Source organism: Saccopteryx leptura, chromosome 13 (assembly GCF_036850995.1).
Source record: "Saccopteryx leptura isolate mSacLep1 chromosome 13, mSacLep1_pri_phased_curated, whole genome shotgun sequence".
NCBI classification, from domain to species: Eukaryota; Metazoa; Chordata; class Mammalia; order Chiroptera; family Emballonuridae; genus Saccopteryx; species Saccopteryx leptura.
In genome coordinates, this window is record NC_089515.1 from 38617363 (window position 1) to 38678081 (window position 60719).

The following is a 60719-nucleotide window of genomic DNA, read 5'->3' on the forward strand; positions in this document are numbered from 1 at the left end:
GAAGGGAGGGAGGGAACAGAGGGAGGGAGAAAGGGAAGGGAGGGAGGGAGGGAGGGAAGGGAGGGAGGGAGAAAGGGAAGGGAGGGACGGACAAACGAACAAACGAGTCACAGACCTAGCAGGATAACTCAGTTGGTTAAGAGTGTCATTTTGAAACACAGAGGTTGCCAGTTCAATCCCTGGTCAGGGCACATACAGATCGATGTTTCTGTCTGTCCCTTTTCCTCTTTCTCTAGAATCAATAAATAAATTTTTAAAAAAAATAAACAGGTTGGTGCTTTCCTTCCTACACCTTCCTCGTCCTTCCTCCAAAACACACTGCCTTCAGGAAGACGGGGCTGCAATGTCTCAGTGAGGAACAGTGATCAGTCTGGACAGCAGAGAGAGACTTGAATGCCGCAGCTGCACTAGCTGGGTTTGTACACATCTGAGTCACACCCTAGCGAAGAATCAATTTTGTGACTAAGAGATTTCCTATGAACGTCAATGGCTACTTTGGCTTCCCCCAAAACAAAAAAGACACAATAAGCAAATAGTTGGCAGTATTAGGACAACCTTATTAGCCAAAGGACTGTTCACATCGAAGCCTTCATCTCCACAGGGGGCGCTGAGAACCAGCACAGGAAGGCAAACTGCAGAAAGCTTTCCCGATAAACACAAATCAGGGATAAAGGGTTCAATATGCAAAGTCTTTTATTTAAAATTGTGAAAAGTTAAGACTCCTGACCACCTCAGTTTATGCCATTCCCATCAGGAGGAGGAATGGAGCTTCCGACTCGGGCAGGGCTGCATATTCCGTGAGACTCCGTAGGCACTTCAGAAGTGAAGCTTGGCTTCAAAATACAAACACTGGGGGCTTTGGCTCAATATTTTAATATAAAAAATTCACTGATGTACAAAAATGTGACAATGACAACATATGAAATCCTGTGACGGAGAGTCCCATTGAGTTCACGCTGTGGGCACACGCATCCGCCCACACAGACTCGGGCGTGGAAACAGAAACTAATGCAAACAAGTGCTACCAAGAGGGGCCAGCAGCGTGCACTCCGCTCCACCCATCACAGACCAACATCTATTCGGAACATCAGTAACAAAAAGGACGGCATCTCCCAGGAACAGCAAGGCAGCTTCTTACTCACGATGAACCAGCACAAATAAACCCAGCAAAAAGAGTACTGCATACTAGAAAAGAAAGAGAACCACAATCAGAGAGGCCTTCCAAGTCCACAAGTCCTCAGGGTTAACAGACTCACCTTTGCGACCACATTATTCAACTATCCAGGTAGTCCTGTATATTTTAAGTGTAATCCATTTAATGGTTTCTGGAATTTAGTAAAAGATCAAATTTTAATGAAACATCAAGTACAGGATCTTACCTTAAATTTAGGATAGTCATTCATGAGGATCGTCACAATACCAATATAAGGAACAAATCTAAACAAAGAGACAATAAATTGATCATCACAGAACCTCCTAAATAGCTATTATCATTTACTGAATATTCTCAGTATCTTCCGCAGAAAACTCATTTTCGGGTCACAAAGTGCATTTGTATATACCGTCATCCTAGCAGCTCCTGTCCACAGCCCAGTGACAGGGAAGTTAGGAATACCACCATTTTGCAGATGAGGAAACAGATGCTCATGCCCATGACAAGTGGCTTCTGTGCGGTAGAACCAATACCAGATCTGAGGTCCCAGACCTCTAATTGGCGGCTCTTTTCTACCTGCTGATTCAGTGCTGCGGGTTGGGTTGTCATAACCTTCAGTGAGCTGTCAAGATAGTTGGGGAGACAAGGCAAACACAGCCAGAACATTACAAGGTACTTCATGCTAAGTGTCCAAAAAGTGAGCATGAGAGCCCTATTCCAGTACTTAAGGTTTCCTCGCCCTCTCTTATGTTAACCACCTGTAACCTGGCTTTGGCTCTCTTAATCCTCAACTTCCTAGATCAGTTAATATCACTATATGCAGCAGACCAGACTCCGATCCCACCTTCCTTCATTCTGCGGCATCTAACTCGGATGACCACAAACTTGTCCTCGAAACTCCTTTCTCTTTGGTTCTGTAACACACTGCAAATCTAGTTCTCCACTCACCTCTTGGCTGCTATCTATGCCTTTGTGTTTTTCACCAGTTCTTCCTTTCCTCTTGCCCTTAAGTTTGTCCCCTCCAACTAAGGAAAATCACCCATTCAATAATCTCATAGCACCTGATACATTTCCTTTAACGTCTCCATCACAATTTTAATGGCATAATTAGCTACACATCTAGCTGTTTAGTGTTTGTCTCTCCTACTATACTCTAACCTCCATAAGGGCAAAAATAGTGCCAATTTTGTTACCCAAGATTAGAACTGTCTCTTCAAGGCCAAACTAATGCCTTATGTACAGCAGGCATCCAGCAAATATGCCTGATTGAATGTTTTAGTGTCTAGGCCTCTTCTCCCCCTCCCCCTTGGGGATCTCATTTTCTCCCAGGAGTTCAATTCTCTCCCCTCAATGCAAAAGACTCCTCATAAGAAGGGAAGGGAGGGGCTTTGGTCAGTTGGCTTAGTGGTAGAGCATTGGCCTGGTGTGTGGAAGTCCCAGGTTCAATTCCCGGCCATGGTACACAGGAGAAGTGCCCAACTGCTTCTCCACCCTTCTCCTCTCCTTTCTCTCTGTCTCTCTCTTCCTCTCCTGCAGCCAAGGCTCCTGGAGCAAAAGTTGGCCCAGGCGCTGAGAATGGCTCCATGGCCTCTGCCTCCAGTTGCAATGGAGCAATGCCCCAAATGGGCAGAGCATCGCCCCCTAGTGGATATGCCGGGAAGATCCCAGTTGGGTGCATGTGGGAGTCTGTCTCTCTGCCTCCCCACTTCTCACTTCAGAAAAATACAAAAAAAGGGGGGGAGGGGGATAGAGAGCAAGTTAGCAGGGTACCATCAATGTGGGAGGAAAAATACACTGGACTTGAGTGGACTGGGTGATCCTGTCCTAGAGAAGGGAGGCTGGGCTGAAGGAGAGACTGACCTTTGTATTACTTTAAAATAGCCCAACCCTGACCTGTGGTGGTGCAGTGGTTAAAGTGTCAACCTGGAATGCTGAGGTTGCTGGTTCAAGATCCCAGGCTTGCCAGGTCATGGCACATACAAGAAGTAACTACAAGTTGATGTTTCCTGCTCCTCCCCCAGCCTTTCTCTCTCTCTCAAATCAATAAATAAAATCTTTTAAAAAATAAAATAGAATAGCCCAGACACTTTTATTCTGAACATCCACAACCTTTGCACCATGGCAAAGGTGTACAAACAGAAATCATCTCCCACGTAACACCTCCACCATCAAAGCCTTAGGCAAACTTTTTTTCTTAAGTGAGAAGTGGGGAGACAGAGACACACTCCTGCATGTGCCTCGACCCAGTAAACCCCTAATGAGCGTACCCATCTGGATCATTGCAAGGCCGTGGAACCATCCTCAGCACCTGGGCCAACTTGCTCCAATGGAGTCATAGCTGCAGGAGGGGAAGAGAGAGACAGAGGGAGAGAGAGAAGGAAGAAGGGGAAGGTTGCTTCTCACGTGCCCTGACCGGGAATTAAACCTGGGACATCCACACGCTGGGCTGACGCTCTACCACTGAGCCAACTGGCCAGGGCCTAGCCAAACTTGAAAAACAAAAATTTTGTCTTTAGTACATTTTACTTTCTTTTAAGAACTCCTTTTACTTCCTATCTCCTGTCCTCATCCTGTCCTGGTAGCATTACCCAGACCCATTTCTCTCTCTATCCCTCCATCACAAAATCCCATTCCATAAGTTGATGTTTCTTTTTTTTTTTTAATTTTTAATTTATTCATTTTAGAGAGGAGAGGGAGAGGGAGAGAGAGAGAGAGAGAGAGAGAGAGAGAGAGAGAGAGGAGAGACAGAGAGAGAGAAGGGGGGAGGAGCTAGAAGTATCAACTCCCATATGTGCCTTGACCAGGCAAGCCCAGGGTTTCGAACCGGCAACCTCAGCATTTCCAGGTCGACGCTTTATCCACTGCGCCACCACAGGTCAGGTAAGTTGATGTTTCTTAAAACCTAGGGGTCCTTTGTCAGAATCTCGTCTAGCTTGTTAACAATGCAGATCACTCTATCTTCCCCAGATTCACTGAGTCAGAGATTTTTCTGGAGGGTGAGGCCCAAATGACATTTCTGCACACCAACAAGAAGCACTGTTCTAACATGTGATATGCATGAAACACACGTGGTGGCAAGTACTGTCCCCTCCTTAGGGTCCACACTTTATTGTTTCCACTCCTGGAACCTCAGCTGAAACTAACAGTCACTAAAGAATGGCACAGCTAAGCTAGGAGGACAGAGGTCCTCTCTCTCTCTCTCTCTCTCTCTCTCTCTCTATATATATATATATATATATATATATATTTTTTTTTTTTTTTTTTTTTTTTGGTGTGTGTGACAGAGACAGAGAGAGGGACAGACAGGAAGGGAGAGAGATGAGAAACATCAACTCTTCATATGGCACCTTAGTTCATTGATTGCTTTCTCATATGTGCCTTGACTGAGGGGCTACAGCATACCAACTGACCCCTTGCTCAAGCCAAAGTTCAAGCTGGTGAGCTGTGCTCAAACCAGATGAGCCTGCATTCAAGCCGGTGACCTCGGGGTTTTGAACCTGGGTCCTCTGCATCCCAGGCCTATGCTCTATCCATTGCGCCACTACCTGGTGAGGCAAATTCTCTCTCTCTCTCTCTCTCTCTCTCTCTCTATATATATATATATATATATATATATATTTGTATTTTTCTGAAGCTGGAAATGGGGAGAGACAGTCAGACAGACTCCTGCATGTGCCCGACTGGGATCCACCCGGCACGCCCACCAGGGGTGAAGCTCTGCCCACCAGGGGGCGATGCTCTGCCCCTCCGGGGCGTCGCTCTATTGCGACCAGAGCCACTCTAGCGCCTGGGGCAGAGGCTGAGGAGCCATCCCCAGCGCCCAGGCCATCTTTGCTCCAATGGAGCCTCGGCTGCGGGAGGGGAAGAGAGAGACAGAGAGGAAGGAGAGGGGGAGGGGTGGAGAAGCAGATGGGCGTTTCTCCTGTGTGCCCTGGCCGGGAATCAAATCCGGGACTTCTGCACACCAGGCCGACGCTCTACCACTGAGCCAACCAGCCAGGGCCTCTATATTTTTAATACACTTTTTTCTTCTGTTTTAATTTTTTACCTTTTTGAGAGAGGCATACAGAGACAGGAACACTGAGCTGTTCCTGTATGTGCCCTGACCAGGGAATAGAACTGACAACATCTGCTCTTCAGGATGATGCTTCAACCCAACTATCTGGCTAGGGCTTAATTTTTTTTTAAATTTATTTTTTTTTAGCGATAGAGAGAGGAAGGAAAAGAGAGGTGAGGGGGAAGGGAAGCATTCATTTGTTGTTCCACTCAGTTGTGCATTCACTGGTTGCTTGCTGTGTGTGCTCTGACCGACAACCTTGTCCTTTTGGAATGACGCTCTTAAGTGAGCTAACCAGCCAGGGCCACATATTTTTCTTTTCAATATAATAACTCTTTAATCTCTTCTGTCTCATTCATAACACCTTCATGTAAGCAACAGCTTTCAGCAACAGCTAAATCATCTACTTTAAGAACGTAAAGGCAAATGCCTGATGGTAAGATGTAGATTAAAAGCTATAAAAGCATCCGTGATTTCTATTAAGACAATATCAGGCTCCTAATTCTGATCCGATGATCAGTCAGGAGCCATTCTCATGCGTAGAGATTTTCGCTGTCACCTCCTTACAATAATATTGATGCTCAAAGAACCACAATTTCTGGCTTGTGAGTTATCCATGGACCCAATTTTTCTCCTAAGGTTGGTTTCTCCTTGCCACCATGAATGACATGGAAACACAATGATCTTTAGGAGTAATATAAGCAAAACATTAGACAGCACATGACAGGCAGTCCAAAGTCACACAGAAGACTTCGTGATGTGTCTCATCGTTTCCCTCCATGGACAGAGACAGCAGAGTGCACAACGCTGTTATCATCAGTCACCTTCAATTCCGAGCAGATGCATTTTTTTCCTACCCTGTGCAGATCAAGTCTGCTAAAGCAGAGTTGGTAATAAACAGAAGAAGGTTTAATATAAATAAACCAAATGCCACTCACAAGGCCACCTCCAACACAAGCCTGTGCCAAGTTACCTCTAGAAGGCAGAGTGTGACTATACACACATTCTGGTTCTGGGATCACAGTGATGCTGAGAAAATAACCTCAGAAGGAAGAGCAACCAGTTTCGGCAGATGTTAAAAGGGATTTAGGCCTTGGTCGGTTAGCTCAGTAGGTTAAGAGTGTCATCCCAAAACAAGGTTGCAGGTTCGATCCCCAGTCAGGGCACACACCAGAAGCAACCAATGAATGCATGACTGAGTAGCACAACAAATGACTGCTTTCTTGCCTCCTCCTCAACCTCTTCCTTCCTCTCTCTGTTTCTTAAAAAAAAAAAAAAAAAGTAAGCCTGATTCTAGGGTCAGGGCATATACAGAAGCAGCTCAATGTTCCTGTCTCTCACTGTCTCTATAAAAAAAAAAAAAATTAAAAAAGGGGGGAGGACCTATGTCTGGGAAGTTTAGACACCAACAGCTGACTTAAGGGTCATTGTTTTTATCCTCAAATAATCTGTTTCAAGTTAAAGAGTACATTTCAAAAGCTTCATCCATAAAACTGATTTCGGCCAACAGAGAGCTCAATTACTGTGCTCCTTCCTTATTTTTAATTCCTCTTTTTAATGTCAAGAACTCTCTGTCCCCTGATCTACCAGCTGTCATTCCTCTCTTCTGTTGCTGTCAAGTCTAACAGGTCCTTTTGTGTTTTTCAATTCCCTGAATTTAGAAAGTGTCACTCCTATTTAAATGCTTAGTTGGTTCAGTATTAGTTTCATTTTCTGTAATTGTTTTCATTACATGTTACAACATGAATGAACCTTGAAAACCTTATGCTATACAAAAGAAGCCAGACAAAAGAGACCATATGGTGCAAGACTCTATATAATGTTCAGAACAGGCAATCAGTAGAGACAGAAAGCAGATTAGTGGTTGCCAGGGGCTGCAGGGATACAGGGAGTAACTGCAAATAAGTTCGGCGTTTTCTTTCTGGATTGTGGAAATGTTCTGTTAGTGGTGACAGCTACGCACACCTTGTGAATATGAAACCCCATTTGATATAGCTCATTTGATATAGTGATTTTTATGTCCTGATTTATGTGAATTATATCTCAGCAAGGTTTTTTTAACTTGTTTTATTTAGGGCCTTAGGCCTCGGTGTAAAATTTCTTAGTGTGCAAGCAGCTGTTTGAAAAAAATCATTTTTAAAAAAAATTCTTAAAGACATTTGTAGCACAGGTACAGAATGATCTGCGAGAAGGCTCTATTCTCATGGTCTGGGTACAGTCTGACTTGGAAATATCAGTTTAGGGGTTTGTAAACACAATTTCCACAAGAGGAGGTGATACGCCTCATTGTGTGACAAGGCAAGAAGCAGTATAATCAATGCAAAGTGAATTTGTGCAGTTCAGATCCTGTGCCCCTGCTGTTCACGACGAGCTGTTTACACCTCACAGAAAGTTACTGACTTCAGAAAGGACCAGGCTATTACATTTTCTTATTAAAGACACAAAAAGGTCCATATCTTCGATGTTGGGTGACAGGTATCTTACCCAAACAGGGGCCAGGATGAGCAGAAAAGGCTACTTTGAACACCTGAAGATCAAGGTCCAGATAAAGGAGCTCTGTCATACTGGCAGAAGAAAAACAAAACACTATGGCAAACTTGTCAGAAACCTTATTTCACCCAGGAATCCCACTTCTGAGAATTTACCATGAAGAAATGATTTGGCAGAGGCACTAAAATATATGTAACAAGGATGCTCATAATTCTATAAAATAGAAACAATCAAAGAGTCCAACAATAGGAGGCTGTCTAAATAAAAATGTAGTCTATCCACACAGTGGAATAGCTCAGTTTTGAAAATGGTGATATGGAGCCTGATCAGGTGGTGGCACAGTACATCGAGAGTTGGACTGGGACGCAAAGGACTCAGGTTTGAAACCTTGAGGTCGCTGGCTTGAGCATGGGATCATAGACATGTCCCCATGGTGGTTGGCTTGAGCCCAAAGGTTGCTGGCTTGAAGCCCAAGGTCACTGGCTTGAGCCAAGGGTCACTTGCTCTGCTGGAGGCCCCCAAACCCAAACCCCCGGTCAAGGCACATATGAGAAAGCAATCACTGAACAACTAAGGAGCCGCAACAAAGAATTGATGCTTATCTCTCTCCCTTCCTGCCTGTCTGTCCCTGTCTCTCTTGCTAAAAAATAAATGAAAATGATGATATGGAGATAAATCTTGTAATTTATAAAGATACTAACTCTGAGGGATTAAAAAAAGGTTATGAACTATGCTCATTCTTTCCCTATGCACAAAATGTGTTTATGTATATATACATACATATGTAAACATCTGCATCTTTATACATAAAGGATAAAAAAATACACCAAAGAGTTAAATATTTATAGAGGGGGAGCAGAAGAAGAGAAATGACTTTGCTTTTTTTCTTTTTTTCTTTTTTTAAAAATTTTCTGAAGCTGGAAACGGGGAGAGACAGTCAGACAGACTCCCGCATGCGCCCAAACGGGATCCACCCGGCACGCCCACCAGGGGGCGACGCTCTGCCCCTCTGGGGTGTCGCTCCGCCGCGACCAGAGCCACTCTAGCGCCTGGGGCAGAGGCCAAGGAGCCATCCCCAGCACCCGGGCCATCCCCGCTCCAATGGAGCCTCGGCTGTGGGAGGGGAAGAGAGAGACAGAGAGGAAGGAGGGGGGGTGGAGAAGCAAATGGGCACTTCTCCTATGTGCCCTGGCCGGGAATCGAACCTGGGTCCCCCGCACGCCAGGCCGACGCTCCACTGCTGAGCCAACCGGCCAGGGCCGACTTTGCTATTTTTCTTTCCTTTCTTCTTTTTTTTTGCAATCAGGTATTTAATGAGGGATATGTTTATGAAAAGTGACTCTGCTTTTTGATGACTGTCTTCCTTATATTTCTACATGAATCTGTACATTTAAAATTAAAGTAAAAATAGACTCTAAGAGGTTGATAAGGGCCCTGGCCGGTTGGCTCAGCGGTAGAGCGTCGGCCTAGTGTGCGGAGGACCCGGGTTCGATTCCCGGCCAGGGCACACAGGAGAAGCGCCCATTTGCTTCTCCACCCCTCCGCTGCGCTTTCCTCTCTGTCTCTCTCTTCCCCTCCCGCAGCCAAGGCTCCATTGGAGCAAAGATGGCCCGGGCGCTGGGGATGGCTCTGTGGCCTCTGCCTCAGGCGCTAGAGTGGCTCTGGTCGCAACATGGCGACGCCCAGGATGGGCAGAGCATTGCCCCCTGGTGGGCAGAGCGTCGCCCCTGGTGGGCGTGCCGGGTGGATCCCGGTCAGGCGCATGCGGGAGTCTGTCTGACTGTCTCTCCCTGTTTCCAGCTTCAGAAAAATTAAAAAAAAAAAAAAAAAAAAAAAAAGAGGTTGATAACCTTGAACAACCATAAGAGCAGTATAGTGAGAACAATAATTTCTCAGAAACAATGACAATCTAACTTGGGCGATAAAGGTAGGTTTGGCTCTATCGTAGGAAATAAATGGTGGCACACACAGAAAACCCGACTCTGCAGGAGACACATGAGTGCTTACCTGACCAGCTCTCGTGGGCCCTGAGCTGAGCTTCTCTCATGCTGGAACTGGGGCAGCTTTCACTTAATAACCTATGCTACTTCTCTGTGGGAACCGAGTCCCCCAGTGTGGTGGCCTATGAGCAGTGATTTTCAACCGGTATGACGTAAAATGATTTAAAATGTGTGATACCTGAATAATTAGTCAGGGGCAATGACCTCTTTTCCCTTAGATAGTCAAATCTTAAAAAAATGACAACAGTGAACACAATAGTTGTCTAGTACAAATGAATCAAAATTATACTTATTTTTTTTTTCAGATTGGCAAAAAATATTTTAGTGTGCTGCAGGATTTTAGTAAGTTTATGTGTGTCATGAGATGCGAGATCGAAAATCACTGTGCTAAAAATCACTCTGAATCCACGCTGCCCGTCCTAGGTCGGAAGGAGCAGATGTTCTGACAGGGAAGAGTGGGCATCCGGACGGTCAGAAGCAGTAGCCACCCATTCCAGAACTATGATGCCTGTGACTCTGGTGTGACTGATGGTTAAGAAAGCGGCTCCAGGGCCAGCCAGCTGCTTGTCATCACTGTGACGGTAGATCTGTTTCCTCATTTACAGAATGAAAATATCAGGACTGTGCTGAGGTTAAGAAGAGGTAATACTTGTAAAGCACTTAGAATGAGTTGCTGGCACACAGTAAGCCCTAATAAATGTCAGTTATTGTTAATAGTATTAATAACATGAAAGGAGTTACAATCCCATACTTCCTCATACTTACAATTCCTGTTCTCCACTGATCTGCTCTCCTGATAAAAATCTGATATAAACAGGCTTAATATAACTTTTAAATTTCATTTGATCTCAGTAATTTCAATACTACAATAGAATAGTATGGAATAACTAATAATTAATATGATCAAATTAATGTAGACGAACACTTTAAGGTGCTGATTCAGTGAATACATGAGAAATATAAGTTTCATGAAACAGGATTAAAACTACTCCGGATGCCCAGAGCCCAGCAGAACGCAGACATTAGAGTACATGGTGCCTGATAACGTTTCTTGACTGAATTAAAAAAACAAATGAATTTTTAACACTGTCACTCCAATTCACTGTTTCATCACTACTATTCTATTCTATGACTGTACCCCATGCCTGCCCCTCTGGAGCAGTACACCTCAAGTTTTAGGTGTATTCTAAGAAGCATGCTTTTTCAAAGGCTACGAGGTGACTTGATACAACCAGGACCCAACCATTACGTTCAGCTGTGCACAACCAGAAACTACAATTGAGAGGGCCATGTTTCAAGTGACATAAAAACGTAGCAAATGCTCCCTTTACACTTACCCTCTTGCTCTCCCCACGACATCTTTTTTCTCAAGCCAGTGCTGTCCTTGTTTATAGAGGCCTCGGTCATCAACCGCATTATTGTCTCCTTTGGTCAAAAACTTGATATGTCCATTTTGCCTTAAAAGAGTTAGAGAAACCCAAGTCATCAAATACCTTCATGTCATTAGAAAGCATAAAATTTGCTCCTTCTAATTAAAATGTCCCATAGAACTGTGGTATCTTATCACCATTCCCAAGATCAAAATAATTATTTATTTTGCTAAAAGGATGTTTACAGCTGTGCAGTTTATAGTAGGGAAAAACTGAAAACAAGCTACAAGTTTAACATTCAAGAGTTGAAATACTAAGCAAGCATTAAGGACAATATTACAGAGGACTATTACAGATTGTATTAATAAGAAAAGATTACAAAATGTACAATATAAGCTCATTTTTATATTAAAACAAACACAAACCACAGCCCTGGCCAGCTAGCTCAGTCAGTGTAGAGTTTTGTCCTGAAACGACAGGGTTGCAGGTTCGATCTCCGGTCAGGGCACACACGGGAAGCAACTAATGACCGAGTAGAACAACAAACAAATGCTTCGCTTCCCCCTCCCCACTCTCTCCGTTACTCTCTGTTTCTAAAAAATAAAAATAATTAAGGCCTGGACAGATAGCTCTGCTCATTCCAGAGCAGAGCATGGAGGTTACTGATTCGATTCCCTGGTCAGGGCACAAACTAAAGCAGCTCGATGTTCCTGTCTCTCTCTCCCTGCCTCTCACAAACAAACAAAAACACCCCACAAACCACCAATTTTTTTTTGAAATACAATGAGCAAAGGAACATATTAAACTACCTCACAAGATATAACAGGGAAAATGAAGGATATGTGAAACTACAGAATAACTCAGCTTCTTCAACCCATAAGTTGTGAAGAACAAAAAAAGTTAAAAAGGGAATTTATGTTTAAAATAAAGAGACTATTGCCCTGGCCAGTTGGCTCAGTGGTAGAGCATCGGCCTGGCGTGCAGGAGTCCCAGGTTTGATTCCCGGCCAGGGCACACAGGAGGGGCGCCCATCTGCTTCTCTACCCCTCCCCCTCTCCTTCCTCTCTGTCTCTCTCTTACCCTCCTGCAGCCAAGGCTCCACTGGAGCAAAGATGGCCCGGGCGCTGAGGATGGCTCCGTGGCGTCTGCCTCAGTCGCTAGAATGGCTCTGGTTGCAACAGAGCAACGCCCCAGATGGGCAGCCCCCTGGTGGGCGTGCCAGGTGGATCCCGTTAGGGCGCAAGCGGGAGTCTGTCTGACTGCCCCCCCCCATTTCCAACTTCAGAAAAATACAAAAAACACAAAAACAAACAGACAAAAACAAAACAAAAAAAGAGACTATCAAGCCATATCAACCAACTGCAACTGAGGACCTTATCTGAACCTGGATTCAAATAAACTCTTAAAAAAGCCCAGTGATTATATTTCAAAGATGTTTACTAAAATATTTGTGTATGACATGAAATCTAAGATTTGATTCAAAATAACAGAGGTAGGAAAGGGGGAAAGCATGGTAGTATAGGTGGGACAGAATTGGCCATAGATGAACAATTATTAGGACTAGGTAATAAGTACATGGGAGTTCATTGTACTGTGTTGTCTACCTTTATGCATGTTAGAAATTCTCCATATTTAGGCCCTTGCCAGGTAGTTCAGTGGATAAAGCATTGTCCCAGTGCACTGAGGTTATGGGTTTGATCCCTGGTCAGGGCATATACGAGAAGCAACCAATGAGTGCACAATGAAATGGAACTAAGTGTAACAACGAGTTGTTTCTTTACTCTCTCTCTCCTTCCTTCCCCTCTTTTCCTCTCTATCAAAGGAAGGGAAATTCTCTATATTTAAAAACTAAAAGCAAAAATGACAGTATCTTACTTAATCAGAAATATATTTGTTTAATTCTTCTATAGAACCATAAAGTTTCTAGTAATTTTAAAATTTAATTAAAAGCAAAGTATATTTTACAGTTAGTTAAAACTATCTGAGCCTTACCAGGCAGTGGCACAGTGGACAGAGCATTAGCCTGGGATGCAGAGGACCCAGGTTCAAAACTCTGAGGTTGCAGGTTTGAGTGCAGGCTCATTCAGCTTGAGCACAGACTCACCAGCTTGAGTATGGAGTCATGTCTATGACTCCATGGTTGTTGGCTTGAAGCCCAAAGTCACTGATCTGAGCAAGGGGTCACTGGCTCACCTGGAGCCCTCTGGTCAAGGCACATATGAGAAAGAAATCAGTTAACAACTAAGGTGTCGCAAGGAAGAATTGATCCTTCTCATCTCTCTCCCTTCCTGTCTGTCCTCTCTCTCTCTCTCTCTCTCTCTCTCTCGTTCTCTCACAAAACAAAAAATCGAACAAAAAACTACCTTAGAAGCCCTGGCCAGATAGCTCAGTTGGTTAGAACATGGTCCTGATACACAAAAGGTTGCCAGTTTGATCCCCAGTCAGGGCACATACAGAAACAGATTGATGTTTCTATCTCTCTCTCCCTTCCTTTCTCTCTAAACTCAATAAATAAAAATGAAGAAAAAAGAAAACTATCTTAAAATTAATTCAAGTGAGTTTGAGTTAACTGTTATACTAAAAAGAAAAAAACTATGTAACTTCAGGCCTGACCAGTGTGGCACAGTGGATAGAGCATCGACCTGGGACACTGAGGTCCCAGGTTCGATACCTTGAGATGGCCGACTTGAGTGCAGGGTTGGCATACTTTGAATGGGATCATTGAAATGATCACACAGTCACCTACTTGATCCCAGAGGTCACTGGCTCAGTTTGAGTCCCCTGGTCAAGGCACATATGAGAAGCAATCAATGAACAACTAAAATGATGTAACTACGAGTTGATGCTTCTCTTCTCCCTCTCTTCCTGTATCTTTAAAAAAAAAGAAAAAGAAAAAAAAACACTAGCTCAGACTCCTACTGACTAATAATACCCATTGAGATGCTAAGCCAGAAACTGGCTCACTAGAAGACTCTGCAGATAAAACTAAATTGGGAGGATAAATCTGCAAATAAAACTAAATTGGGAGGTGTTGCAAACACCAAAAAGAGCTAGATGAAAACAGTCACATTAAAAATGAGTTTCCAGTAAGAAAATATGCAAATATAAACAGAGAAAAATAATCTGCAGCTAACAACTCAGGGAGTGAAAGAATGTGAGAAAGGCTGGGAACAGAAGAGGAGAGAGGACAGATGCCAGTGGGGCTACGAGCCCAGCCCTACAGTCAGGAGCAGCAGGAAGCAAGAGGCAATTCAGCCCTGAATATAATGGCAACCACAGAGAGGCAGAGAAGCAAAATCAAATAGGAGAGGAAAACTGGGAAATGGGAAACTCCCCAGGAAAGGAAAGGGATGCTACAGATCTGGGCTCTTCCCAAAGACTTGATTTGCTAACCACCCCACCAACCAACTAACCAAACATACCCAAATCCTCCTCCCAACCCCTGGGGATATAATCAGGAGAAACCACACTACAGCTGACTGAAAAAGCATAGGTCTCCTTCAACTATGTACTTAATAGTGTAACAAATATTCCCTGGTGGTAGCTAGCTCCTATTAGACCTACTCCAGCACCTCACAACTCAAAGGCCCAAATGCTGACTGATGACATATTTATACTGAACAGTCCCCTCACATAGGGACCAAATGTTTCATATTATTTATCCCTAAGGAGCTCAACACACTTACAGTTTGATTCAACCATCAGAATACTGTGATGGCACGAAGGAAAAATTAACCATTTTATAGAAGGTTAAAGATAAACTATGTAGTACGTTTATACAACAAAAAGAGAATTATCCCAAATTTACCACTATCTCTGGGTGCTAGGATTACATGTGATTTTGTTTTCTATACTTTCCAATTTTACACATCATCTATAACAATACATATGTAATAAGAATGTCCACAAGGTGGAGATATATATACTTAAAAAAAGAGCTTTCTATGATATTTACAGATTTACAAAGGCACTTTACTTAGTAAGAAGGGGGGGAAAGAAAGGAGGAATAAACAAAAGAGAGAGGTCAGTCGAACTATTCCTACCTCTCTTCTTCCATTTCTTTAGCAACAGAGAGAGGAAGGGACTGACAGGGACAGACAGACAGACAAGGTGAAAGATAAGCATCAGCTCATACTTGCGGCATCTTAGTTTGTTCATTGATTGCTTTCCCATACGTGCCTTGACAGGGGCGGGGGGGCTCCAGCTGAGCCAGTGACCCCTTGCTCAAGCTGGTGAGCCTGCGTTCAAACTGGTGACCTTGGGGTTTTGAACCTGGGTCCTCAGCATTCCAGCCTGATGTCCTATCCACTGTGCCACCAGCTGGTCAGACCTACCTCCCTTCTTCTTAAAGCTCAGGATTTTATTTCTTCTGAAAGAAATGAACAATAGTGTAAAAACCAGCCTGCAAACATTCAGGACAGATTGCCTACAAAACATAATCCATTTTGCTTGTCACCAGGTGAATATTACAACCAGGTATTTTAGTCTCCCTGAATGAAAAAAGGAAATTGGAAACTTGGAATATTAACAGCATCTGCTATCTAAACAGTCCTGCAGGGTGAAGGCATGCATCTGAATCTCCTATATTAAGTACCGTCCATCTTAAAATATCCAAAATTCTGTTAAAAATTACTGCTAAAATGTAGGGAGTCTGTAGTTGATATAACATCTGTTAATGAACCCACCCTGAAACATGATAAACTATTTCAAAATAAAAAACCCAAAAAACTTACTGGATTTCAAGAATCACATAAAAATGGACAATTTCTGCTCTACCCAAAGCAAGGTCTAGGGTTCATTTTCTCTGATAAATTCAGGGGAAAGCTGGTTCTACTTTGTCCACAACAGGCAGTGCTGAGAACAAACAACACAAAACCACTTGAGGAATCTGCAAAAAGCTACCTGTACTGAATTTCAAAATAACCCCCCCCCCCAAATTAAGTTATTTCTTCCTAGTCAATAATAGAATGTTGTTTCAAAATGATGTATCTCTTTCAAAATATCTACTCAAGCCTGACCTGTGGTGGCGCAGTGGATAAAGCATCGACCTGGAAATGCTGAGGTCGCCGGTTCGAAACCCTGGGCTTGCCTGGTCAGGGCACATATGGGAGTTGATGCTTCCTGCTCCTCCCCCTTCTCTCTCTCTCTCTCTCTCCTCTCCCTCTCTCTCTCCTTTCTAAAATGAATAAATTAAAAAAAAAATTAAAAAAAAAATCTACTCAAGTCTGAAGATTAAAGAGCAGTCAGATCTCTATTTCACTGTTAAGAGAACTCTTCCAAACTTGAATGTTTATAGGAATTTTCAAAAAGCAACAACTGGCAGTTGTCCCTTTTTTAGGTGGAGAAGATAAACTAAGTTAGAGGGTCGTTGTTCTTCAGAATAAGATAGTACTTATTTAGGGCCTCCTCATAATCAAGAACCTAAGTAACTCCCACCACTCCTCTTGCCGTCTGTGTGTCCTCCCGAACACCTCCTTTTCCTTCATTTCTTTCTTTCTTCCCTTCTCAAAAGTTTCCGTAACTATACCTTCGCAGGGAGGGGCTGGGATATGTGTAGTTGACAAGAAGCACAGGCTTAGAACTTAGACATCTCATAACTCATCTTCCTAAACCTCTTTATGTTACAGACAAGGAAACTGAGATCCAGAGTGGTGAAATTTTTGTTCATTTACATGCTCCCCTTCCATCCCCAGGTGACACTAAAGGTTTTATATACATCCCTTCTAACATGTAAGTCTGTATTTAAAAGAATAACAGAGTTTTAGAAATTTTCTTTGGAAATTTATTTTTTTCTTTTTGGAAATTTATTTTCATTTGTAATGTCTATAAGATTGCCTTGGCGAGGGGCAAAGCATCGCCGCCTGGTGGGCATGCCGGGTGGATCCCAGTCGGGCGCATGCGGGAGTCTGTCTGACTGCCTTCCCGTTTCTAGCTTCAGAAAAATGAAAAAGAAAAGGAAAAAAATAAAAAAATAAAAAGATTGCTTTGGCCCTGGCCGGTTGGCTCAGCGGTAGCGTCGGCCTGGCGTGCGGGGGACCCGGGTTCGATTCCCGGCCAGGGCACACAGGAGAAGCGCCCATCTGCTTCTCCACCCCTCCCCCTCTCCTTCCTCTCTGTCTCTCTCTTCCCCTCCCGCAGCCAAGGCTCCATTGGAGCAAAGATGGCCTGGGCGCTGGGGATGGCTCCTTGGCCTCTGCCCCAGGCGCTAGAGTGGCTCTGGTCGAGGCAGAGCGACGCCCCAGAGGGGCAGAGCATCACCCCCTGGTGGGCAGAGCATCGCCCCTGGTGGGCGTGGGCGTGCCGGGTGGATCCCAGTTGGGCGCATGCGGGAGTCTGTCTGACTGTCTCTCCCTGTTTCCAGCTTCAGAAAAATAAAAAAAAAAAAAAAAAAAAAAAAGATTGCCTTAAAGATTCTTTTTTTTGCTGGTCCTGTCATGATGGCTCAGCGAATAGAGCATCAACCTGACACACCAGAGGTCAAGGTTCAACACCTGGTCAGGGCACATAGGAGGAGCAATCAATGAGTACACAACTAAATGGAATAACCAAGTAAAATGAGTTGATACTTCTCTTTCTCTCTCAAATCAATGGGAAAATTTTTTTAATTTAAAAAAGAAAAATGATTAAGAAAAAATATTAGGGGGAGGGGGGAAAGAGTGTAAAGAAGGACAAATAAATACAAGGTGACAGAAAATGATATGACTTGGGGTAATGGGTATACAACATAATTAACAGTTCAAATGCTATAGAAATATTTACCTGAAACATGTACTCTTATTGCTCAATCTCACCCTGTTAAATTTAATTTTCTAAATAAAATTTTTTTAAAAAGAAAAGATTAGGGCTTCCTCATCCATTATATCAGAAGATTCTATTGGGGATCAACCTTTATGTCATTTGAGGTGATTAAATACAGTATGCAGACACACACACACAACACACACAGAGTAACAGTACTCTGTTCTTGTGGCCTTTGTCTATAGTGCAAACAACTGATTTCACAAAAAGTGACAACTGTGTTTCTCCATCCCCTCAGAGGCTCAGGAACCATTCTGGAAGAAAGGGGTGTGTGAGATTACAAGAGCTGATCGTGAGGGGTAAAATTTTAGGCAAAATGGTTTCTGGTGCTTGACATGACCGATGTCATCTTAAGCAACTTGCTCTGAGTGACCACCAGGCCCGCATCATCTGAAAAGAATGTTCTTAACGTAGATAAATAGGCCCATTAAGTTGTTTACTGCTTCGTGATATGCAGACTTATTGATGGGGCTGAGAAGCAGAAGAAAACGAAGGAAAAGGTCCAGAAAAACCTTCAGGGAAATAAATGGATTGATAAATAACTATTTAGTTTTCAAATGTTTACAAAGCCTTCAGACATTCCTAAAATGAATTGGAAGAAGGACCTACGAGTTTCCCACCCTTTTTTTTTTTTTTTTATTCATTTTTAGAGAGGAGAGAGAGAGGGAGAGAGAGAGACAGAGAGGGAGAGAGAGGAGAGAGAGACAGAAAGAAGAGGGGAGGAGCTGGAAGCATCAACTCCCATATGTGCCTTGACCAGGCAAGCCCAGGGTTTCGAACCGGCGACCTCAGCATTTCCAGGTCGACGCTTTATCCACTGCGCCACCACAGGTCAGGCCTCCCACCCTTTTTTAATCTTTAGGCTATCAAAATGAAATATTGTAAACACAAAGACATAAAAATATTTTAAAACAGAAAAGATATAGCTTGCACATACTTTTCATGAATCTTCAAGACTCGGTGAACTATAGGAATCTCTCTTCCTTCTATTCTAAAAACAACAATTTCTCCCACTCGTATAGGATCTTCAACTCGATTTGTTAGAAAGAGGAGATCTCCTCTATGAAATGCAGGTTCCATGCTGCCACTGGGGGGGGGGGGGGTAGCAAAGAGAAAATCTGAGATTAAATTTATTTTCAAAATTAGATTTTCAACAAAACAATGAAAACATATCACCTTTGGAGTATAGTCAACACCTTAACTGATGGACATAAATGGATACTGTTCTGAAAATACAATTTCCTCAGACAAACGAGGTATATTAATGGTTTCTGTAATTATTAGCATTCATTAACTAGTTCCATTTCAGGCATTACTATTCAAAGGAGCTTAAATCTTTGAAAAGGGCAATGTTACTAATTCTTTAACCTTTTAAAATTTCAAGTGACAAAGAGAATATTAAAGAATGAACTTTATAATCACTGCCCTCATTCTCATTGCATCTGAAAACGCTTAGCATATTCAAATATTCAAATAAGAACTGGATCAGCCTCTTCTGCCATTTATAAAGACACAGACCAAGATGACCTTATGATTTCAAGCCACTAAAAAAGAAAAACAGCTCATCAAGTCAAAGAACAGTCAGCTACAGAGATAATGCTTGTTATCAATTCATTTATTTTGAAAAGAGAAACAAGAAAGAAAACCAAGGACAAGAGCCGAGACCTTTGCCCAAGAATTTCAGAGATGAGCAAAGGATTTAATTCCATGGTAATAATGAAAGGACAAACTTCTCACCTCTCACTGTGCTAAACTGTCTCCAAGCCACTCTGGAATTTTAAACAGGAAGTATCATCATAATATTTGCATTTTCGAAATATCATTTCAGCCTGACCAGGCAGTGGCTCAGTGGATAGAGCGTCGGATTGGAATGCAGAAGACCCAGGTTTGAGACCCCAAGGTCGCCAGCTTGAGCGAGGGCTCATCTGGTTTGAGCAAAAGTTCACCAGCTTGAGCCCAAGGTCGCTGGCTTGAGCAAGGGGTTACTCGGTCTACTGAAGGCCTGTGGTCAAGGCACGTATGAGAAGGCAATCAATAAACAATTAAGGTGTTGCAATGCGCAACAAAAAACTAATAATTAATGCTTCTCATCTCTCCGTTCCTGTCAGTCTGTCCCTGTCTATCCTTCTCTCTGACTCTGTCTCTAAAAAAAGAAAAAGAAATTAAGAAATATCATTTCAGAAGCTATAGAGTATATAGAAGATAATCAAATATTTATCAAATTAATAATAAAGTGGAATAGATGAGAAGGTAAATTGGTAGACCAGTTGTCCAGGCCATTACTTATAACTGTACTCTTGACAAATATTAAAAGTGTTATTTAGGCTCTGGCTGGCTGGTTCAGTGGATAGAGTGTCAGCCTGGCATGCGGATGTCCTGGGTTGATCCCTGGTCAAGGGCACACATGAAAAGCGACCATCTGCTTCTCTGCCCCACCCTCTCCCCCTTCTCTCTCTCTTCTCCTCTTGCAGCCAGTGGCTCTACTGGTCTGAGCGTCAGCCCCAGGTGCTGAGAATAGCTCAGATGATTTGAACATCGACCCCAGACAGGGTTGCCGAGCAGATCCTGATAAGGGTGCATGCGGGGGGGAATCTGTCTTTCTATCTCCTCTCCTCTCACTTAAAAAAAATGTTGTTTATAAAATGGATATAAGAGAATGATAAGAAGAAAAATATAGAGAAAAGGATGTATATATACAGAATTACCTCAATTATGTAAGAAATAATACACAGAGACCAAAATGTTAACAATAATTATATACTATGGGTGACTTAGTTTCATCTAGATTTTTCTGTGTGTATGGTTTCAACAATTCATATAATGAAAATATACTAACTTTTTCCTAATTAAATAATAAAGCATTTTTTAAAGGTCACCACAACCACCCAGGCAGAAAATAATAAGGGCCTGAAATAGAACAACAGCAAGGGCACAACTATAAAAAGATAGAACACAGATAGGGAAAAGAACAAATCTGATGGTCAATTTGATACGACAGAATAACTCCTAGATTTGATTGATTGATTGATTTTTAGAGAGAGTGGAAGGGACAGACAGAAACTCTGACCTGTTTCTGTATGTGCCCTGACCAGGGATTGAACTGGCAACCTTTGGGCATCAAATGATGCTCTAACCAAGTGAGCTATCCAACCAGGGATCCTAGGTTTTTAACACTGGCAACTGAGCAGGATGCAGTGACAGTCACAGAAAGATGGGGAAAAAGAACAGGTTTGTGAGAAAAGATGAATTTCACTTTTATTATGTGGAGCTTCAAGTGCCTGGTAAACAAGCAGATGTCTAGTATGGGCAAAAACAAGAGTCTAGATGCCAAGAGTCTAAAGCTGACGAGAACCCTGGCTGGGTAGTTCAGTTGGTTAGAGTGTTGTCCTGATTCTCCAAGGTTTAATCCCTGGTCAGGGAACACACAAGAATCAACCAATGAATGCACAAATAAATGGAACAACAAATCAATGACTCTCTCTCTCTTCCCTCTTTCCTCCCTCTTTCAAATCAGTTAAAAAAAAAAGTTGACAAGAAATATAAAGATTTAAGAATTCAGATATAGATGGCAATTAAACAAAGATGAAGTGTATAGTGAGAGAATCATTAAAGAAATAACCCAGGCCTGACCAGGCAGTGGCGCAGTGGATAGAACGTTGGACTGGGATGTGGAGGACCCAGGTTCGAGACACCGAGGTCGCCAGCTTGAGCGCAAGCTCATCTGGTTTGAGCAAGGTTCACCAGCTTGAGCCCAAGGTTGCGGGATTGAGCAAGGGGTCACTCGGTCTGCTGTAGCCCCCCACTCAAGGCTATGAGAAATCAATCAATGAACAACTGAGGAACCACAACAAAGAATTAATGTTTCTCATCTCTCTTCCTGTCTGTCTGTCCCTCTCTCTCAGTCTCTCTGTCTCTGCCACACAAAAAAATAAATAAATAGCCCTGGACGGTTGGCTCAGCAGTAGAGCATCAGCCTGGCATGCAGGAGTCCCGGGTTCAATTCCCGGCCAGGGCACACAGGAGAAGCGCCCATCTGCTTCTCCACCCCTCCCCCTCTCCTTCCTCTCTGTCTCTCTCTTCCCCTCCCTCAGCCAAGGCTCCATTGGAGCCAAGTTGGCCTGGAAGCTAAGGTTGGCTCCATGGCCTCTGCCTCAGGCGCTAGAATGGCTCTGGTCACAGCACAGCAACGCCCCAGACAAGCAGAGCATCGCCCCCTGGTGAGCATGCCGGGTGGATCCCGTTGGGCACATGCGGGAGTCTGTCTGACTGCCTTCCTGTTTCTAACTTCAGAAAAATACAAATAAATAAATAAATAAAATAAAAAAACTTAAAAAAAAAAAGAAATAACCCAGCAAGTCCTGGCTGGATAGTTTAGTTGGTTAGAGCATTTTCCCCATACAGCAAGGTTGCAAGTTCGATCCCCAGTCAGGGCACGGACAAGAACAGATCAATGTTTCTGTCTGTCTCTCTCTCCCTTCCCCCTCTCTAAAATTAATAAATAAGTTAGAAGAAGAAGAAGAAGAAGAAGAAGAAATAATCAATCAGGGGAAACTTTTTAAACATGAAATAAATTATTAGTAACCTTACTATTATCTGATTAAACTATACTTAAGTTTAAACATCAATCATGAAAATTTTATAAGATATTATATATAAATCATTTAAATTTCTTAAAAGATTTTTAAAAATGATTTTACAGAACGAAGAGAAAGGGGCAGAGAGCAAGAAGTGTCAACTCAGGACACTTGCTTCACTTTAGTTGTTCACTGATTGCTTGTCATATGTACCTTTATCAGGCAAGCCCCAGGATTCGAACCAGCAACCTCAGCATTCCTGGTTGACGTATTTTTATACACTGTACCACCACAGGGCAGGCTAAATATTTTAAGATTGACTTCAGCTCTATAAAAAGTTCTAAATGTGCCCTGGCCGGTTGGCTCAGCGGTAGAGCGTCGGCCTAGCGTGCGGAGGACCCGGGTTCGATTCCCGGCCAGGGCACACAGGAGAAGCGCCCATTTGCTTCTCCACCCCTCCGCCGCGCTTTCCTCTCTGTCTCTCTCTTCCCCTTCCGCAGCCAAGGCTCCATTGGAGCAAAGATGGCCCGGGCGCTGGGGATGGCTCTGTGGCCTCTGCCTCAGGCGCTAGAGTGGCACTGGTCGCAACATGGCGACGCCCAGGATGGGCAGAGCATCGCCCCCTGGTGGGCAGAGCGTCGCCCCATGGTGGGCGTGCCGGGTGGATCCCGGTCGGGCGCATGCGGGAGTCTGTCTGACTGTCTCTCCCTGTTTCCAGCTTCAGAAAAATGAAAAAAAAAAAAAAAAAAAGTTCTAAATGTTCCCTGAAACTTCAGTTAATAAAATAAAAAAAAAAGTATTGGTCTTTATCCCTAACAGCTTCACAAAAGTCCTAAATGTGGATTTTCAGTTGGTTTGAGTTCTCTGAGCATATTTGTTTCAGGCAGAAATTATATTCCGTAGAGTACCAGAAAACCCTGGCCAGGCCACCCAATCCCATGAATGCCTTTCTTTAATGACTGCTCCTTCCAGTCCTGAACAGATTCGCTTCCAACTTCCTTTCTTTATTCCACATTAGCAATCAAAAAAGCTTAGTTCATAAACTATCTACCAAATAACGTATCCAAATACCACTTTTAAGTCCCAACTGATAATACAAATTTTCCAACTATAGTAAAAATGTATTTTCAGAACCACCAATGAGCAGGTCCTTAGTCTAATCTCCTATTCACTCCAACATGCCAGGTTTAAAGGTTATTAGATTGTCCTTAAACATCTCCACGGAAGGAAACTCTATCTGAAATAATCCCAGAAGAATCTCCACAGGAAGTCTCCCTGGGCCTTTCTTTCTTTCTTTTTTTTTCTTTTTTTTTTTTTCATTTTCCCGAAGCTGGAAACGGGGAGGCAGTCAGACAGACTCCCCACATGCGCCCAACCGGGATCCACCCGGCATGCCCACCAGGGGGCGATGCTCTGCCCCTCTGGGGCGTCGCTCTGTTGCATCCAGAGCCATTCTAGCACCTGAGGCAGAGGCCACAGAGCCATCCCCAGCGCCCGGGCTGTCTTTGCTCCAATGGAGCCTCGGCTGTGGGAGGGGAAGAGAGAGATAAAGAGGAAGGAGAGGGGGAGGGGTGGAGAAACAGACGGGCGCTTCTCCTGTGTGCCCTGGCCGGGAATTGAACCCGGGACTCCTGCACACCAGGCCAACGCTCTACCACTGTGCCAACCGGCCAGGGCCCCTGGGCCTCTTTCTAGGCCTTTCCCCACACTGCCATTTAGTTTGCTTCCCCTTCTGCTAGTGTTTGAGCTTCATCAATTGAAGCTCTCCACTGAATTCAAGACTGGGAACTTAGGACCACATTATTTTAGAACTGGAAAGGTCCGACTTCATCTAGGTCTAGCCTTTATTTTATACATGAAACAAGACTCAGTGAATAAGTGCCTCGTCCAAGGTTGTAGTTAGACAATGAAAGAAATGGAAATCCAAGTCTATAAAAACAGAACTAAAGTACAAGAAAGACACCGGAGACCCACTGTTTCCAACCACTTGCTGCTTGAAGTACTATATATCCAATATTGATAAAGGAGGAGTCAATTCACCCTGTTAAGTGTAATGTACTATTTTTTTTTTTTACAGAGACAGAGTCAGAGAGAGGGATAGATAGGGAAAGACAGATAGGAACGGAAAGAGATGAGAAGCATCAATCATTAGTTTTTCGTGGCGACACCTTAGTTGTTCATTGATTGCTTTCTCATATGTGCCTTGACCACGGGCCTTCAGCCAACCGAGTAACCTCTTGCTGTAGCCAGTGACCTTGGATCCAAGCTGGTGAGCTTTGCTCAAACCAGATGAGCCCACGCTCAAGCTGATGACCTTGGGGTCTCGAACCTGGGTCCTCCGCATCCCAGTCCAATGCTCTATCCACTGCGCCACCGCCCAGTCAGGCTAATGTACTATTTCTTTTTTAAAGGAAGTTTCTAAACATTATTTATTTATTTATTTATTTATTTATTTATTTTTTACAGAGACAGAGAGCGAGTCAGAGAGAGGGATAGACAGGGACAGACAGACAGGAACGGAGAGAGATGAGAAGCATCATCATTAGTTTTTCATTGCGCGTTGCAACACCTTAGTTGTTCATTGATTGCTTTCTCATATGTGCCTTGACAGTGGGGCCTCAACAGACCGAGTAACCCCTTGCTGGAGCCAGCGACCTTGGGTTCAAGCTGGTGGGCTTTTCCTCAAACCAGATGATCCCACACTCAAGCTGGCGACCTTGGGGTCTTGAAACCGGGTCCTCTGCATCCCAGTCCGACGCTCTATCCACTGCGCCACTGTCTGGTCAGGCTGTACTATTTTTTTTTTTTTTTTCTGAAGCTGGAAACGGGGAGAGACAGTCAGACAGACTCCCGCATGTGCCCGACCAGGATCCACCCGGCACGCCCACCAGGGGACAACGCTCTGCCCCTCCGGGGCGTCGCTCTGTTGCGACCAGAGCCACTCTAGCGCCTGGGGCCAAGGCCAAGGAGCCATCCCCAGCGCCCGGGCCATCTTTGCTCCAATGGAGCCTCGGCTGTGGGAGGGGAAGAGAGAGACAGAGAGGAAGGAGAAGGGGAGGGGTGGAGAAGCAGGTGGGCGCTTCTCCTGTGTGCCCTGGCCGGGAATCGAACCCAGGACTTCTGCACGCCAGGCTGACGCTCTACCACTGAGCCAACCGGCCAGGGCCTGTACTATTTTTTTAAAGACTTAATTTATTCATTTTAGAGAGAAAAGAGGAGCAGGAAGCCTCAACTCCCATATGTGCCTTGACCCGAGGGTTTTGAACAGGCAACCTCAACATTCCAGGTCGAAGCTTTATCCACTGTACCACCACAGGTCAGGCAAGAGTAACGTACTATTAAATAGATTTTATAATGTTAATTATTCGGTTTATTTTATGTTTATACTTCATTATCTCCAGAAAAGATTTGGGAGTGCTTATCTAATTAAGCCCAAAATAAGACAGAACTATAATGGTTCAATTAAGTAATCAGGTGGTAATTCTCCAAAAATGAGTAAGATAGATTTTTAAAGCACCAAGAGTAGAAATATAAGAAGGGGGAAGGAAATACAGTAGAAAAAAAAGTCAGTACTGTTTGTCACTCTAAGAGATGGCAACAGTACATTCAAAATTCCTGAAGTCTATTTAGAAGTGATATTTAAAGGTCAGCAGGAAACATGGAAATAATTAGTGACGCTTCTGTACTGACACTGAGAACACGGTGCAAAAAAACTCTTAATTTGGAGTCGATGCATAATCTACCCAACTATCAACTGAACATCAGCCCTGATGGGTCAAAGCGAAGAGTAAGATAGAATAACTTCAGGAAAATAAAGTACATTGAAACACTTTCTTTCTTTAAAAAAAGAAAAAAAAATTTTAAGTGAGAGGAGGGGAAATAGTGAGACAGACTCTATAGCATGCGCCGCAACCCAGCAACCCCTCTGAGGCTGATGCTCAAATCAACAGTTATTTTTAGCACCTGAGGCTGATGCACTGGGACCAACCACGCTATCCTTAGCACCCAGGGCCAATGCTCAAACTAATTGAGCCACTGGCTGTGCATGGGGAAGAGAGAGAGATGTGAGAGAGGGAAGGGGAGAGAAACAGATGGTCACCTCTCATATGTGCCCTGATCGGGGATCGTACCCAGGAGATCCATCCTTACACTGGGCCAACGCTCCATCCACTGAGCAAACCAGCCAGCGCCACTGAAACACTTTCTTAAGAGATGTGCCAAAAAGAAAGTTGACATAGTAAATGTTTTGTACAGAGGTCATAAGCCCTTCAGATCTGAATGTAAAGTGTTTAACACGTTGAGAATTTCTCACAATTGAGAAAAAGGAACTAACTTTCTTCCAGGCCCTCTTTGGGGAAAGAGAGCTTCTAGGGCAGAGCTTCTAGCACACTGGTGCGCTGTGAGGATTTTTACAACATGCAGTGTCTGACTGGTCAGGGCATGGCCTCTGTTCTCTCACATTATCAAATAAACAATGACAACAGCCAACACAACAACAGCTGTCTGGTGTGAATGAATCAAATTATACCTATTTTTTATCAGATCAACAAAAAGTTATCTATTTTTTTGGTGTGCTGCAAAACTAGTAATTACGTGTGCCATGAGATGAAACAGATTGAAAATCCCTATTCTAGAGGAACAATACAATCATTATTCAATGTCAAAATTTTTCTCCCCAGCAACACCATGCAATTCCAAGCCTTGAAAAGACAAATTATTACCTGAGCACCACTACAATTGGACTTTCACTTCCAGTTATGACCATTAACCCCTTCCAGATCATTAGTGCCGAGGAGACAATCATTCCAAAATTTAGGACTTGATAATACAGCTGTAAGAACAGAAGAGAAGTGATTAGATCTATGATTCTCTCCACCCAGGGAATCAGCTTAGAGTAAGGCTAATTTAAACGTTTCAAGTAGCACTATTAGGGTGGCTGAAGTTCTGAGACAGTTTTTTAAATCCTAGAATAGCCCTCTTTCTCTCACCCCAGGTAATCTATGCCATTTTGTTTGTTAAAATGTGTTACATTTATATAACTTATTACTTTCAGAAACTTTCATATAATTTATTTCATTTGGACTTCACAACCACTCAGCTTAATTAAATTCAATCACATTCATGACACATATGAGCCAGTGCTGCACCTCTGTTTCTGAGCTCCTCTAGTACTAACTTTTCTACAATATGTAGCCTTTGACAATCACAGGCTGCGGGAGGGGAAGAGAGAGACAGAGAGGAAGGAGAGGGGGAGGGGTGGAGAAGCAGATGGGCGCCTCTCCTGTGTGCCCTGGCCGGGAATCGAACCCGGGACTCCTGCACGCCAGGCCGACATTCTACCATTGAGCCAACCGGCCAGGGCCTGGGCAAGTAGGATTTATCACAGGATAAGAAATTGGAGACTTCAATACCCCATTCTCAATAGTTAATATGAGACAAAAAATCAGCAAGGATATGGAAAACTTGACTATCGCCAAACAAGTAAATATCTACAGAACACTCCACTCAACAGAGCAGAATACATATTCTTTTCAAACACAGGAAACATTCTCCAGAGATCAGGCAGTAGGCAAATAATAAGAGGGCCTCAACATTTGTGTGTGTGTGTGTGTGTGATAGAGACAGAGAGAGGGACAGACAAGAAGGGAGAGAGATGAGAAGCATCAATTCTTTGTTATGGTACCTTAGTTGTGCACTGATTGCTTTCTCATATGTGCCTTGACCCTGGGGGCTGCAGCAGAGCAAGTGATCCCTTGCTCAAGCCAGCAATCTTGGGCTTCAAGCCAGCAACCTTTGGGCCCAAGTCAGTAACCATGGGGTCATGTCTATGATCTCACGCTCAAGCCAGCAACCCCACACTCAAGCTGGTGAGCCTACGCTCAAGCGGCGACTTTGGGGTTTCGAACCTGGGTCCTCCACGTCCCAGTCAGACATTCTATCCACTGCCTGGTCAGGCAAAGGGCTTCAACTTTTAAAAGACTATAATCATGGCCCTGGCCAGTTGGCTCAGCAATGGAGTATCGGCCTGGCGTGTGGGAGTCCCGGGTTCGATTCCCAGTCAGGGTACAAAAGAGAAGCATCCATCTGCTTTTCCTTCCTTCCCCCTCTCCTTCCTCTCTGTCTCTCTCTTCCCCTCCTATAGTCAAGGCTCCACTGGAGCAAAGTTGGTCAGGGCGCTAAGGATGGCTCCATGGCCTCTGCCTCAGGCACTAGAATGGCTCCAGCCACAACGGAGCAATGCCCCAGATGGGCAGAGGATCGCCCCCTGGTGGGCATGCCGGGTGGATAGCAGTCGGGCACATGAGGGAGGGAGTCTGTCTGACTGCCTCTCTGCTTCTAACTTTGGAAAAAGAAAAAGAAAAGACTATAATCAGACAAGCTATGTTTTGTAACCATAATAAAATTAAATCAGAAATAAGCACTAGAAAGAAATTTGGGAAAACCACAAATGTTTGGAAATTAAACAACAATTTTTCTAAGTAACCCATGGGTCAAAGAGGACTCACAAAGGGAATTACAAAATATTTTGAACAAAGTATAAACAAAAATATATCAAAATTTTGGACTGAACTTAAAGCACTGCATAGAGGAAAATTTATAGATTTAAATATTTATATTAGAAAAGAACAATTTTAAAACAATCATCCAAGATTCCACTTTAAGAAACTAGAAGCCTGACCAGGTGGTAGCACAGTGGATAAAGTGTCAGACTGGGGTGCAGAGGACTCAGGTTCGAAACCTTGGGGTCGCTGGCTTGAGTGCGGGCTCATCTGGTTTGAGCAAGGCTCACCAGCTTGAGCAAGGGGTCACTTGCTCTGCTGTAGCCCCCCAGTCAAGGCATATATGAGAAAGCAATCAATGAACAACTAAGGTGCCGCAACGAAGAATTGATGCTTCTCATCTCTCTCCCTTCCTGTCTGTCTGTCCCTACCTGTCCCTCTCTGACACACACACACACACACACACACACACACACACACACACGAAACTAGAAAAGCCTGACCTGTGGTGGCACAGTGGATAAAGCATCCTCATGGAATGCTAAGGTGACCAGTTTGAAACCCTTGCACTTGCCTGTTCAAGGCACATACAAGAAGCAACTACTATGAGTTGATGCTTCCCACTCCCACCCTCCCTTCTCTCTCCCTCTCCTCTTTCTATCTCTCTCCCCCTCCTCTTTCTAAAATCAATAAAATTTGGCCCTGGCCGGTTTGCTCAGTGGTCTATGAGTTGATGCTTCCCACTCCCACCCCCCCTTCTCTCTCCCTCTCCTCTTTCTATCTCTCTCCCCCTCCTCTTTCTAAAATCAATAAAATTTGGCCCTGGCCGGTTTGCTCAGTGGTAGAGTGTCGGCCTGGCGTGCGGAAGTCCCAGGTTCGATTCCTGGCCAGGGCACACAGGAGAAGCGCCCATCTGCTTCTCCCCCTCTCCCCCCCTCCTTCTTCTCTGTCTCTCTCTTCCCCTCCTGCAGCCAAGGCTCCATTGGAGCAAAGATGACCCGGATGCTGGGGATGGCTCCATGGCCTCTGCCTCAGGCGCTAAAGTGGCTCTGGTCGCAACAGAGCGACGCCCCGGATGGGCAGAGCATCGCCCCCTGGTGGGCGTGCCGGGTGGATCCCGGTTGGGCACATGCAGGAGTCTGTCTGACTGCCTCCCCATTTCCAGCTTTGGAAAAATACAAATCAATAAAATTTTTAGGAAAAAAAAAGCTAGAAAAAACAGCAAACTAAACACAGAGCAACCAAGGAAGGAACAAAAAGTTTAAAGCAGAAATCAATAAAATTAAAAAAAAGATGAACAATAACAAAAAGCAATAAAAGTCAATTTCATAGACAGAAAGTAGAATGGTGACCACCAGGGGCTGGGTGGAGGGAAATGGGGAGGTTTATTGGGTAACAGAGTTTTAATTTTGAAAGATGAAGTATCCTGAAGATTGGTTGTACAACAATGTGAATGTACTTAAAACTACTGAACTATACACTTAAAAAACAGATAACAGTGTAGTTTATGGGAAGTGGGGGGAGGTAGAAGAGGGCAAAGGCAGGATAAATGGTGACGGAAGAGACTTGACTTGGGGTCGTGACCACATAGTGCAGTGTGCCGATGATGGGATATGGAACGGTAAGCTCTATTCCTATGTAACCAATGTCACCTCAATAAATTCAATTAAAAAATAAAGTTAAAAAATGGTTTAAATTTTGCTATGCATTTTACCACTATTTTTAAAAATTACACTAAATGAAAGTAGCCAAGTGCAAAAGGCTCTGTTTTATGTGATTCCATTGACATACACTGTCCAGTACGGGCAAATCAGAGGACAGAAAATAGCCTGGTGACTGCCCGGGGCTGGAGTGAGAAGAAGCACTGACTGCACAAGCACACAGAGGACCTTTCTGGATGACAGCAATGTTGTAACACTGGACTGTGGTGACAGTTGCACAATTCTACAACTTCACTAAAAACCACGAGTCATACATTTAAAATGGGTGATTTTTATATTATAAATTATTTCTCAATAAAGATGGTTTTATAAAAACACACACGCACGAAATAAAAGAAAATGAGTAAAAAGGGCCTTAGAGTGAGGGAGGTCTTTTAAACTGACTTGAAATCCAAGCCAGGTCCTAGCTGGTTGGCTCAGTGGATAGTGTTGGCCCAGTGTACAGACTCCCGTGTTCGATTCCCAGTCAGGGCACACAGAAGTGATCGTCTGCTTCTACCCCTTCCCCGTTCCCCTTCCCTGCCTGACCACCTCCCACAGCCAGTGGCTCAACTGGTTCCAGCATTGACCCTGGTAACTGAGGAAAGTTTAGTTAATTCTAGCATTGACCCCAGACAGGGGTTATCGGGTGGATCCTGGTCAGGGTGCATATACGAGTCTGTCTCATGATCTCCCCTCCTCTCATTTAAAAATAAATAAAAAGCCTGACCTGTGGTGGCGCAGTGGATCAAGCATTGACTTGGAATGCTGAGGTCGCCGGTTCAAAATCCTGGGTATGTCCGGTCAAGGCACATATGGGAGTTGATGCTTCCTGTTCCTCCCCCCTTCTCTTTCTATCTCTCTTTCTCTCTCTCTGTCTCCTCTAAAATGAATAAATTTTAAAAAGTAATTTAAAAATAAATAAATAAATCCAGAAGCCAAATGAAGGAAAAGATGGGTAGATCTGAATATTCAAACAAAATTTTAAAAATAAACACTGCTGTTGCCTGACCAGGTGGTGGCGCAGTGGATAGAGCGTCGGACTGGGATGCCGAGGACCCAGGTTCAAGACCCTGAGGTCGCCAGCTTGAGCGCAAGCTCATCTGGTGTGAGCAAAAACTCACCAGCTTGGACCCAAGGTCGCTGGCTGGAGCAAGGGGTTACTTGGTTTGCTGAAGACCCACGGTCAAGGCACATATAAGAAAGCAATCAATGAACAACTGAGGTGTCGCAATGCGCAACAAAAAAACTGATAATTGATGCTTCTCATCTCTCTCCCTTCCTGTCTGTCTGTCCCTGTCTATCCCTCCTCTCTCTGACTCTCTCTCTGTCTCTGTGTAAAAAAATAAAATAAAAAAAAATATATATATATATAAAATAAAAAAATAAAAATAAACACTGCTGCAATTCTTCCTCTTTCTCATCTTCTACCTACCATGACCAGCTAAGGAAAACTTTGGAACTAGTTAAGAAGATTCTACATGAACCACTGAAAGCACTAACTGAAAGTGGACAACTGTGGCATTACATCCCCATTCAGGCTGACTACAAAGGATTGTGATGAAGGAAAATCCTCCCAATGGACAGAACTTGGAGCAAGACACCAATTGTTCATTTTGCCTGGAAGTAGAGATGGCCATGGGTGTGGACTTACACTGATTTAAGAGTGACTAGCAGTTTGCTGGACAGCCAAGGATGTCACTGGAAGATGGAGACAAGAGGTTTGGAGGAAGGGTTCGTGGATGGAGCTCTCCAAGTAGGTATATAAAGTGTGAACAGGGTTGTGTCCCAAATGCTCATCAAAAAATTACCTCAGCAAAGGAGTATTTTAATTAATAGGTGGATAAAGTTACTTGTTCTGCAGCTATCAGCCTCTTTCCCAGCCATCCCTGTCTTGCCCAATGGACTCATGATCAAAGTGGTTGCAGCAGCCAAGAGGAAGGTCAGCAAAATGGATTTTCACTCACCAAGACCAATTTCCCTAGTCAGCCAACCATCAAGACCCATAACGTCACCATTCCTGATACTGGATTGTTTCCATCACAAAAGAGGCAGCAGCTTCTTACTAGAATGGACTCGGCATGGATCATCTCCCTTGTCCTTAGTATTTCTGTCAGAACAACTAACCATGAGCTTACAGAATGCCTTATTCCATATGACACTGCTTTTGGCTTAGGGAACTTATTTTATGGCTAAGGAACACAGTGGGCACATGGTCATGGAATTCACTGATCTTACTATGTCCCCCATCATCTTGAGCAGTGGAATAGTAGGCTAGTTATCCATCCTTCTTTGTGTTACTAGAGCTGAACCCTATAAACATTCTCCTTTTCTTATTTATTTTTTTAGCGAGACAGACAGGAATGGAGAAACATAAGAAGCATCAACTCATAGCTGTGGCAGTTGTGGCACTTTAGTTGTTCATTGATTGTTTTCTCATATGTGCCTTGATTGGGGGGTGGGGAGTTCAGCTGAGCCAGTGACCACCTTGCTCAAGCCAGTGACCTTGGGCTCAAGCCAGCAACCTTGGGCTTCAAGCCAACAACCTTTGGGCTTAAGCCAGCAACCTCAAGGTTTTGAACCTGGGTCCTCAGCGTCCCTGGGCGATACTCTAATATCTCCCACTGTGCCACCACCTGGTCAGGCAAAATCCTCCTTTTCTAACTGGCTCAATGACTAGGTTTCATGAGCAATAGGTGCTGAAGGCTCACAGCAAGGTGACGGAGGCTTCTTTTCCCAGTCCTGTGCTTTCATATCCACGACAACTAGTGGATCTGGGTGCAGGTCTGTTGGTGTTCACTTCAGTGACCATCACAGAATGGCTGCCACGCACACACACAGACAAATTTTTAAGCCTCCTAGCAGGCTACTTCTAGGGATCACTTCCAGCTCACTGCTCTGGCAAATGCCCTTACATGGTGCATATTCCTGGGCAGACACACCCTCTCCAAAGAGGTCTGAATCTCAGACTTGGAAAGGGCCTTGTAGGCAAAAGATGTTTTCCTAGTTCTTGCTCACTCTCCCAGTAGTAGCTGTTTTCTGCATATGTTACTTCTGAAGCCTTTAAAAGTCCTTTTACCTGTTTTATTACCATATTTTCCCCATGTATAAGACGCTCTGATGTATAAGACACACCTTAATTTTGAGGTCCAAATTTTGGGGAAAAAAAGTATTACATAAAGTTACTGAACTCAAGTTTTATTCATCATAAAATTCATACAACTCCTCATCACTGTCAAAACTCCCATCCATTAGCTTATCCTCATCTGTGTCTGATGATGAATCACTGTCTTCATATATTGCCTCATCCTCAGTTCCATCTATGGGACTGTTACTTGGGACATCAAACTGAAGGGGGACTTCATCCATATTTGCAATCTGTCTCAACTCAAACCAATGTGTCTTCGGATACTGATAGCAAAACGATGAAATTCAAGGACCTTTTGCTCATAGCTTTCAGGCATCTTTTGGCCAACTCTGGCGCATGTATGGACGTAGTCCATTCCGTTTCATGAACCTGAAGCGCCAATTTGTGTCCTCCTTTGAAATCAGTAACTTCTTTTTCATCAGCAATTCTTCTTGCCTCATGCTGAACTATCTCTGTGGACACAGGAATTCCAATTGCCCTTTGCTCTTCATCCATATTTTCAATCCCTTTCTGCGTCAGGCCATTTTGCTGACTTGCCTCTCACGGCCTTTTTCTGCCGTGGTGTTTTCAGTAGGGTTTCTTCTTACCGTAGCCAGTCTCAGATTAATTTCTCAGTTGGAGGAGGACCAAACTTACATTGAGCAGCACAATTTCCATTCACTTTTGCAAACTGGATCACTTTTAACTTGAATTCAGCACTGTACTTAAATCTTTTCTAAGTCGTTTCTGGGCAGAACGTGGCAAAAAGTAACCTACCGTAATATACTGTAACAAGTAGGAAACAATGAACGCAAAGACAACAAGCATGAAAAAGCGGAAAATGTAAGTAAAAAAAATATCTACCACCACTGTATAAGATGCACCCAGTTTTGCCTGACCTGTGGTGGTGCAGTGGCTAAAGCAGTGACCTGGAACACTGAGGCTGCTGGTTCAAATCCCTGGGCTTGCCTGGTCAAGGCACATACAGGAAGTAACTACTATGAGTAGATGCTTCCTGTGTCTCCCCCCTTTCTCTCTTTCTCTCCCCCCCAACTCCAAAAAACTAATTAATAAAATCTAAAAAAAAAAAAAGCCTTTATTTTTTTAAAAAAGATGCACCCAGTTTTTAGACCCTAAATTTTTCAAAAAAGGGTGCATCTTATACATGAGGAAATATGGTAGTTAAGCATCTTTTACTAGTTAACATTTCCTTTCTTTCTTCTTCTTTCTTATTATTCAGTGTGAGGCAGGGAAGCAGAAAGACTCCTGCACATGCCCGAAAGAGGATTGTTGGGCAGATAAAATATACTATGCTCACTTTGTTAAAGATGGTGCTGCCCACGTGAAAGCCCATCGCCCAGGTGATAGTATTAATTGCCTTCTTGCTTGGGATGGGCGTGGGGGAGGGCTTTCGTGCTAAAAGGTTTTAAAAGGAAGAGAGATCATGTTGTTCCGGGAGAAAAGTGATTGCGTTCTAGGAGGAGGGCAGAGAGCAGGGAGGAGAGCAGAGTAAGGCCACATGGAGGAATGCTGAAGGAGAAGCTAGTTTGTGCAGAAAGAAGGAGACGGGGAACAGAGGTGAATAAGGCTAGTGAGCTTGAAACCTTTAATTCTAGTTAACTCGGATAAGTCAGTGGCTTTGGGAGCCCTGAATGGAAAGGGAAGTGTTTTCCCACTGTATGTATTACTTGCCTGCTGGGTACAAGCTAGGATTAAAGGTAATGGCCCACCAGTTCTTGGCTCCATTGTTTCATTACCGTCTGTCCAAATCCAATGCAAACCTGCACGGGCCAGGTGGCTGTGATGCTGGCCGTGGCTACTGGCCTTACAAGGATCCACCCAGCAAGCCCCCTTCCAGATGATGACCTGCCCATCTGGGACTGCTGCCCCGTTGCTCAGCAACTGAGCTATTTTATTTAAGCACCTGAGGCAAGGCCATGGAGTCATCCTCAGTGCCCAGGGCCAAGCTGCTTAAATCAAATAAGCCATGGCTACAGGAGGGAGGGAGGGAGGGAGGGAGGGAGGGAGGGAGGGAGGGAAGGAAGGAAGGAAGGAAGGAAGGAAGGAAGGAAGGAAGGAAGGAAGGAAGGAAGGGAGGGAGGGAGGGAGGGAGGGAGGGAGGGAGGGAGGGAGGAAGGAAGGAAGGAAGGAAGGAAGGAAGGAAGGAAGGAAGGAAGGAAGGAAGGAAGGAAAAAGGGGAGGGGCAAGAGTAGAGAAGCAGATGGTCACTTCTTTGTGTGCCCTGATTGAGAATTAAATCCGGGATTTACACATGCCGGGTGACCCTCTACCACTGAGCCAACTGGCTAGGGCCTAGTTTAAATTTCTTTACATTAAATGTTGCCCTGTTCAATTACTGGTGTGGTTTCATCTTCTGAGTGATACAAATGGCCCTTTGAGGAAAGTACGGCAGCAGCAAGGCACAGCAGCACTTTGTGAGGCTGGGATAACATGTAATGCCCTCCGGTATGTGGAGAATGCTCTATATTAGCAAACAACATATGGGGTTTTATCTTCTATAGTAGGAGTCACTAGTCTGGAATTGAGGGTAAGAATGGGAGTGACTTCTCTTTGGGTTCTACTGGTTTAGAAGTTTTCATTCCCAAAGGAGATACCCTTCACCCGGGACACAATAAATCCATTAAACTGGAAGTTGAGACTGCCACCTGGCCACTTTGGGCTCCTCATGCTATAGTGAACCAAATGCAGAGAACAGGGGGTTATTTATTGGCAAGGGTGACTGAGCCTGACCACCAAGAGAGAAACAGGGCTGTTACTACATAATGAGGGGAATATAACCAGAATATAGAGAATTCTGAGGCCTCTCTCCCATGTCTTGTGATAAAAGTTAGAGAAAACTACAACAATCCAATTCAGGGAGGACTACTCATGACATTAATCCTTTAGTAATATGGTCACTAAAGGTTGGGGTCACTCCACTGGGCAAACAACTACGATCAACTTAGGTTCTTGCTGAGGGCAAAAGAAATATAGAATGGTTAATGGAAGAAAAAATTAATTATCTATGTTCTTGAGGCTGTTTTTTTCTGTTTTATCCATTCGGTAGAAATACAGTTGCATGCTACCACATCTCTTCAAATTTCCACATTCAATAATGTCATGATAGTAGCTTGAAATTAGTCCTGTTGGGAGTATTTACACCACAGAAATAGGCAAACTCTACAAATCAGGACTTCACAGATTAAAAAGTTTCAGAGGCCCTGGCCAGTTGCCTCAGCGGTAGAGCATCAGCCTGGCGTGCAGGAGTCCCGGGTTCGATTCCCGGCCAGGGCACACAGGAGAAGCACCCATCTGCTTCTCCACCCCTCCCCCTCTCCTTCCTCTCTGTCTCTCTCTTCCCCTCCCGCAGCCGAGGCTCCAATGGAGCAAAGATGGCCCGGGTACTGGGGATGGCTCTGTGGCCTCTGCCTCAGGCACTAGAATGGCTCTGGATGCAACAGAGCGAAGCCCCAGAGGGGCAGAACATCGCCCCCTGGTGGGCATGCCTGGTGGATCCCGGTCGGGAGCATGCCCTGGCCAGTTAGCTCAGTTAGTTAGAGCATCATCCCAAAACAAGGTTGTGGGTTCAATCCAGTCAGAGCACACATGGGAAGCAACCAATGAGTGCAGAACTGAGTAGAACAAATGAATGCTTTCCTTCCCCCTTCCTCTCTCTGTCTCCCTAAAAAAAAAAAAAATCAATCAACTGACTAAATAAAAAATTTTTTTTATTAATTAAGGCCTGGCTAGACAGCTCTGTTGGAGCATTGCCCAAGGAACAGAGGTTGCTGGTTTAATCCCTGGTCAGAGCACATATAGGAAGAGCTTGATATTCCTGTCTCTACCTACTTCTCCCTACCCCCCCCATCCTCCCCCCAATTTTTTTCAGGAAAATGGCAATCTGATATTCCAGTAAAGGAGCCCTACTCCAAAGGCAAGAAGACAAATGAAACAGTATATAACAACTAAAGGAACTTTAGCCTGAACTGGCGGTGGCGCAGTGGATAGAGCATCGGACTGGGACATGGAGGACCCAGGTTAAGAACCCTGAAGTCGCCGGCTTGAGCATGGGCTCATCTGGTTTGAGCAAGACTCATCAGCTTGAGCCTAAGGTCACTGGCTTGAGCAAGGGGTCACTCAGGTAGCTCTAGCCCCTGGTCAAGGCACACTTGAGAAAGCAATCAATGAACAACTAAGGTGCCGCAATGAAGAACTGATGCTTCTCATCTCTCTCCCTTCCTGTCTGTCTGTCCCTATCTGTCCCTCTGTCACAAAAAAAAACACAAAAAAACTTTAGAAATCTCCTAATATTCAAAGGCAGACCACAAAGACTCCTAAGACAGTTAAATACACAAGGTTTGAGTAGAACAATGTTCATAAAGACATTAATATAAAATAGGTAGGAAAAGCAGTGGATCAAGTGTCGACCCAGAACACTGAAATCACTGGTTCAAAACCCTGGGCTTGCCTGGTCAAGGCACACATGGGAGTTGATGCTTTCTGCTCCTCCCTTTCTTTCTATCTCCTCTTTCTCTAAAAATGAATAAATAAAATCTTTAAAAAAATAGGTAGGGCCTGACCAGGCGGTGGCACAGTGGATAGCGCGTCGGACTGGGATGCGGAGGACCCAGGTTCGAGACCCCGAGGTCACCAGCTTGAGCGCAGGCTCATCTGGCTTGAGCAAAAAGCTCACCAGCTTGCACCCAAGGTCACTGGCTCGAGCAAGGGGTTACTCGGTCTGCTGAAGGTCCACAGTCAAGATACATAAGAGAAAGCAATCAATGAACAACTAAAATGTCGCAACAAGGCCTGACCTGTGGTGGCGCAGTGGATAAAGCGTCGACCTGGAAATGCTGAGGTCGCCGGTTCAAAACCCAGGGCTTGCCTGGTCAAGGCACATATGGGAGTTGATGCTTCCAGCTCCTCCCCCCGTCTCTCTCTCCTCTCTCTCTCTGTGTCTCTCTCTCCTCTCTAAAATGAATAAATAAAAAAATAAAATAAAATAAAATGTCGCAACAAAAACCTGATGATTGATGCTTCTCATCTCTCTTCATTCCTGTCTGTCTGTCCCTATCTATCCCTCTCTCTCTGTTCCTGTAAAAAAATAAAAATAAAAAATAGGCAGGAAAAGTAAGCTGGGAGAAGACTGAAATAGTGAGAAACAGCAGGTATAAAATGACTGGGACTTACAGCAAAGGCCTTTCTGAGACAATGGGGAGCTACTGAAGCTTTCTTTGAGGGAGGAGAGAGGAGATTAATCTCGCAACAGGATGTGGTGAAGGTAGTGAAACACTTTATTTTTGAAAACTGTGAAGCAGACCCCCCAAAATTACAATACATGCAATAAACAAGAGCCTTGAGTAAAGCATTAAAAATCAGTAATAACTCAAAGCTCAAAAGCATACATACTCCGTGATTCCATTTATACAAAATGCAAACCCATCTAATACTAACAAAAAGCAAATCCATGGTCGCCAGGTACTTGAGGAGAGAACTACAAAGGGACACAGGATCTTGTAGGGGACCAAAATGCTCTATATCCTGATTGTAATGGGTGTATGTAACTGTAGAAACTTTTCAAATTTTACACTTAAATGGATGGAATTGATTGTACTAAAGTATTCCTCTATGAACCTGGCAAGAAAAAAAAACACAATTACAACTCAAACATATTAATCAGACATTTGATGATATGTATTTTGGCATAAATGAAAAAGTTCTGCAATGACAGCATTTTAGAGAAGTAAAATCAAACTTCTAGTTTCCCTCTTTTCATGTGATGAGCTTTCAGTATCTATAGTCAATGTTGATTCTTTTTTCCCAGAAGTTATATACAGATAAAACCTCATTTCATTATTTTACCTCACCTTATTCCCATACTGTCCAATCCCTCCCATTTCCTCCTCACAACAGCTAGGAGGTTGCTCATTTTCCTAATCTGTATAATGGAATAGCATTACCTACCTCAAAGGCATATACCTAATGCACTTTACATACTCTACACCAGGGGTCCCCAAACTGCGGCCCCCTGAGGCCATTTATCCAGCCCCCACCACACTTCCAGAAGGGGCACCTCTTTCATTGGTGGTCAGTGAGTACTGTATGTGGCGGCACCGCAAAGGGCAGCATCACTCACTATAGTACTACTTCCGGTGACGTGGGACGCAAGCGTCATGGCTCCGGACGCACGTCATATCACTTGTTACGGCTAGCAGTGACAAATATGGAACCGGACACTGACCATCTCATTAGCCAAAAGCAGGCCCATAGTTCCCATTAAAATACTGGTCAGTTTGTTGATTTAAATTTACTTGTTCTTTATTTTGAATATTGTATTTGTTCCCATTTTGTTTTTTTACTTTAAAATAAGATATGTGCAGTGTGCTTAGGGATTTGTTCATAGTTTTTTTTTATAGTCCGGCCCTCCAACGGTCTGAGGGACCGGCCCCCTGTGTAAAAAGTTTGGGGACCCCTGCTCTACACATAGCAAGAGCTCAAAATAGTTGTTTTGCCTTAGCCATTTTCTACACATTTATGCTCATTGAAGAGTCTGTCTCTCTCATCTTTGCATTTTTTTCATTTTATCTAGCACAGGGTACGATATAAGTAGGCCCTAAATACTGTTTCTTCAGAGAAATGTTTGTGGTGCCTAGAAATTCAGCTATGGATAAAAAGACAACACTATACAAAAGGGAGAAACTTAAGTGTTATCTTTAAAGACATAAAAGTTTTTTGTGTAATTGGAAAAGAATGATCAGTTATGACCGAAGGAATTAAGAAACATGTCTAAGAGAAGGTGACACTGAGTTAGCTAAAGTCTGAAAGAGACTAAGGGGAGGATGCATATCTACTTCACTAAATGGTATTTATAAATACTGCAAAATGCAAGTCCAAGAGAAAAATCTTTTAAGTGACATCAAGATGACTATTTAAAAAAAAACTTTTTTTTAATTCATTTTAGAGAAAGGAAAGAGAGAAGAATGGGGGAGAAAGAGTATGAGGGAGAGCGGAAGAGCGGGAGAGGGAGAGAGGGAGAAGCACCGATTTGTTGTCCCACTTGTTCACGCATTCACTGGTTGACTTTTTTTTTTTTAGATTTTACTTATTGACTTTTGGAGAGAGAGAGAGAGGAGAGTGAGAAGTAGGAAGCATCTACTCATAGTAGTTGCTTCCTGTATGTGCCTTGCCCAGGCAGGCCCAGGGATTCAAACCTGCAACCTCAGCGTTCCCGGTCAACGCTTTACCCACTGCACCACCACAGGTCAGGCACACTGGTTGACTCTTGATGTGCCCTGACCAAGGACAAAACCTGCAACCTTGTTGTATCCAGATGACGCTCTAACCAACTGAGCTACCTAGCCAGGGCAGGAAAATCCTTAGCAGTCAAATACTGTAAAAAGGTGTGAGGCAAGGAAAACTAGGCTCTCTAAAGACGGGCACACTTGGAGCAGAAGATGACAAGAAACGACCTTTCCTAATGATTAAATAATTAAATTCCTAGTACTATTTGGCATACGATCTATATAGAAGCTCAAGACGGAGTAAGATTTAAGGATAAAACCGGGAGATCTAAAATTGAAGATCCCGGTGCCACTAGTATTGGGCGGTATAACCGAGGATTCTAAGGGTTTCCACTTTAATGTTAAATGGGCTCGAGGGCAAGTAAAGTAACCGTTCCAACTCCCTCCAAATCGGAGGTGACCCAAGGAAAAGTCAGTGCACCCGCTGGGGCCCAACTGTAGTAGAAGGGTTGCGACTAGCTGAAAGCAGCAAACCGGCTTTTGTGGGGCCTACAACCGCCTTCCGAGCATCCCAGCATCAGTGCAGTCCCCGCAATCCATCGGAAGCCGTCGCGATTGGAGAAACCCTGAGTTTGCCGCCTTACCAAGTCTAGAACAATACGGAAACCCAACTCCCACTTACAAAGCGCTCTCCGTTTCCATCTGCTCCTCTGCCTCACTGGGAGAAAAGTAAAGATTCAGTTCCCCGCTCCGGGAAGCCCCAAATTAGGTAGGGGTTAAAAATAATAAGGGGCGGACAGAAGGACCTCTGGCCTCGGACTCCACAAAGAGATAGTCCAGGCGTCAGACCCGCTCAGGGGCCCAAAGGCCCGCAGGATCCCGCAGTGCTAGTGTCGAAAGGACATGGGGAGCCCGGGGAAACAGCCGGAGGCCAACCTCACCTGCCGCTTGTTCATCCGCCGCACATCATCCAAAAAATCTAGAGACAGCATCGTAGGGCCGGTGAGGAAGACACCGGCAAGAAAGAGGGCGCGATGTGACCGGCGGGCGGAACGACAGACGCCGGGGTGAACTGGCAGTGGACAGGACCCTGCGGCGCCCTCACTTCCACTTCCGGGGCGGCAAACGGCACGGCCCGCCCCTTCGCTGCGGAGAGTGGACAAAGGGACTCGCAACCTTCCTGACCCAGCCTCCTGGTCTGGCCTCGCTGTAGGAGGGCTCTCCAGTTCCAGAGCTCGCGTGCTGGAAACCGACCGGAACCCACTTCCGCGCTCCGCTGCGCGGCCCGGGGTTAGAGGGGAGCCCGCCCTTCAACTTCCGGAAGGCTGGCCAATGGGAAGCCGGGTCTCTGGCTTCTTCGGACAGAAGCGGCCCCTCAGTGGCCAGCACGGTTAAACCCGTGGTCTGGGTGTGGCACCAGATGAATCGCCAAGCCTTGTGGTCTCAAGTGGGGCGGGTGTCGCACAATGGGAAACTGACAGCTGAGGTGGTTTCAGTAAGTTCTAAAGATGAAGGATGCAGGAAACTTTGAAAGCACTACCTGAATCTCTCAAATTTAAGAAAGTCTTGGTTGGAGAGAAAACAACTGATTGTTTCACATTGGGATGAGGCCCTTCTTTATTTTTTTTTATTTTTTATTCATTTTAGAGAGGTGGGGGGAGAGGGAGAGAGAAGGACAGGGGGAAGAGCAAGAAGCATCAACTCTCATTTGAGCCTTAACCAGGCAAGCCTGGGGCCTCCAACCGGCAACCTCAGCGTTCCAGGTTGACGCTTTATCCGCTGCGCCACCACAGGCCAGGCTTGGCCTTTCTTACTTATCTTTTACCCCAGCAAATTCCATGAAATAAACACTCAAAAAAACGTTGTCAAATGAAAAACAAACGAACAAGCAAACCGTTGTCAAATGAATAGAGGACTTAAAACCCAGAAGGCCCAGGCCTCCCAGACAGATGAATCAAGCAAGACTCAAGAATATGATTATAATGACTCAGATCAGTGAAGATGGTGGTCCGCAGTGCTTGCTCAAAATTAAAAGAGGATTTATTATGACAAGATAACCTAGACATGTTTTCTTGGAATACATGTACCCTGATTTATTAATGTCACCCATTAAAATTAATAAAAATTTATTTATAAAAAAAGGATTTATTAAATTAAAAAGTAGAAGATATAGCCTTAGTCCTTAAAGAGCTTATAGTATCTTGCTGCAGAAAAAAATGGGGGTTGGGGGTGCTGGACAGATAACTGTTGGAGCATCGTCCAGAAGCACAGAGGTTGCCGGTTCCATGCCCCATCAGGGAACAGACAGGAACAGATGTTCCTGTCTCTCTCTTGCTCTCTCTCTTCCTCTCTTTAAAATCAATAAAAAATAAACATTAAAAAAAAGTATCTTTATGAAAGAAGACAACAAGTTAAGGTATAATTGCTAGCCTATACGTGCTATAGAAACTCAGATCCAGGCATGGCCTTAGTCAAAGCAGGCTATTAAGGAGGAAGCATAATGTCAAGCAGCAATTAGAAATGGGATTAGGTGTGGGGGTGTGGCTAACACTCAGGCTTGCTTTCTGGTAACACAGTCTTGAAGACAAGACAGACCGAGTGAGAAATAATCAGAGTGAAAGGAACGCATTAGGAAGGAATAGGACTGGGAGGGATTAATATAAACTGGGTAGATCTGGAAAGGCTTAATGAGGTTTCCCTACAGTGCTGGGGAGGAAACAATGTCTCTGATGAAAATAACTCAGATATTTAGGACAGGTGATCCCAGACTAGATAAAGACATAAAGCCTAAGGAATTAAATTTTCCAAATGTGGGACTCTGACATGCTATTTTCTCTGCTCACTGGGCTGCCAATCTTTCCAACACATAAGTCTTTTGGACTCCATCAATCACAATGACATGTCTGGTATTTTCCTTCATATATAGACTGCTGGCCTGCCTGAAGAAGGCCCCTTATTATAGAGATTAAGTCAGAACCACTTGGCTTTGAATCACAGATCAGCTAGTCACTAGCAGTGTGATCTTGGACCAATGAACTAACTCTTTTTTATCCTCAGTTTTCTGGTATGTAAAGTGGGAATAAAAAACAATTTAAATCATTTGAAGATTAAACAAGATAGTACACATTAATATAGCTATTGGCACAATGAATGACAATAAATATTAGTAGTTATTAAAAACAAGAAATGGATTCAAACTGATGTTCAAATACTCAGGGTTAGGAAAGTCTGTCATAGTTGAGGCCTGGTTAATTATTTCCGTACAAATTAAGGGTGTCTACTCACAGAAGCAAAGTGGACTCCATTTTTTATAACGCTACTCAAAATAACCATGATCTCACCAGTGCTTGTCCTTGTCCTTCTGAATGAAGAAGGTGGTGAGTGGAAGGAGAAAGTCCCTTTCTGAACCTAAGAAAGAAAATGGTCCAGGTGTATCAGGACAGGCCACTGTACAGGCCACACTGAAAGCTTAACTCTTCCCTGGCCCACCTCCCCAAAGAATCTCTCTAGCTTTTCTGGGAGGACCATCCACCTAGCCTCTCCAAAATCAGATTCAGGGGCAAAAGAGATGAGACTTTCTACCCTGGCCAGATAGCTCGGTTGGTTGGGGCATCATCCCGAAGCGCAGAGGTTGCCAATTTGGTCTCCAGTCAGGGTACATACAGGAACAGATCGATGTTCCTTTCTCTCTCTCTCCCTTCCTCTCTCGCTAAAATCAATAAATAAATGTTTTTAAAAAGAGAGAGAGAGGTGAGACTTTCTGCCTACCAACCCAATATTTATGGACATCAGAGACCATGGTTTTTAAAAATGCAGCAGCTCTGCATGACATGTGGTATCAGGAAGAAATCTCATTCCCAAAAATCAAAGGCGCCTTTTGTGAAATGAGATTACTAGTGTCACTCAAGTCTTCCAGACTCCCTGGAAGATTTTTTTGGAGAGGTCTCTTTAGAAAGTCCTGGACAGCTGCAGAGGCAGCTGGGGAGAGGAAGCACCAGCCTTCTGGGTTGGTATGTGAGTGTAGGCGGTGCGGAGTGGGAGTGGCCAGTTTCCTATATGGACACTCTGATTTGGCTAAAGGAAGAAAGGGGCCTTGCTGAACGTTTGTGTTTTTTTTTTTTGTTTTTTTTGTTGTTGTTTTTTTCATTTTTCTGAAGCTGGAAACAGGGAGAGATAGTCAGACAGACTCCCGCATGCGCCCGACCGGGATCCACCCGGCACGCCCACCATGGGGCGACGCTCTGCCCACCAGGGGGCGATGCTCTGCCCATCCTGGGCGTCGCCATGTTGCGACCAGAGCCACTCTAGCGCCTGAGGCAGAGGCCACAGAGCCATCCCCAGCGCCCGGGCCATCTTTGCTCCAATGGAGCCTTGGCTGCGGGAGGGGAAGAGAGAGACAGAGAGGAAAGCGCGGAGGAGGGGTGGAGAAGCAAATGGGCGCTTCTCCTGTGTGCCCTGGCCGGGAATCGAACCTGGGTCCTCCGCACGCTAGGCTGACGCTCTACCACTGAGCCAACCGGCCAGGGCTGCTGAACGTTTGTTTTATGAGTTCTTTTTTTTTTACTTTTTAAAAGATTTTATTTATCGATTTTAGTAAGAGGAGAGAGAGAGAGAAGGAGAGGGGAGGAACGGGAAGCATCAATGCATAGTAGTTGCTTCTCTTATGTGCCTTGAACAGGCAAGCCTGCGGTTTTAACAGTATTCCAGGGCGACACTTTGTCCATTGTGCAACCACAGTTCAGGCTGTTTTATAGGTTCTTAGAGATGAGAGAGCTGTGTTGTGAATCTGGGGGTCCTGTGGGTAAAAGGGCCAAGAGTGGAGGCAACCTTAGTCTTTCCCCTGTAACCAGGCCTTCTACCTCCTGTCACTGGTGACTTGCCTTTTGTGCTTTTGCATCTTAGAGCTTAATGATGGGTTTGGCTCTTCTTGATAGCTTAAAAGTGATTTTCAACCTTTTTTTTTCATGACACAAACACACACTAATTACTAAGGTCAGTGCCCCTGACTAAATACAACCATTTTCATTTCATGGCCAAATAAAATAGTTAGTAAGGAAGAAGAGGTCAGGGCCCCTTTTTCTTTAGTAATTAGTTTATGAGTGCATGAGAAACAAAGGTTGAAAATCGCTAAAGGATTCAATGGGAATCTCTTGAGGCAGTGACTTACTGCAGGAAATGTGGCTTGTGTAAATCTAGATTTGAATATAATGTTCTCTTAATGCAACCACATTCAAAGATATGATCATTAGCAATCACTTAAATGTGCACTCGAGTAATAAAACCATTTACCTAAAGGTTACTATGGGGCTTGTGTTGAAAATGCAGGATTTGGCTATTACCTGACTCATGAGTTTGATCCTGACAATCCTTGCCAGCCTCTCACCCTACAATCCTGGGCATATACAGCCATATAATATGAAGAGGAGTTAAAGAAATGAGCGCTGGAGCCAAACTGCTCTGCCCCTTACAGACTGTGACAATAGACAGTTATAATTCCTTTCAGTTTCTTTAGCTGTAAATAGGGATTGTGGTATCTAGGGGTTTATATGGAAATTAAGTGAGATAAGAATGTAAACCACTAGAATAAAGCCTGACATTTGGTAAATAATTATTATTATTAGAAGGTCCTGCTGAGGCAGAATAGTAAGAAGCTAGGAAAATTCCTTGGCGAGTGGAATGGGGAAACTGAGACAGATAAGTGGTTCACTTGCCTCTTTCTCCCTTGTACAACTATCCCTTAAGCATTAAGCATTAAGCCCTCAGGACAATGAGGTTATGATCAGCATTAAATAATCTTAGGAACAAAGCCTCAGGTCTGTTGACTACAGAGACAGAGTTTTGGCCAACTAGAGATAACATTTAGGCCTAGTTGTGTTTCAGCTTCAGGCCCCAAAAAACATCAAAACAAGATGAAGAGAGGCCATGGATGCAATAACCAACAAACCCCTACCCTAGCGCTGACCAATCATTAGAGACCACAACCCTGAATGGACACACCTGGAAAGCTGATGAATATTTTATTGAGATCCTCCCCTGAAACCTCTTAATTCCTGCCTTTAAAAAAAAGATAAGGCCCCCCCCCTCTCTCTGTCTCTCCCTCTCCTCTCTAAAATGAATAAATTTAAAAAAATTAAAAAAAAAAAAAAAGCCTGACCTGTGGTGGTGCAGTGGATAAAGCATCGACCTGGAATGCTGAGGTTGCCGGTTCGAAACCCTGGGCTTGCCTGGTCAAGGCACATATGGGAGTTGATGCTTCCAGCTCCTCCCCCCTTCTCTCTCTCTCTCTCTCTCTCTTTCTCTCCCTCTCCTCTCTAAAATGAATAAATTAAAAAAAAAAAAAAAAAAAAAGATAAGGCCCTGGCTGGTTGGCTCAGTGAATAGAGTGTCTGCCCTGCATATGGACATCCCAGGTTCGATTCCTGTTCAGGGCACACAAGAGAAGCGACCATCTGCTTTTCTCCTCCTCCCACTCCTCATTCTCTCCCTTTCCCCCTTCTCACAGCCAGTGGCTCTATTGGTTCGTGCATTGCCTAGGGCACTGAGGATAGCTCCATTGATTATGCGCCCCTCCAAAGGCTGCAGGGTGGATCCTGGTAGTGGGGCATACAGGAGCCTGTCTCACTATCTCTCTTCTGTGAGGTCCATTGGCAATGGAGGAGGGTCACATGGGGAACCAGGCCCAGGAACTTTGGCTGGAACCACCACACCCATGCCTGCCAGAAAGAAACAGCTGGAAGCCCTTTGAAAAAGAACTACTGTCTGTCAGCCAATGAAATTTTGCCACATCATATCAACTCACCCTACCGATCCTATAAATTACCCCCCAAACGGGAGAATCTGTGTGACTTCTCTGGCCCTCCTCTCGCGGACCAGAGAACATCATGCAAGAAGCGCTCTACTAAATAAAGCTTTTGCTGTTCCACACTTCCTGGCTATGCCCTTCTTTCTTCCTCAGTGGGAAAAATACCTTACATCCTCCTTTCACTTAAACAAACAAACAAACAGATAAAAACTCTTAAGGCAACAGCGCAATGTGTGCAGGCATGCTCTCTTTCTCTTTCTAGAGCACATTCCATGCCTTCCTCCCCTTCTTTCCTAAGGCGCATATCTTCGCTTTCTTTCTCCAAGAGCCCTTCTTTTGTCTCGGTAACTTGTCTCCTGAGTCCACGTAGCCCAGCTGGCTCGCTTCTTTTGCCTCTGTGACTTTCTTTCCAAAGGGTGAAGGCAGCTCCACCTAAGCTCACTCCTGTTGCTATGATCTTGCCTCTTCTTTTTTTTTTTTTTCTTCTAAGTGAGAGGAGGGGAGACAGTGAGATAGACTCCCCGCATGTGCCCCAACCGGTATTCATCCAGGAACCCCTGTCTTGGGCCAATGCTCAAATTAACTGAACTATCCTCAGTGCCCAGGGCTGATGCTTGAACCAATTGAGCCACTGGCTGTGGGAGGGGAAAGGGAGAGAAGGGGGAGAGAAGCAGTTGGTTGCTTTTCCTGTGTGCTCTGACTGGTAATTGAACCTAAAATATCCATATGCTAGGCCAACGCAATAGCCATTGAACCAACCAGCCAGGGCTGCCTCTTCCATCTTTTTTTTTTTTTAAATTATTGATTGATTTTAATGAGAGAGGAAGGGGGGAAAGAGAGACAGAGAGAAAGACAGAGACACAGAGAGAGACAGAGAGAAACAGATCTGTTCCTGTATGTGTCCTGAGACCAGGGATCAAACCAGCTACCTCTGCACTTCTGGGTGATGCTCTAACCAACTGAGCTATCCAGCCAGGGCTTGTCTCTTCTATATTAAGCCCTTCCTTTATTTCATTGCCCCCAGCTTTAATAAATGTATTCTCAAAATCACTTGGACTAGGCCCTGGCCGGTTGGCTCAGTGGTGGAGCGTCGGCCTGGCGTGCGGAAGTCCCGGGTTCGATTCCCGGCCGGGGCACCCAGGAGAGGCGCCCGTCTGCTTCTCCACCCCTCCCCCTCTCCTTCCTCTATGTCTCTCTCTTCCCCTCCCGCAGCCGAGGCTCCATTGGAGCGAGGATGGCCCGGGCGCTGGGGATGGCTCCTTGGCCTCTGCCCCAGGCGCTAGAGTGGCTCTGGTCACGGCAGAGCACCGCCCCCTGGTGGGCAGAGCGTCGCCCCCTGGTGGGCGTGCCGGGTGGATCCCAGTTGGGCGCATGCGGGAGCTGTCTGACTGTCTCTCCCTGTTTCTAGCTTCGGAAAAATACAAAAAAAAAAAAATCACCTGGACTTGTGCTATGAAATCTTTCCTGCATGAAATCAAGAACCAAGAACCCACATCACTGGTAACACTTCCACCTGGAGGCCTGACAATCTCCATCTTCTTCTTCTTTTTTTTTTTTTTGTATTTTTCTTAAGCTGGAAACCGGGAGAGACAGTCAGACAGACTCCCGCATGCGCCCGACCAGGATCTACCCGGCACGCCCACCAGGGGCGAAGCTCCGCCCACCAGGGGGCGATGCTCTGCCCCTCCAGGGCGTCGCTCTGCCGTGACCAGAGCCACTCTAGCGCCTGGGGCAGAGGCCAAGGAGCCATCCCCAGCACCCGGGTCATCCTTGCTCCAATGGAGCCTTGGCTGCGGGAGGGGAAGAGAGAGACAGAGAGGAAGGAGGGGGAGGGTGGAGAAGCAAATGGGCGCTTCTCCTGTGTGCCCTGGCCGGGAATCGAACCCGGGTCCCCCACAAGCCAGGTCTACGCTCTACCGCTGAGCCAACCGGCCAGGGCCATCTTCTTCTTTCAGACCTTTCTTAAGTGTTGTCTTCTGTATGAAGCCCACCCAGAACTTCCCTGGGCAGAGTATCACCCCTTCATTAGTTTTACTCCTACAGTTTATATGTACTTTTTAAGTCCTTTATTACTTGGAATTTCTTTTTATTTATTTTATTTTATTTTTTATTAGAGAGAGAGGAGAGAGAGTGAGAGAGAGAGGGATAGAGAGAACAGGGGGAGGAGCAGGAAGCATCAACTCCCATAAGTGCCTTGACCAGGCAAGCCCAGGGTTTTGAACCGGCAACCTCAGTGTTCCAGATTGACGCTTTAACCAATGTGCCACCACAGGTCAGGCATATGGAATTTTAATCATGTTCAATCTTCTGAATCAAATAATAAGGCATCAAGGCTTGACATAATCTGAAAAAAGAATTACCACTATATAAGAGAATTACCACTATATAGCTCATTAACCCCTTTGAGTCTGTTACTAGTGAACTTGAACTGAACTAGTGAGGGAATATTTTTGGGGTGGAGTACTTCCTGTGCTGGGCCTGCCTAGTCCAGATTTGTCAACATCCTGCTTCCAACTCCCACTGTTAAGTAGGCTTCCAGAGAATAATGCGACCAGTCTTCCCTCTCGCCTTGGAGGCTCCAACAACACTGCTTTCCTCTCTACAAAGGCTTCTGGGCCTTCCCTACATCTGCTCTTTCTGCCCCAAGCATTTTCCCCATCTTCCCTTCTCCTTTGTAGTCATTCTTTATTCAATCTTTATTCTCTTCTCCACCCCTCAAGCCTTCTCTTATCTCCCAAGTTGGTGAAATTTTTCTCCTAGGCAGCCACTCAGCCCCTCATCCTGCCCCTTTCACACTTACTACATTTTATTGTAATTATATGTCTCCTTTTCTACTAAATTGTAGGGTTTACAAGCCAGGGAATATGCCTGAAAAACTAGCCCTAGGCGCAGTCCCTGACCCACAGATGATGTTTGGTAACTATTGTTAAGAGAAACAATGAAATGAATAAAAGGAAGGAATGAATGTTTGGTAGCAAGCCTTGCATTACAGTCCCCTGCCCTTTTATCTTCTGAAGAGACTCAGTGCACCATGGGGGAGAAGACAAAATCCATTTCTCAGACATACAGCAAAAATTGTCTGGGAGAGCTAGACATGAAATATTAAAAATTTCAAACTAGAGACTTAGAATATGAGCATTTTCTCCCGTTTCCTTCAAAATACAGCCTTACCCAGTGCAGTATGTTTAATGTTGTTGTTTTGTGTATGTGGGAGAGAGAGAGAGAGAGAGAGAGAGAGAGAGAGAGAGAGAGAGAGAGAGATTGGGACAGACAGACAGGAAGGGAGAGAGATGAGAAGCATCGATTCTTCCTTGTGGCACCTTACTTATTCATTGACTGCTTTCTCATATGTGCCTGGATGAGGGAGTGGGGGAGCTCCAGCAGAACGAGTGACCCCTTGCTCAAGCCAGCAACCTTACCTTGGGCTCAAGCCAGCGACTTCTGGGCACCAGCTGGTAATCTCAGGGTTTGGAACCTATGTCCTCAGCAACCCAGGCCGATGCTCTATCCACTGCACCGTGCCACTGCCTGGTCAGGCCAATGCAATGTGTTTTAAAAGAAAAAGAAAAAAGAACATGCAGACAAAACACTTTGATGCCAAAAAATATTACATATGTTTTTTTTAATTAATTAATTAATTTATTCATTTTTTAGAAAGGAGAGAGAGAGAAGGGGGGGAGGAGCAGGAAGCATCAATTCCCATATGTGCCTTGACCAGGCAAGCCCAGGGTTTTTTGTTTGTTTGTTTGTTTTTTTAGAGAGGAGAGGGAGAGACAGAGAGAGAGAGAGAGAGGAGAGACAGAGAGAGAGAAGGTGGGGAGGATCTGGAAAGCATCAACTCCCATATGTGCCTTGACCAGGCAAGCCCAGGGTTTCGAACCGGCGACCTCAGCATTTCCAGGTCGACGCTTTATCCACTGCGCCACCACAGGTCAGGCTTACGTATGGTTTTCTCTGAGTCTGTGCTGTCCAATGCAAAAGCCACTAGCCAGCCTTGCCAGTTGGCTCAGTGGTGGAGCGTGGGCCTGGCGTGCAGAAGTCCCGGGTTCGATTCCCGGCCAGGGCACACAGAAGAAGCGCCCATCTGCTTCTCCACTCCTCCCCCTCTCCTTCCTCTCTGTCTCTCTCTTCCCCTCCTGCAGCCAGGGCTCCACTGGAGCAGAGTTGGCCTGAGCGCTGAGGATGGCTCCATGGCCTCTGCCTCAGTCGCTAGAATGGCCCTGGTTGCAACAAAGCAATGCCCCAGATGGGCAGAGCATCTCCCCCTGGTGGGCGTGCCGGGTGAATCCCGGTTGGGCGCATGCGGGAGTCTGTCTGACTGCCTCCCCGTTTCCAATTTCAGAAAAATACCAAAAAAAAAAAAAAAGCCACTAGCCACATGTGCCACTGAGCGTTTGAAATGAGGCTTGCCTTATGCATGACCTGTGGTGGCACAGTGGATAAGGCATCTACTTGAACTGTTGAAGTCACCAGTTCAAGGTCCTGGGCTTGCGTGGTGAAGTCACATGTGAGAAGCTATTATGAGTTGATTCTTCCCATTTGGAGAAAAATCCCTTTTCTCTCTCTCCTCTCTCTCACCTCTAAAATCAATAAATAAAATCTTAATAATAATCATAATAATAATAATAAAAAGAAGTAGGGCTAGTCTAAATTGAGATGTGCTCTAAAATACATCCAAGATCTTGAAGACTTAATATGAAAAAATTAATGTAAACAACTACTGGTCGTATTGATTACAAGTTGAAACAATAATACTTTGATATATATTTCTCTTTTTTTTCTGTTTTCAATATGGCTACTAGATTATTTTAAATTGTTTTTATGGGCATGTAGTGGTTAATTTGCAAGCTGGGTCAGGTGGCTACCTCCTTTCTGCTCAGATCTGCTTTTTCAGTCTTTCCCTGGTCAGCTAGATGCCCTTGAACCCTGGCATTTTCTCCACTGCCTTTGGTATGAACTCTGGGGGCAGGACTTTGGTGTGGCAACAGAGTCTGCCCCTGTGTTCTGATTCTGGGTTATATTTGCTCAGTTAACTTGGCTCTCGGTGTTTGGAATTCCATGACCTGACCATCACACCACCCAGTTCCCTTAGGCCTATGGTTTGGTTTGGGGTTTTGCTGTGTTTGTTGTATATGAGAGTTTGTTAAAAAAAAAAAAAAATGAGGGTGTCCTTACCCAGATATTCTGAAGTCACCTGTGGGAAAATCTTGATAGGTGAGAACTACATCACAAAATGCCACCAGCTGATAATTGTAATAAGTAACTTGTTAATATGTGCCAACTCTCTTCTCCTCCGTTCCCTTGAATTAAGGGAAGACTGATTCTCCCATGAAGCAACTGTTTGGGTGGAGGATTGGGTGAATCAATTAGCCACACAAATGCCCTGAGTTTCAGCTGCAACTTGCTTAGCCACATCCAATTAATTCTCTCACTACAGAAGGGTCATCTCAGTTCTCTGGCTGGAGTTTACTTCTATGTAAAGTAATGCTTTTCCCATCATGCCAACTTTAAAAATCCTATGCTCATATATGTGAGTGGGAAGGAGAATAATTCTAAATAAATGCAGATCTTAAGCACAAATGTCTCTTCCAGCTCTTTCTTCCCTCAGTGCCTACAGAAGTATGTTGTAAAGTACCATACCCCAGATGCTGAAAAGTACTGTACCTCACTTCTGCGGGTTTACATAGAGACACCAAGTCCAGATGAATTTTAAGAGATTTTTTTAAAGGAGGAGATTTATTAAATATGCCGGCCGCATATGGCTGACATGGGGCATTTGCAGACTCAAATCGTGCAGCCCCAAATACATCTCAGGGGCTGGTTATATACCCCTGATCACACACAGGCTGAAGAGAACATGACATCATGGCACAAGCTTACAACATTTGTTTAGGCTTTAGGGGATACACAAGAACATTAAGACTTTCAAGGTAACACAATCAAAGATATTTACAATCTTTCAGGGTTCATCTTCCCTCATTTGCCTAGAGGTATGTTACTCTCAGGATTCCAGGAAGGGGGGAGGAACTACAATCCATGTAGGGTGGTATGTAAATTCTGTCTCCCATTGAAAGAGAAAAAGTTTTTCAGTCAACCTTTATTTTAGTTTTGAAACTAAATGACCCATTGTCCTTGCAAGCCAGAAACTTCTACATTCTTCTCCCTCCCCTCCCCAAAGGAAGGATGGGACAGGAAAGCCTGACCTTTCCTCCTAAAATATCAATATTAATTTTGCAGCTTTTTGGTACCTTACCACAGTACTTCTCCTCCTCCTCAGCTGTGCCAGCTTCTCTGCTTGTCTGTGGTATAGAAATATATTTGTATCTAGATCTCCTGACTTTTAGGGGAAAAAAATACCCCTCCCTTGACTGTGTTATTCTCTCTGGTTCGTGTCTTACTTTTCTCTTTCATTTCACATTCAATGTTCTTGGACTGTGTGTGGTTTACCACCCCACTCTTCTTTCTCTCCTTTCTTCTCTGCCATGTGTCAACTGCTCTGACACAATAGTGACCCAGAAGACACCACTTCAGTAGTAACCAGTCTGGTGGCAAATCCTGTGATCCCTGGCACTCAGCACTCAGCTACAGTCCCACTGGAAGTTATCCAGCCAGGCACATCAGTATGCCCATAAATGTATGGGCTCTAAAGAATCCTTGGGAATCTCATCTTCCTCTAGTCACTGACTATCCTCTCTTTAAAATGACATGTCACAACTTTTCCTCTCTCCTCAGACCTCCCATCAGCCACCACTCCTTGCTCCTCCCCCACCGGTGACATTCTTGCTTGCCTTGTGGGCCTGTGGTTACTTCAGAGTCAGCACCTGCAGCCACACCACGTTTGACTCCTCCCCTCCAGCTTGCAAGCGGAAGTGGCTTCCTAGCTCAAGCCAGGCCCTCCACCTTTGCCCTAAAACCCTTCCCTCCTGCCATCTGGGCACCTTTAGGGGAAAGACAGATCATAAGTGATGTATCTTCAGCCTCTGCCACTCCACTGCATCCTTCCTGTCAGCATTTAAGATCTTTTCCATGTTAAAAAAAAAAAAATCTTCCTTGCTCTCACTTCCCCTCTCCTTATTGCCTTTTCTTCTCTGCTGTTTCAGCTAAAGTTCTCAAAATCAAGCCCATACTCTCTGCTTCCTCCTCTTGCTTTCCATTCAGGTTTCTGCCGGCTGGCTCTGCAGAGAGCTCCCTGCATGCCATGAATTTTAAGTGCTCTCTAAGAACGTAGGATCCCCTTAAAGATGGAGGTGGTGACAGTACCGCCTCTGTAAAATACCTACGGAGTGCAAGTGGTTTTAGTAAGTAAGCCAAGCTCACCTGGCAGGGTTTTGAAACTGGACAGCTGGGCTCAGAGTCTGCTCTTGACCACTCTACCATATTGTACCCCAAGCCCCAAACTGAATGGTGTTTGTTCTCAGCACTCAGCACAGTGCCTTGCATAGGGTCAGAGATCAGTACACAGGCCTGAATGAATGAACACGTATTGCCACCACGGTTCAGGTTCTTATTCTCTAACTCTTAGAATAACCCACCAAACAATGGGTTCTCAAAAAGTGCATGGGTCGGGTTACGTCTATCTTTCTGGAAGAAGGTATCATTTGCATGAGTTATTTTTTTATTATTGTTTTTAGAGAGAGAGGAAGGGAGACAGAGAAAGAGGGGGAGAAACATTGATTCGTTGAGACACTCTTCCATGCTGTCAGTGGTTGGTTTTTGTATGTGCCCTGACTAGAGATGGAACCCACAACCTTGGGGTATTGGGACAACTCTCTAACCAACTGAGCAACCCAGCCAGGGCTTTGTGAGTTTTTCATAAGGGTCTGTGTCCAAAAAAAGTAAATAACTTCTTGACTCATTTATTTTTCTGTTTTCAGTTTCATTCTCACCAACCTCCTCCCCCGTACATCCTGTACATTGCCATTAGGTGACTCGGTTGTTAATGTTTTGTTTTAATTCTGTAACTGACAAAAACATAGGGACAAATAACTTCCCTTCATCTAAAGTCTTGAATGCCTCTCTGGCTGACTGCATCCCAGATAAAAATGAAACACGTTGCCCAAAAGCCAACCCTTTCAGTAATCAAGCCCCAGCACATGTTATCAGTGCTACTACTCATTTTTCTCCTCTCTCCCAGTCATACTGGTATTCTTATAATTTCAGAACTTCTGTTCAAACCCACCATTCAGTAATTCATTCAATAATGTGTGTATATATTCTTGATCTAGGCCAAGCAGTATGCCAAGGGCTGCGAACACAAAGATGAACACAATATAGTCCTTCCCCTTGAGAAAATATCAGACCAGTTTGGGAGAGATGTGAAAACAAAATTCCCAAAATATGGAATGACAAACTATTCATGGAAGTTACTACTGCTTGGAGGTAGAATGGAGCTGAGAATAAAGTTAACTCTTTCTAAGTTAAACACATCCATATGCTCTACATACTTATTTTACAACAAGCATGCATTAATTTTGTAACTAGGAAAAACATCATATCAGGACATGATTATAATTATTTCAATTCTGATCACCTGAGTTCCAAGAGGAAAAACCCATAACTATCAAAGAATTAGCAAAGTGAATAAGGAAAGAACAACCAACCAATAGAAAAAAATGACAAAAGCTCCAAGTAGACATTTACCAGAAAATAAAATATTTATGGTCAATAAATATATGAAGACATGTTCAACTTCATCAATCATCAAGAAGCACAAATTGAGGCCACCATGTGATTCCATTTGATATCTGAGTGGTGAAAATGAAGAAATATGATAATATTAAGTGTTGGCAAGGATGTGGGTCAATGGCACCTCATATACAATGTTGCTGGAACTGTAAGTTGGTAAAAACCACTTTGGTAAACAGTTTGGAATTACCTGTAAAGTTGAAGCTTTCCTTAGCCTCTGCCCCAGAATTTCTATCCCTATGTAAACATGCAAGAGAAATTCTTGTATTTGTGCACCAGTGGATTTTACACAAATATTTTTAGTTGCACTTTTGCAATATCAAAACCCTGCAACGGGCCTGACCTGTGGTGGCACAGTGGATAAAGCGTCAACCTGGAAACGCTGAGGTTGCCGGTTCAAAAAAACCCTGGGCTTTCCTGGTTAAGGCACCTGTGGGAGTTGATCCTTCCTTCTCCTCCTCCCTTCTCTCTCTCTCCCCTCTCTATAATGAATAAATAAAATCTTTAAACAACAACAACAACAAAAAAAAAAAAAACCCTGCACCACTCAAGTGTTCATTACCAGGAAATTGGTTTATATTACATGGCGTTCCCCAAAAGCAGAGATTGGGACAAGGATTTGGGTGCTGGTTATTTATGTGGGAAGTGATTGCAGGCAGCAGGAGTGAAGGAGAAGGAAGAGTGAGGCAGGGGAGGAGGAAAAGTCCATGATTCTATGGACACATCTGAGAAATGTACAGAATACCTCCTAGAATTGTCCACCTGAAGGATGGGACCCTGTGGCATTGTTTGCTTGGCTCACATCTCCCATTTGTTGAGGGTTAATTAAGTTCAGGCTGTCCCTGGGAGAGGACTGAGAAGGCACTATGGCTTTTGAGAAGGCCCTGAAGCAGAAATCTGGGGAGGCCCACGGCTTAGTACTTGCCATGGGAATTGTCAGTCACTGGGAGCTCCTGTGAAATTAGCCACCACAGATTCAGCTAATTTCAGAGGTGGGCCAAAGGGAATAACACAACATATCAACAGCTTTTGCTGCAAGGGACAAAGTATTAGTGTATTCTACACATTGGAAAAATCTACAGCAGCCACAATAAATAAACTCAACTACATGGAACAAGCCATAGATAAATCTTAGCACTAAGTCATAAAAAGTGAAATGGCCCTGGCCAGTTTTCTCAGTGGATAGAGCATCGGCCCAGCATATGGATGTCCTCGGTTCAGTCCCTAGTCAGGGCACACAGGAGAAGCGACTATCTGCTTTCCCTCTCTCTTCCCATTCTCTCTCCCTTCTCCTCTTGAGTGAGTGATGGCCCTGGGCGCTGAGGATAGCTCAGTTGATTTGAGCATTGGCTCCCGATGGGGTTGCTGGGTGGATCCTGGTTGGAGCGCATGCAGGAGTCTATCTCTCTATCTTCCCTCCTCTCATTTAAAAGAAAAGAAAAGAAAAGAGAGAAAAAGAAGTCCCAGGATGTGGAGAATGATACTCTTTTAATTAAAAAACAAAAAACAAAAAAAACAATACCCTAAAATTAACAATATATGTTTTGGAACACACACATATACTTTGTATATATGTAAATTTGAAAATTATAAAACCCTGTTTATTTGTACTTGAATTCTAAAGAAAAACTGCAAAGGATTATTAAAATAACATATAAAGTGCCTGACCAGGCAGCGGCACAGTGGATAGAGAGTCGGACTGGGATGCAGAGGACCCAGGTTCGAAACCCCAAGGTCACTGGCTTGAGTGTGGGCTCATCTGGTTTGAGCAAGGCTCACCAGCTTGAACCTAAGGTCGCTGGCTTGAGCAAGCAGTCACTTGGTCTGCTGTAGCCCCTGCCCTCGTCAAGGCATGAGAAAGCAATCAACAAACAACTAAGGTGCCGCAACCAAGAATTGATGCTTCTTTTTTATTTTTATTTTTTTTTTCATTTTTCTGAAGCTGGAAACGGGGAGAGACAGTCAGACAGACTCCCACATGCGCCCGACCGGGATCCACCCGGCACGCCCACCATGGGGCGACGCTCTGCCCACCAGGGGGCGATGCTCTGCCCATCCTGGGTGTCGCCATATTGCGACCAGAGCCACTCTAGCGCCTGGGGCAGAGGCCACAGAGCCATCCCCAGCGCCCGGGCCATCTTTGCTCCAATGGAGCCTTGGCTGCGGGAGGGGAAGAGAGAGACAGAGAGGAAAGTGCGGCAGAGGGGTGGAGAAGCAAATGGGCGCTTCTCCTGTGTGCCCTGGCCGGGAATCGAACCCAGGTCCTCCGCACGCTAGGCCGACAAGAATTGATGCTTCTTATCTCTCTCCGTTCCTGTCTGTCTCTCCCTCTCTCTGTCTCTGTCACACACACACACACACACACACACACACACACACACACACAGAACATATAAAGAAATCCTTCCTGACCAGGCAGTGGCGCAGTGGATAGAGTGTTGGACTGGGATGTGGAGGACCCAGGTTTGAGACCCTGAGGTCGCCAGCTTGAGTGCGGGCTCATTTGGTTTGAGCAAAAGCTCACCAGCTTGGACTCAAGGTCGCTAGCTTGAGCAAGGGGTTACTCAGTCTGCTGAAGGCCCGCGGTCAAAGCACATATGAGAAAGCAATCAATGAACAACTAAGGTGTCACAACGAAAAACTGATGATTGATGCTTCTCATCTCTCTCCGTTCCTGTCTGTCTGTCCCTATCTATCCCTCTCTCTGAGTCTGTAAAAAAAAAAAAAAAAAAAAAAATCCTAAAATTTAATGAGAAAAGGATTACCAACCAACAGAAAAATGTGCATCTGACCTATGGTGGTGCAGTGGATAGAGCATAGACCTGGAAAGCTGAGGTCGCAGGTTCAAAATCCCTGGCTTGCCTGGTCAAGGCACATACAGGAAGCAACTACTATGAGTTGATGCTTGCTGCTTCTCACCCCTCTTTCTCTCCCTCCCTCTCGCTTCTCTTTAAAAATCAATAAATACAATCCAAAATTAAAAAAAAAGAAAGAAAGAAAGAAAGAAGAGCCGGACCAGGCGGTGGCGCAGTGGATAGAGCGTCAGACTGGGATGCAGAGGACCAGGGTTCAAGACCCCGACGTCACCAGCTTGAGTGCGGGCTCATCTGGTTTGAGGAAAAACCCACCAGCTTGAACCCAAGGTTGCTGGCTCCAGCAAGGGGTTACTCGGTCTGCTGAAGGCCCGCGGTCAAGGCACATATGAGAAAGCAATCAATGAACAACTAAGGTGTTGCAATACGCAATGAAAAATTAATGATTGATGCTTCTCATCTCTCTCCGTTCCTGTCTGTCTGTCCCAGTCTATCCCTCTCTCTGACTCACTCTCTGTCTCTGTAAAAAATAAATAAAAATTAAAAAAAACCACTACTTTATAAAAAAAAAAAGAAGAAAAGAAAAATGGGCAAAATAATATGAACAGATATTTCACAAAAGAAGCATTGACCTGGAATGCTGAGGTCACTGTTTCCAAACCCTGGGCTTGCTGGGTCAAAGCGCATGTGAAGAGAAAACAATAAACAGCTAGAGTGAAGCAACTGCTTTTCATTTCCCCTTTCTGTAAAATCAATAAATAAAGTCTTTTTTTTTTTTTTTTGTATTTTTCTGAAGTTGGAAACGGGGAGGCAGTCAGACAGACTCCCGCATGCACCCGACCGGGATCCACTCGGCATGCCCACCAGGGGGCGATGCTCTGCCCATCTGGGGCGTCGCTCTGCCGCAATCAGAGCCATTCTAGCGCCTGAGGCAGAGGCCACAGAGCCATCCTCAGTGCCTGGCAAACTTTGCTCCAATGGAGCCCTGGCTGTGGGAGAGGAAGAGAGAGACAGAGAGGAAGGAGAGGGGGAGGGGTGGAGAAGCAGATGGGCGCTTCTTCTGTGTGCCCTGGCCGGGAATCGAACCCGGGACTCCCGCATGCCAGGCCGACGCTCTACCACTGAGCCAACTGACCAGGGCCATAAAATCTTTTTTTTTTTTTTTTTTTTTTTTTTTTTAGAAAAAAGAACTATATATAACTAATGAATACATAAGTACATTCAACCTCAACTTTTTTTTTTTACCTCAACTTAAAAAAAAACACACCAAAAAGCAAAGTATTTAAACTTTTTATAGGTGAGAGAAGGGGAAATAATGAGGCCGACTCCCGCACCAGGATCCACCAGCAACTCTGTCCCATGCTTGAGTACCGAACTATAGCACCTGAGACTGACCAGATCGAACCAAC

The 60719-nt window shown here is 44.5% G+C and overlaps 1 protein-coding gene across 2 annotated transcripts; it reads right to left on the reverse strand.

Annotated features, from left to right (window-relative positions):
- Positions 1-675: 675 nt before the first annotated feature.
- Positions 676-42287, reverse strand: SEC11A (SEC11 homolog A, signal peptidase complex subunit). Of its 2 annotated transcripts, XM_066355463.1 has the most exons (6): positions 41952-42287; positions 27164-27273; positions 18806-18955; positions 11038-11157; positions 1380-1437; positions 676-1185 (listed from the first exon to the last, which is right to left on the reverse strand). In XM_066355463.1, the coding sequence occupies exons 1-6, from the start codon at positions 42000-42002 to the stop codon at positions 1135-1137; spliced, it is 540 nt and encodes a 179-aa protein (XP_066211560.1). In that variant the 5' UTR covers positions 42003-42287; the 3' UTR covers positions 676-1134. The 2 variants fall into 2 exon arrangements, with proteins under 2 accessions (XP_066211560.1, XP_066211561.1); XM_066355464.1 differs by lacking the exon at positions 18806-18955.
- Between the last annotated feature and the right edge of the window lie 18432 nt (positions 42288-60719).

Bases quoted from the DNA above. Each gene is read 5' to 3' on its own strand.
- SEC11A (XM_066355463.1), bottom strand. From the start codon at position 42,002: ATGCTGTCTCTAGATTTTTTGGATGATGTGCGGCGGATGAACAAGCGG. The intron at 18,956-27,163 runs GTAATAATTTGT...CCCCCCCCCCAG, and splicing joins CCAATTGTAGTGGTGCTCAG to TGGCAGCATGGAACCTGCAT. The intron at 11,158-18,805 runs GTATGTGCAAGC...AACTCTTTTAAG, and splicing joins GTCTTGAAGATTCATGAAAA to GCAAAATGGACATATCAAGT.